This window comes from Ipomoea triloba, chromosome 4 (assembly GCF_003576645.1).
Source record: "Ipomoea triloba cultivar NCNSP0323 chromosome 4, ASM357664v1".
Lineage (NCBI taxonomy): Eukaryota > Viridiplantae > Streptophyta > Magnoliopsida > Solanales > Convolvulaceae > Ipomoea > Ipomoea triloba.
This window is the reverse complement of record NC_044919.1, coordinates 33,029,622-33,100,307: the sequence shown is the minus strand read 5'-3', so window position 1 is coordinate 33,100,307 and position 70,686 is coordinate 33,029,622. Positions and strand designations below refer to the sequence as shown.

The 70,686-nt window shown below is 35.6% G+C and overlaps 8 protein-coding genes across 10 annotated transcripts; 3 read left to right on the top strand and 5 right to left on the bottom strand.

The window, feature by feature from the left end:
- Positions 1-5,611: 5,611 nt before the first annotated feature.
- On the bottom strand, positions 5,612-7,605 carry LOC116014774 (dof zinc finger protein DOF2.1-like). The gene is made up of 2 exons (XM_031254725.1): positions 7,268-7,605; positions 5,612-6,788 (listed from the first exon to the last, which is right to left on the bottom strand). The coding sequence occupies exons 1-2, from the start codon at positions 7,286-7,288 to the stop codon at positions 5,934-5,936; spliced, it is 876 nt and encodes a 291-aa protein (XP_031110585.1). The 5' UTR covers positions 7,289-7,605; the 3' UTR covers positions 5,612-5,933.
- A 19,192-nt stretch (positions 7,606-26,797) lies between these two features.
- On the top strand, positions 26,798-36,067 carry LOC116016486 (V-type proton ATPase subunit a1-like). Its single transcript, XM_031256771.1, has 18 exons — positions 26,798-27,137; positions 28,489-28,533; positions 29,026-29,148; positions 29,241-29,348; positions 29,741-29,851; positions 29,951-30,124; positions 30,398-30,535; positions 30,761-30,868; positions 30,984-31,091; positions 31,180-31,328; positions 31,831-31,984; positions 32,107-32,267; positions 33,710-33,916; positions 34,020-34,203; positions 34,282-34,365; positions 35,043-35,236; positions 35,329-35,388; positions 35,485-36,067. The coding sequence occupies exons 1-18, from the start codon at positions 26,997-26,999 to the stop codon at positions 35,687-35,689; spliced, it is 2,454 nt and encodes an 817-aa protein (XP_031112631.1). The 5' UTR covers positions 26,798-26,996; the 3' UTR covers positions 35,690-36,067.
- Positions 36,068-36,846: 779 nt separating this feature from the next.
- Positions 36,847-40,995, top strand: LOC116016403 (DDB1- and CUL4-associated factor 8-like). Of its 2 annotated transcripts, XM_031256650.1 has the most exons (6): positions 36,847-37,020; positions 37,647-37,898; positions 38,218-38,361; positions 38,449-39,138; positions 39,258-39,515; positions 40,078-40,995. In XM_031256650.1, the coding sequence occupies exons 1-5, from the start codon at positions 36,910-36,912 to the stop codon at positions 39,495-39,497; spliced, it is 1,437 nt and encodes a 478-aa protein (XP_031112510.1). In that variant the 5' UTR covers positions 36,847-36,909; the 3' UTR covers positions 39,498-39,515; positions 40,078-40,995. The 2 variants fall into 2 exon arrangements, with proteins under 2 accessions (XP_031112510.1, XP_031112509.1); XM_031256649.1 differs by lacking the exon at positions 40,078-40,995 and having other exon boundaries at positions 36,848-37,020; positions 39,258-39,732.
- Positions 39,768-43,278, bottom strand: LOC116016402 (protein NRT1/ PTR FAMILY 2.7-like). The gene is made up of 4 exons (XM_031256648.1): positions 43,154-43,278; positions 42,191-42,408; positions 41,408-41,940; positions 39,768-40,845 (listed from the first exon to the last, which is right to left on the bottom strand). Exons 1-4 carry the CDS (start codon positions 43,233-43,235, stop codon positions 40,005-40,007), a joined length of 1,674 nt encoding a protein of 557 aa, XP_031112508.1. The 5' UTR covers positions 43,236-43,278; the 3' UTR covers positions 39,768-40,004.
- A 2,908-nt stretch (positions 43,279-46,186) lies between these two features.
- LOC116017373 (protein NRT1/ PTR FAMILY 2.6-like) lies at positions 46,187-49,042 on the bottom strand. 2 transcript variants are annotated; one of them, XM_031257952.1, is made up of 3 exons: positions 48,605-49,042; positions 48,113-48,330; positions 46,187-47,623 (listed from the first exon to the last, which is right to left on the bottom strand). In XM_031257952.1, the coding sequence occupies exons 1-3, from the start codon at positions 48,702-48,704 to the stop codon at positions 46,259-46,261; spliced, it is 1,683 nt and encodes a 560-aa protein (XP_031113812.1). In that variant the 5' UTR covers positions 48,705-49,042; the 3' UTR covers positions 46,187-46,258. The 2 variants fall into 2 exon arrangements, with proteins under 2 accessions (XP_031113812.1, XP_031113813.1); XM_031257953.1 differs by having other exon boundaries at positions 48,526-48,626.
- Positions 49,043-49,955: 913 nt separating this feature from the next.
- On the bottom strand, positions 49,956-53,138 carry LOC116016816 (mitogen-activated protein kinase 3-like). Its single transcript, XM_031257238.1, has 6 exons — positions 52,728-53,138; positions 52,479-52,608; positions 52,083-52,220; positions 51,658-51,990; positions 51,109-51,292; positions 49,956-50,536 (listed from the first exon to the last, which is right to left on the bottom strand). Exons 1-6 carry the CDS (start codon positions 52,895-52,897, stop codon positions 50,352-50,354), a joined length of 1,140 nt encoding a protein of 379 aa, XP_031113098.1. The 5' UTR covers positions 52,898-53,138; the 3' UTR covers positions 49,956-50,351.
- Positions 53,139-60,638: 7,500 nt separating this feature from the next.
- On the bottom strand, positions 60,639-62,844 carry LOC116017364 (L-ascorbate peroxidase, cytosolic-like). The gene is made up of 9 exons (XM_031257943.1): positions 62,726-62,844; positions 62,349-62,523; positions 62,198-62,263; positions 62,048-62,096; positions 61,843-61,928; positions 61,670-61,749; positions 61,456-61,558; positions 60,896-60,954; positions 60,639-60,810 (listed from the first exon to the last, which is right to left on the bottom strand). The coding sequence occupies exons 1-9, from the start codon at positions 62,842-62,844 to the stop codon at positions 60,795-60,797; spliced, it is 753 nt and encodes a 250-aa protein (XP_031113803.1). The 3' UTR covers positions 60,639-60,794.
- A 1,955-nt stretch (positions 62,845-64,799) lies between these two features.
- On the top strand, positions 64,800-68,293 carry LOC116017544. The gene is made up of 5 exons (XM_031258155.1): positions 64,800-65,582; positions 65,668-65,856; positions 66,471-66,560; positions 66,654-67,078; positions 67,525-68,293. Exons 1-5 carry the CDS (start codon positions 65,078-65,080, stop codon positions 68,140-68,142), a joined length of 1,827 nt encoding a protein of 608 aa, XP_031114015.1. The 5' UTR covers positions 64,800-65,077; the 3' UTR covers positions 68,143-68,293.
- Positions 68,294-70,686: the final 2,393 nt, after the last annotated feature.

Below are 70,686 nucleotides of genomic sequence, written 5' to 3'. Positions count from 1 at the left end.
TTCTGACCCAGAACGGTTTGAAGAAAGCGCTAGCTGGGAAGAAGAAGAAACCGGCTACAATGACAGATGAAGACTGGGAAGATTTAGATGACAAGGCACGTTCAACCATTCAGTTGTGCCTGTCTAAATCAGTTCTACGTGAGGTGATAGGTGAGACGACTACGTCAGGTTTGTGGTCCGAGCTGGACTCGCGCTACATGGACAAATCTCTGGCGAACAAGCTGCGCCTGAAGGAGCGGCTGTACACAATCCGTATGACGGAAGGTACTTCAATTCAGTCTCATTTGGATGAATTCAATTCTATTTTATTGGACTTGGAAAATATTGATGTCGTAATTGACGATGAGGATCGTGCTATTTTATTGCTTGTTTCTCTCCCTGAATCATATAAGCATTTCAAAGAAATTATGCTGTATGGTAATTCTCTTGGAGTCCTAACTTTCGACAGTGTTAAGTCGAACCTACTGTCCAAAGAAAAATTTGACTTAGAAACTAAGTCTGGGGACAAAGGTGAAGGCTTGATTGTTAGGGGTCGTTCAGTTGAAACGGAGAGTAGCAATAAAAAATCTAGATCCAAGTCCAAAGGACGTAAGTCCAACAAATCCTGTAAGTACTGCAAGAAGCATGGTCATGATGTGACTGAATGCTTCAAACTGAAGAACAAACAAGAGAGAGAAAAGAAGTCTGCTGAAGCTAGTGTTGTGGAGAGTGATTCAGAAGGCGATGTGATGTTATCTGTTAGCTCCGGTGACAAACGGAGCGACACTGAGTGGATTCTGGACTCTGGTTGTACATTCCATATGTGTCCACACAAAGACTGGTTCATCTCTCTGGAACCAGTTGATGGTGGAGTTGTCTTGATGGGTAATGATGCCCAATGCAAGGTTAGTGGAATTGGAAGTGTTCATATCAAAACTCATGATAACGTTATCAGGACTCTTACCAATGTTCGGTATATTCATGATTTGAAACGCAATCTGATTTCATTGGGCACCTTGGAATCTCTGGGGTGCAAGTACACAGCTGAAGGTGGAGTTTTGAAAGTTATTAAAGGCTCTCTTGTTCTTATGAAAGCTTCTCGTTCTGGAAGCTTGTACGTGTTGCATGGCAGTACAGTGACAGGTTCAGTTGCGGTATCCTCATCGGTGCCTGATGCTGATTTCACTCAACTATGGCATATGCGTCTGGGGCATATGAGTGAGAAAGGCATGCATATCCTGAGCAAGAAAGGCCTCCTCGGTTCAGGTACGGGTAAATTACAATTTTGTGAGCATTGTGTTTTTGGGAAACAAAAGAGGGTTAGTTTCTCTACTGCTACACACCGTACTAAAGATGTATTGGAATATATACATTCTGATTTATGGGGACCGACTAAATTCCAGTCTATGGGAGGCTGTAGATATTTTATGTCTATTATTGATGACTTTTCTCGTAAAGTCTGGGTCTATTTCCTGAAACATAAAAATCAGGCATTTTCTATTTTCAAAAAGTGGAAAATTCTCGTTGAGACTCAGACAGGAAAAAAGGTCAAGAAGCTCAGGACAGACAATGGCTTGGAGTTCTGTGAGAGAGATTTCACTGAGTTCTGTGCAGCACAAGGAATTGCCAGGCACAAGACCTTGCCTGGAAAACCCCAGCAGAATGGTGTTGCCGAACGTATGAACAGGACTCTGTTGGAGAGAGCTCGCTGTATGCTCTCTAATGCTGGGTTATGGAAACGGCGTGACTTTTGGGCCGAGGCCGTTTCTACTGCATCCTATTTGGTAAATAGGTCTCCACATTCATCCCTCGATTTCAAAATTCCAGAAGAAGCTTGGTCAGGTAATCCTGTTGACTACTCTATGTTACGAGTTTTTGGATGTCCTGCTTATGCTCATTCCAGTACGGGTAAATTAAACCCGAGAGCTGTCAAATGCATTTTCCTTGGTTATGCTTCTGAGTCAAAAGGGTATCGTCTGTGGTCTTCTGATTCTCACAAGATCGTTCTAAGCCGAGATATCACTTTTGATGAAAATGCACTACTTTCTTCTAGAAAAGGTTGTGTTGTTCCCAGTATAGGTGATACGCATAGTACTGGTGAGAAGGTGGAGTTTGAGTTCAGGCCTACTGATAGTATTACTACCACTGATGGTAATATTAAAGATGATGCATCTACTAGCACTGCGCCTCTCGTTCAGCCACAGCGAGAGCACTCTATTGCCCAAGACCGACCTAGGAGGACAATTAAAAAACCTGCTAGGTATGCTAGTGATGATGAAACCCACTTGGTTGCTTATGCTCTTTCAGTTGCACAGGAGGTTGATGGTGATCCATCCTGCTACTCTGAAGCTATTTCCTGTGCTAACTCGTCCAAGTGGTTGGTTGCTATGGAAGAGGAGATGGAAAGTCTCCATAAGAATGAAACTTGGGAGCTGGTAGAGTTGCCAAAAGGTAAACGCCCATTGAGCTGTAAGTGGATTTACAAGAAGAAAGAAGGCATCCCTGGGGTTGAGAAAGCACGGTGGAAAGCACGGTTGGTTGTTCGAGGTTTCGATCAACGTGAAGGTATTGACTTTAACGAGATCTTTTCTCCTGTTGTTCGTCATACCTCTATACGTGTACTACTTGCTTTTGTTGCTCTTTTTGATTTGGAGTTGGAGCAACTTGATGTAAAGACTGCATTCCTACATGGAGAGCTTGATGAAGAGCTTTACATGTACCAACCTGAGGGATTTGAGGTTCCTGGTAAGGAACATTGTGTATGCCGTCTGCAGAAGTCTCTTTATGGGCTAAAGCAAGCTCCAAGGCAATGGTACAAGCGGTTTGATGCTTGTATGCTAGGGCAAGGATTCTCAAGAAGCTAATATGACAGTTGTGTCTATTTCAAAGAATTTTCTAATGGATCTTTTGTCTACCTTCTACTTTATGTTGATGATATGCTCATTGCTTCCCCTGACATGTCTTTTGTTGAGAAGTTGAAGTCTCAACTAAGCAATGAGTTTGAGATGAAAGATCTTGGTGCAGCAAAGAAGATTCTTGGCATGGAGATACACAGGGATCGTCAAGCTGGTAAACTTTATCTATCCCAGAAAAAGTATGTTGAGAAGGTGCTTGATCGATTCAATATGTCTAATTGTAAGCCTGTGTCTACTCCACTTGGTGCACATTTTAAGTTGTCTTCTGATTCATGCCCTAAATCTGATGTTGATGTGGCTTATATGTCAAAAGTTCCTTACTCTAGTGCTGTTGGTAGTCTTATGTATGCTATGGTGTGCACTAGACCTGATTTGGCTCATGCTGTAAGTGTTGTGAGCCGTTATATGCACAACCCTGGTAAGGAACATTGGAACGCTGTTAAATGGATTCTACGGCACCTAAAGGGTACTTCCTCTTTGGGCTTGGTTTTTGATCGGAGTTCTTCTGCATCTACTGACATTGTGGGCTTTGTAGATTCTGATTATGGTGGTGATCTTGACAGACGTCGATCACTTTCCAGTTATATTTTCACTCTTTGTAATTGTGCTATCAGTTGGAAAGCTACGCTTCAGTCTATTGCTGCGTTATCTACGACTGAGGCGGAATACATTGCAGCAACAGAGGGTGTCAAAGAAGCTACTTGGATACGAGGTTTGGTTATGGAGCTTGGTGTTTCACAAGGTCAGACCGTTGTGTTCTCAGATAGTCAAAGTGCTATCCATCTCACCAAGAATGATACATATCATGCCAAAACCAAACACATTGATGTCAGATACCATTTTATCCGAGATGTTGTAGCTGCGGGAGATATTGTTATCCAGAAGGTTCACACATTGGAGAATCCAGCAGACATGCTTACAAAGCCTCTTCCTATTACTAAGTTCAAGCAATGTTTGAATTTAGTCGGGTGTTCCAATTGTTAAATTTGATCCAAGGTGGAGATTGTTAGGAAATAATCTATGGCTCAAATTCATCAAGACTTTCCACCAATCCACGTTGCATGAATGAGAGCATGGCAGCATGGTGCATTCTTGCACGTTCTCCGAACTACTTGCTGCTTCTTACATTTCCCACATTTCTCTCCTTTTTGCATTGTATAAATAGCTTTAGAATTAGCTTTGTTGAATGCACTCATCAATATCATTAATTCATTCTTCCTTCCTTTTGTTTTTCTGCCCCACGTAGTACATATATATATATATATTTTCTTTATTCTCTTTTAAGAGATTAATATATATATTAAATATTTTCCCATTTTTGCTATTCATTAGTCATTCCTATTATTTCCCTATTATTCAACTTCTATAATTCTCAATTTTCGATTATTCGCTTCCGCATTATTCCGTTATATTCCTAACAGAAATTAACAATTTTTTTGTCGGTCTCGTTTTTTAAGGGATAGGTAAAAAATGCCCTACTATCCAATTAAAATTTTATGTGAATGAAGTTGGTTTAAAGCTAAGCTAGCTCCAGATTGTCAATGTCGGTAGAGGTATAAAATATTAATCATTCTTCACGCCCAAATCTCCTGTTGGATTTGGTAAACATTAATGGGGAAGATGGGACAATGTAGGCCGAAATTGGTGCTAATGCTAACCTAAAATTCCAATGCTTAGAATATAGAATGAAGATAAGAGCCATATATCTACCCTCATTTAATTACATTATAATAATTCCAACATATATAGTATTTTATCATGTTTAATAATCACGGAATCTACCTAAAAATAAGATATAATCATGAAAGAATATCTTGAAAACCACCTATTCATTTTAATACATACTCCAACTTGTTGCTCAAACAGTGACATACATTATATGTTAATATAAATTCAGTAATTCTGGACAATTAAGTAAGCGGACTGTTATGCCATATTTTTTTGGGTAAGAGTCAAACTCTCACAATTGTTGAGCATTATAATGTATGAAATATAAATGTTTTGTCCAATGTAACTATTAACATAGGTTTTAATTGAGACGAAACACAATCTTCTATTACAGTACTGGGAATACTAAATGTTGGGGGTAGCCTTAACCGAGTTGGTAAGAAAATTGGCTCGGTAATTACAAGATTTTAAATTTAATTGGACAATTTAGCTTGTTTACTTCCTAAGCGATCCTTTGTCAGTTAGGATTACAAGATAATTTCCACCCAAAGCGCACCTCATCAAGTAGTGATAACGAACTTTCTTGTAAATCAAAGAGAATATCAGTTGTATATATTAAAAAAAATACATTGTACTTATATATATAGATTATTGTGATTGATGTGCCATGATGTGATTAATAATATTAAAATATGATGCAGTGGGTACGCTAGGAATGTTGCAAAATAAAAATAAATGCACTTAGTTGGATCTATATGTGAATTGCATATGTCGTTTTCCTATAATAACACTAACAAATTCTACGTACAGACCGCAACTTGGATCCTAGCTACTTGTCTGCTTATATTAATTAATCTGATAAGATTAAAACCACCAAATTATAAGGTAGCTGTCTGCCACTGATGCACTGTGATTAGCTAGTAAGAAAATTGGGGATTAACAAAGAATTAGTTTCGCCAACCAACTTGTTCTTAGATGGCACCTCTCTTTGAGAGAAAGTCACATAATCAAATCTGATGGTAGGGTATTGACTAGTTGCAACAGATCGAAAAAGTATAACAGGTACTACCTTGTAATATACTAAAAAACAACAAAACAAAACAAAAGGATTAGTCTTACTACTTGTTTAATTAGGGAACAAACTTGAATTCATTAATTAGGTTGTCAATCCCATGTCTTCAGACACATGTAACATGTTCACATTTTCAGATTCTCAACAGCAGTTATACTATGTATGGAAATATGGAGTCACACTTTCCTTGAGATTGAAGATGAAGGATTTCGGGCCGACCGAGATGTTTTCGGGATGCAGATACCAGTTCAGTATACAACAAAAACGGAATGATTTTTGCGGGTTGTAATGATGAAACTCTACATGAGAGGGCTGTTGACAAGGCCATGCCAAGAAGAACCAAACCCAATATTGCAACTGCTTTGTCTGCTTGAATCAACATCATTAACAACCATGCTCATGTTGCCTTCTCCTCCTCCATGTTGCCATGGAAATCCCCATAATACCCTGTTGTCATCATCACCTTCATCTCTTACATTGCTGTACATCTCTTGCTTGACGGCAGCTGACGTGGACACCCCACCACCCATGTGAACATCGTAGGGCATTCCCATTTCCCCCACGGTCCCGTAGTACTGCAGGCTGTGGTTGTGGTACAATCCGTTTGTTGGGGGTTCGAGGAATCCGGTACCCCTTAGGGAATCAAGAAAGCCGTGTGAGGCGGCGCCGTAGTTTCCGAGAACATCAGTGAGGGTATTATTGGGATTACACATCATCGGCGCCGCCATTTCGTGATCTTCCAACCCTAGATTCCCGTCCGCTTGTTTCTGCAAGCTCGCAAATGTGAGGCCCAGATCGTGGGTGGATTCGTAGGGGAAGTTTGTGAGGACGGGGCTAGAGGTATGGGAATCTTGTTGGGCGGTTGAGATTCTGGCTTTGGAGGAGGTGGAGGAGGAGCGTCTGTTTTTCCGGCAGCCGCCGCCGACGGGGACGTTGCGGAGGGTGCCGCCTTTGGTCCAGTATCTCCGGCAGGACTTGCAGAAGTAGCGCGGCTGAGAGAGGCTGTAGTTGTTGTAGTAACAGAATTTGGTGTTGGTGGATTCGCATCTAGGGCATTTCTGGGCGTGCTCGTCCGCCGGCCGCGGCTTCTTCTCTTGCTGCTGCGCCTTTGCCGACGCCACCATCATGCTTTCCAGCGTCTGTGATGACAATTCCTGCAAAAGAAATTTCAAATCTTTAATTTCTCAAGAACAACTGTCAAAAGATCACATTTTGGAGAGCCACGACTTCCCCCTAATAATCTCTGGTGTTGAATTTGGCCCTTTAAACCTCCGCTCAACAACACCCAGGCAGACTGTTTCTGCTAAAAATTTCTCTAAAACCATGTTGAACTTGACTCGTTAGACCTCCACCCAATCATACCTAAGGTTGAACTTGGCCCTTCAGGCCTTTGTCCAATAATACCTAGGAGGGGTGCTGAATTTGACTCAGGTCTCCCCCAACAATCTCTTAACTACCCAGTTAACCCTGTTTCTCTGCTCAATAGCACCACGTTTCAATGGCAGGATACTGAACTTGGTTTACCAAGCTGGCAGCCAGCCAAAACATCTACCATCAACTAGGGAAACCAGAAAGAAAACTCCATTTTCTTGAAATTCATCTCTATCTTTTCTAGAGAATTGAATCAAGATACCTGTGCACAAGAAGGATCCATCCATGCACCAATTACGGCAGCACCTGCGAGCAATATATTCAAATTCCTTCTGAGATTTGAAATTGGGAAGATCAGAGCAGCACTGGTAATATATATATCTCCAGACAGAACCAAATTAAAGGCTTTTGTATGGTAGCTAGAGACTGGAAACACTGTATGTATATATATATGTAGAGTGAGGGATATATATAGCGGCCGACAGTGTGAAACAAAGGGGTACTGAATTCAATTCAAAACAAACCAAATGTCAAAGAAGATATATATATAATACATGCAGATAAGATACTAAGGTGAAGGGAAGAAGCAAGCTCAAGTTAAAGGCAACATCTCTCCAGCGCACACACACATATATATAGTTATATACACACACACGTAGAATAGCTGCGCTGTGATGAGAGTGGCGGTAATATTAAATGATTACGAGGACTGATGTCGTTACTTCATAGATTCTTACGTGGTCCTAAACTTGGCCTAGCTTCAATGTCAGATTTAGTTCCTTTAATCTTTATTTAATTTTCTTGAGATAGTGGGTATGTAAAAACATTTAATTACAATTCAAAATTTTCCAATAGATCAAAAACATCATTCCAACTAAAAATCATACTGGCTTCAACATCTCAATGATTTTAGACTATAGCTAGATGTATGATTTTGAACTAAATATGTGATGATTATAATGTTTTCTATTAAAGATAACCAGCTCAATCTGAGAAAGTCAATAGATAACTTTCACCAAGAGTTGAACTTGGAACCTTTTGGTTACTGATTCTATATATGGTTGTTCTCGCTATAAATTACACCTTAAAATTCAATACAAAATAAATAAGTACTTTATGAGACAAATAAATATAATAATAAGTATACATATAAAGACAAAAAATTATTGTTCTTAGAGGTAGAATGCATGATAGACTGCATTTTGAAAATTAGTCAATTTAGGTGATTATAAGATTAAAACGATATTACTTTAAGTGGGGTCGAGAGTTAAAGCGATAAAACAATAATTTAAGATTACAATTTAAACAAATATACCAACTTGACCCTACTAGATAGAGTCTATAGCTAGGCTATGGCTCACTTCACTTTCTCCCTCTCTCACTTCTTTCTTCATATCCCCATCCTCCGCGTCATTCATTTTCAATCTCCCATTCCCGCAACCCGCCATCCTTTTCCTTGTTTTGTCTCTTTCATCAACGGTTTAAAATCGATTCCAAATTGTTAATAATAATTCACTTTGGTGAAAGAAAAAAAAAACTATAACTGTTTATAAAATCCACTGTATATATATAGTAGGTTTTTCAATTCAGACATTTATTTGTTGGTGGTGGCATATAGTGGACCCCATGGAAACCATAGACCACATCATACGGTGTCTAGTGGGCTAAGGACATGAATGTTCTATAGGTGACATGGACACATGATGATGATGATGATGGAGCAAGCTAAGCAACGTGGTCACAGGTCAATGTAGGGCTCAATATTCACTGATCACATGGCAGAGAGGATTGCACTTTATTTTTAGCATGCTTCATTCACGTACTATACCCACCCACCATGCACCAAACTTCACAAGTAATCCTTGACAAGTTCATTATATGTGTACTTGGTTATAATTTCGACTCACAATAGGTCCGCTTTATTGGCTTATTGACATCTTGATTTGAACCAATCAACTATACATAACATAAACTAGTTTACAATATAAATAGGAATTGAAGTGTCATTATCTGTTTAAAATTGTTGTGTATGTCTCATATGTACTGAAAAATATTAGGTATTGGATAAAGTAGTGTAGAGAAGAGTGACTGGAGCTTCGTGAAGTTCACGTAGCGGTGTGGAGTGGAGTTTTTTTGTACATGGAGCAGAGCGTAGTGAAGTTCATGTAGCGCCCTCGCGGTACAGTACACAGGTAGTTTTATACATGTACGTTGTTTAAGGTTAGATATAGATATGACGTTGGTAACCATGTATATTCTATCATCATAACTAATTTAAAAAAAAAAATACTACTTTGAACATAGACATATTATCAAACTATGTAAATCTTGTAGATTTTCAATCCTTATTCTTGTTTATCTCAATAAAAATATAATAAATGTTATCATAGATTCATAGCGTACACAATGCTCATTTTGCGCACATAGTGGAAGCCCTATGCGGACCACGACCACATCGCCATAAATAATTGATGGTCGAGCAGTATAAGATGGACAACCTTAGTTGTATAATTGTCGTGTAACATATGAATGCCCTGTTTATTTCAGTGTTTAATTACGAAGGAATGATCTGTTTGTGTGTGTGAGTGCCACGTGGCCTCCAAATGAAGCAGGCAGCGTTGATGAGTGAGTATTATATTACACGTACGTAGTACGTAGGGCGGTTTGGATCGGAGAGAATTATGTTTGAAGGAAAGTATAGATGAGATGTGCGTGTATTTGCAGTATAGTTAAATCATTGGTATTATTAATGGCAATGGGGTATGGGGAGTGGCAGAGTGACGTGTAGGGTTTGTCGACCAATTTCATCAATTCCTGCCACCATTTCAAGGTACAACTGTTACTGGACTCATGCCTTGCCACTTCTAGGTACCTTGATTCCTCATTATAATGTACGCACGTCAGATCCACAGGAATGGCATTTCTTTTCCTTGAAGATTTCTTCTTTATTTTTTGGGTATGGCTAGTTTGTTTAGTAGGTTAGGTTGTTGATATGTCTACTTCTTTTACTAGGATTTGCACCCCAAATTTGAAAACATTTCCAAAACCCTAACTCCGTTAGAGCATCCTGTTAGGGATTATTATTGAGTTTTTGTCATATGCAAAGTCACATGGAGGAGAGAGAGATGGAGAGAGAAAATGAGCTTCTTCTGCCAGAGAAGAGTTATTGGCTGAAAGTGGGGCCCACAGCAGATAAAGGAGATGTGCCCAAAGTCGCGTGGAAGGCCACAATGCGCCCGCACTTGAAAAAGTTTTACTTTATTATTACTTTACAATTAAAATGTAATGAGTGAAATTTATAATTGCAAAGTAGGGATTAAATTAGATTAAAGGTGTTTAATCAATTAAAAATAAAAACTAAAGAGCAATGACTTGGAGAAGAGTTCCTTGTGAAGAAAGAGATAGATCAAATCTTGGGCACATGCAAGCCACGGAATAGGTGATAGATTATAGAGCAACCAAAAGAGGATTTGAAGGTGCTACGGAGTAAACCTGAGCCACACTTTTCTTGTGCTCCTTCCCCACACACACCAATCTAGGAACCAAGATTCTAGGAGCTCGTAGTGGTGGGAGAATCAATGTCTATATTCTAGCCTCTCATCACCCATATCTATCTATCAGTCTATATTATATATATTATATGGAGTATATGTTTGTGATGAGAATATCTTAAACCAACGATGGTTAATCTTTGGATCCTATGATTGAACGTAAGATGGCTATTATATATTGCCCAACACCTCCCCCATCCCCATACACCAAAGAGTTATAGCTTGCTAGATATAGGTGTCACAACCAACATGGAGAATATTTAATGACACCATACTACGTACATAGGCATTAAATGTAGTATTATTATTGATAGCTCTATTTCGAATTAGATATAAGAATTGATATAAGTATTTAGCAAATACAGGAAGTGACACATCTAGCTCTAGTGTTATTACAATAGTGGAATATAATACTTTAATAATATAAAGCGGCTACTTTCAAATTAAAATTGCTAATTAAGAGAGTAAAAATATGGCTGAGCCAAGCGCTTGACCATTAAAGTCTTTTGTATGTAACTGATATAAGTCTTAAAAATTTCTTAATAGTTTTTTTTCTATAATTTAATTTTTCAACATTTTCATATATTCTAAACCTTATGAACATGCCCTCGGACCTATTAACAATTAATTTTTGATAATCTCAAAAGAAATTTATGTTTATAAGATTTCATGAGTCGAAGTCCTATGGGCGAAAATTTGTTGAGCCTGAACCTAGAGTCAGACTAAAGACGTTCTAAATTTTTTTGTCTTATTATCACATTAATCATTATATTTTTTTTTTTTGTTTATTAGTAAAGATATCTCTCCCTTTGAACGAGGATATTGTTTTGGTTGAAAGTTAGTCCACCGCAATGATTATGAAAACTAAACCTTAGAATCATAACAAATCAACGTCCAAGTTCACTATTATTAATTCATGATCACTAGTGGATGGTCGCAATTTACGGAGCACAGTAATGCAGATTAATTAGCATAGCATTTGGTGGGTGAATCACGAAAACACAACTTTAGTGGGGGGCCCAGATCGACGGAACATGTGGGACCAGATCGTATCATGCCATGGGGGATTCGTTGACCGGTCAAGGCTTCATTGTCAGTCAAATAAGACACTCCAATCCATCTGGCGCAAAGTGAATATGTCTGGTTAACCACATAGTATGGGATGCCGTGCCAGGAAACACGAATTTTTTTTGTTGTATTATTGCAGCCAATTTACCTGCAAAGAAAAGAAAAGAATCTGCAAACAATGACTATTTTGCATGCCTTCACATTTCAATTGCTGCGGCATGGCGTGTGCAAAATCTGGGATAGATGATGTTCTCTCATCTGTTCAAATACTGTACCCCATGGCCAGCAGATTTCACTGTTTAAGATTGTTGTGTGGATGCAAAGAAGTTTCCGGAATAGAATATATATGACCCAGATAAGCTAAGGTGTTTCATTTGTCGCCTTGTGCTTACCGTTGGCTACCTCTACCTGTCTTTTTCCTCCATACTAAGATACCACACTCCAAATTGTTTTTGATGAAAATCAATATATACATACCCAAGCTTTATATATCTCCAAAATCAATTCATCCACCTTATCAACCTAATAAAATCTTTCCCTATTCATTAGAAGAATCCCTAGTTTTCTTAGGTAATAAGGATATATGGAGTGTTTGTGTCATTTCTAACCTTAGCTTAGCTTAGCTGAGCATTTATTGCTGATAGGTCCGTACCATGACAAAAAAGTAACATGTCAAATGTCATCTTGGTTGTCGTCTTATCGACTTAATTTATTCAGTTTAGTGTTGAAGCGTGACGCGACTGACCTTGCTACCCATTGCTTATGTGACATATACTCCTCAATGACAATATTCTTAATGTGTTCCTACATGTAGTCCAATAAAATTCATGTAACACTCCCGAAACAAGGGACTTTTTTGCACATGAGACTCTTGATGCACTGTACACATCGACTTGTCCATTTTAACTTATTTTCGTACAACTTGCAATATTAAGGTTCAAATGAATATTAATTTATAGAATATTCTATGGGACGATAGAATCGAGTTTTCTGATCTAGGGGAATTTCTGTTTTACATACTAGATAATTTTGTTTGTTAGGTAAACATTCAAGAATATAATGTGAAATATTATATATCTTTTATTTGTAATTTGTTACCTAATTTATGATAACTTCCAAAATCCCATTTATTTATGATGGCCAAAACAAACAGAATTTGTATCCCACCACCCCCCCCCCCATCCCCACACACACAAAGAGAAACAACTGGTTAATTTAATTGTTTGATGTAATTGACGTTGGTGGCTTCCTTCAACGTTAAGTGTCGGATCCTGATCCCAATCATATCTTGTATAACAAGCTAAGCTAGCTATACTAGATTAACACTTTTGCCTTAGGCCTTACAACTTGAATATTTTACATGCATTATATTCATGTGATGAAGCATAATGCGTATATACTATTAATGCATGTGCCACTGACATATCATACATGTAAATATCTAAGCTAGTAGTATATATGGATAAGAACATTTGGTCTAATGTCAGTAATCACTAATCATGATAGTTGGTGAAATAGACTTATATATTTATCCATATGTCTAATCATTAATTAGTACAAACCAACATCATTCCTCTAAAAATTAAATTATCGAGCTCAAAATTAAGTTCAGAAAAATTCATAATATAATAATATATACAAAATATAATTCGTAACAAATTGAATATATATATATGAAAGCACATTTCAGTAAAAAAATCAATAACTAATCTCGGCTGTTATATTTGTAAAAATTGAACGGATCATATCAGATTTTTTAAAAATGTAGTGGTGTTTTCATAATTGTCGTCAACTTCGCTTTGTAAACTTGAATACTTAAATATGCAATATGTAACAACTAAATATGCAAACCTTAATAAAATCTTAGAAAATTAATGGAAAAGCTAAATTATAAATTTAAACAGTAAATGGTAGACCATGAGGTCCTTTGTAAGCTAATGTTACAAGGCATATTTCACCCAAAACATAGTGTTGGATTGCAGTTACGAATTTTCTCATAATTTTTTTAAAAAAAAAAATTGTAACACGTTAGTTTTCAATGTAGACCAAGTTAAGTTAACTAATTATACAATGTGAATTAAATTGATTTGTTGAGTAAAGAATTTGTAAGATTGGTTATTTAACGGTAGAAGCGAAGAGGCGTTAGTAACGGGAGGGAGAAAAAGACACCGTGAAGTGGGAGGTCGGTGGGGCGGGCCCACAGATGATGCCAAATGTTGGAGTGAACACGTGGCGGAGAAAATGGGGGGCAGCTGAAGAATATTTCAGTTTACGAGGGGAAATAAAGATGGACGACGAGGATGAGGACTGTCAAATCAACTCAAACTGTCATCATTGGGGTGGGTCCCTCTCTAATTCTCCCTCTTCAAGCAAAGAATAATCCCCCTTTATTTATTTAATTCATTATTATATTTATTTTATTTTAAGTCGTCAAAAGTCGTCATGTCGATCCAAACAAATAAAAACAATATAATATAATAAGCCAATTAGGTTAGCGTTACTACGTGATTTGTGAATGTACATAATTGTTAGTACGAAATTTTAAATTACGTGTATATTAACGTTACGGCCATGATAAGAATTTTAATATCAACATCTATAATTATAAATCGAGTTCTTAAATAATAACTCATTTTGAAACGTTATCCAAAGTAATATTTTAAAATAAGATGTTGATTTTTAACCCCATTTTCTGTCTATTTTTGAAAATTCTTATTCATTTACAAAGATGACATAATCTATTATTCATTAATCTATTATTCATTAATCTAAATCATAATATCTTAACTTATCTTTTTAATGTATTTTTATACTTATCAGTTTATTAAACATTCATTTTTACTAAATACTTTAATTTCAATCAATTAATTTATTTGCTACTAACTTTTTAACTTATAAGTGTGCCAAATAGAGCCATGTATTTGTTCATATTGTAGACTTGTTCTTTAAATGATTACCCTATTCACTTTTTTCCTTTAATTATGCAAAGTGATTGTTCTAATTATCCACTAATATGATATAACGCATTTGACAGAAAAATTGTATATTTGTTCCTTTTGGCGGAACTTATTTAGGAAGATCTGGCTTATTTTAAATTACTAATAAGTTATAAGCTCTGCTTAATAATGTTCTCAAAATAAATTAATAGCTTAAAATAAGAGTTTATTTTAAGGCAGTTTTTCAAAAATAAGCTAGTAGCTTTTAAACTTTTTTCCAACTGTATCCTTATTATTTTAAATAAATAAAATCCTTTACCTCTCCCGGTTAAAATCTTTTTGGCATTTTCTCTTCAATATGTTTGGTTGTAATTTTAATTTGACATTTGTGTTTGAACATTAGTTTTTGTATGAATTAATCTTATAAATTATAAACATTCTGTTTTACTTTATATATTTTCAAATATATGTTCTTACTTTATATTTTATTAAAATATATTGACTTCATTATTTTATATTTTAATATATTAACAAACATTTTTAAATTTAAAACTAGTTAAATTATATGAAGATGTTATTTTTAGTGTTTTTACATTTATCAACTTATCAAAAAGTTAATTTTACCAAACACTTTTAAGCATAACATCTATGTTAACAGCTCTTCAGATTTCAGCTTCGAGCTTATATCTTTTCAGTTTTCAACTACTTTTTAGCTAGTTTTGCCAAGCATAGCCATTGTAGAAATTGTCAAAAGTATTGAGGAATTTTAATTTACAAAATGTTATCTCCTTCGATCTCACAAACTGCCACATATATAATCAGTTTGGTTAGCGTAAGTGGTCGTGCACTCTCGTCTCTTAAAAGTGGTCGAGAGTTTGAACCCTCTCTCGTATGAAAAAATCAATTTTGTCAGTACTTTGCCCCTTAATTAGGCCGGCTCGACACGAACGATGATTTGTCTGAATATGATACAGGCTTAAAAGTGCCCTGCTTAGGACACCTCGTAATCTGATAAAAAATCAAAATGAGCGTATGTATGATAATTTGCAAGAGGGAAAGAGACGACATTTTGTGAAATTATTTGGGTTTTCTTGAAAATTTTATTAATATAACAAATTTCATTGTTTTTTTTTTTTTGGTAAATTTACAGGGTCTTTCTCTCCGTCTGATTAACGATCCGGGGTCCACCCACGTTCACTCCGGGAGGCACAAGAGCTGGCCCACAAAGAGAGCTCACTTGCCACTTGAGCTACCCCACTGAGTTAAACAAATTTCATTGTTGAATATAATGATTTTTGTCAGTGGCTTGGTTAAAATCACTACATTACAAAAAAAAAAAAAGTGGAAATTTTTTAATAAGGTAATAATTCGTTAACTAAGTTTAAAATATGATGTGTATAATTAAAGGATTAATTAAAATTACTATAATTATTTGTAATATTTTCATAATTATATTATACACTCATCATTTTGATTTTTTTAACCATTCTATTAAATTGTTGTTGTAACTATTTTCATATTTGAATTAGATTTTGTACAAGTAATTGGGTGTGTGAAAACTTAGACTAATCCATAGATATAAGATATCTGCATGACTGCATGGCAGTTTAACAGGAAGCCCAATGGGTTCCTTTCGCAGCCCAATTATCAATGAGCCATTACAGCATACCATTGTTCATATTATTTTGCACTGCACTGTAAGTCTGTAAGACAAATAAGTCATCTTCTTCTCCCAAAAAACCCCAACTCCAAAGGTTATCATGTCCCCGCCAGATAGAGTATGTGAAATGATTTAAATCACAGTAATCAATGGCTCAACTCCAATGATCCCCACGGCCCAAGGGATATAATCCCCACACTGTCGTTCCGAGTTTCGAACATTGATATCTTCTCCTAAATACTGCATACTGAACCAGTGAACAAGTCTTCTAATTATACTGGTTTGTGCAATTAGATCTTTAAAAAAATGCAATTAGACAATTTTATAGATTACTTCCAAGTAAATGATAAATTGCTTGATAATCAAATCTTTCAAGTTGATGTGGCTTCAACATATTTTTTTAAAATGATATATTATATTAAATTTTATTTTAATTTAATAATAATAAATTTAAAAATATTCTTCTAGGTTTGATTGTTCGTTTGCCGTGGACTATCGGCCGCCCACTATCACTACCTACTATCCACGCTTACCGCCACCGCCGACCGACTATTATTCGCCTTCACCGTCACTTTTTATTATTTTTTTTTTCTAAAAAGAAGACGATGTGTCACGACCTTCTTCCAAGTCTGGAAAAAGGTTGTCGCTGCCTTCTTCTAGTTTTGGAAGAAGGTGCTGGTGGTAAGTAGATGCGGCAACATGCAGTGATGGTGGCAGGTCAACAGTGATGGTTGTGACGACATTGGTAACATTTTTTTTAGAGAGTTTAAGGATTTAATTGAAACTATTTAAAGTTCAATAGCTTAATTGCACATTTCGATATAGTTGGGGTACTTATTTGATAATGTATTCTATGATTTCTATCATCGTCATCATATATATATATGTGTGTGTGTGTGTCAATATTTTCTTCACGTTGAACAACATAATCATAAAATTTACATACTTTTTTTTGAGAAAAATAAATCTCACACTCAAAGATTATATTCAAACTGACACTTAATAACTACATAAATTTCAACAAGGTGAAATTCAACATGTATAAGTTTAGCATTCAAAGTTCTTTCAACTTCACAATTTTCCCTTCACTTGAGGAAATACATAATTCATATATAGCATTGATGTAATGCAAATCAATACAAATTTCATATTTATTCTTAATAGGACAAGTAGCCCCCAGTTAGTTATAACATGGTAATTTTAAATCAATGATATTATTACACCACTTAATCAATATCTATTTGCAAGACTTAGGGTGTATTTGGAAAGTATGAAAATGACTTCTGGAAAATATCATTTTCCGGAAAATGATTTCATTTCCCGTGTTTGGTTGTATTCTGGAAAACTGTCTTTGTGTGTTTGGTTCATTTTCCGAAAAATGAGTAGAATTATATAATTATATATATTTTATTGTTTTATTTAAAATATTAAAATATTTATAATAATATTAAAAATAATATTTATTATTTAAATAAATAATTAAAAAAAAACACCCCCCATGTTTCCGGTAGAAACCAGATCTAGTTTCCGCCGGAAACCCGACGCTCACAGCGAGAAACCAGAGCACAGTGCTATAGTTTCCGCAGCGATCGTCTCCCTAAGTGGAGATTGGCAATGGTCTCCGTAGTTCTGGCAATTTCCTGCTTTGACCCTACGTCAATAATTAATCTGGACAACTCCTAGGCGTTAATCAATCTCAGGCTTATTCGTCGCAGTTTATTTCATTGTCACAATTTCTTCCAGCGGCAACGGGAACTCAGGAGGAATCGCGACAAAGACCTCCACCGGCGACTGCAAGTGGTTCAATCGGTGGTGTTGCAACCTTTGTTGTGGCGGTTGGTGATATGGGAAACAGAATAGAACGTCTCTGGTGGTGGTCTGGTGGAGCGAGCCGAAGAAGAAGAAAGGCGATTGGTGATGTGGAAAATGGAAAGGAGCGTCTCTGGTGGTGGTCTGGTGGAGCGAGCTGGAGAAGAAAAAAGCTAGAAACATAATGGAAAATGACTTCCCCCCCAAAAAAAAAGGGGAAGTCATTCTCCGGAAATTAGGGTGTATTTTCCATTGACTTCTTTTCATTTTTCATTGACTTCTATTTTCATTCCTTTGCCAAACACTCCAAATCCGAAAAATGATTTATAGAAATCATTTTCCGGGTTTCCAAACACACCCTTAGGGTAAGGGTGTGTTTGGTTGACAAGTATAGCTATAAGGAATAGGTATCAAAGTCATTGTTATTGTTTGGTTGACAGGTTTTTAGAACACTACTATGAGTTTTGATTAACCTTTAATAGCAAAATCCATTCCCTAATAAAATAAGGGTTTCATTCTCTTCCTTCTCATTTGCTTTCCCAACTATTAATAGTCATCCCAATTCCACTCTACAACCAAATATGCAAAATACTTTCACTAAAACCCATTACTATTACCAACTATTTGATACTCATTCCGATTCTAATTCACATGTGCGAACCAAACACACCCTTAGATTGTTTAATAACATATGAAAGTCAACCTCATTTTAGGTGAGGGTCAAGTGAGGCTTCACCTATCCTGCATAATCAACACCATACTTCTTAAAAATTATCAGGTCAAGTGGTGAAATCGGAGTTTACTTAAAAACCACATTCATAGACAGAGTATTTAAGAATGATGACTTTTTTCATGCTACCAACATATTGCGAACAAAGCCTTTGATATATACTTATCACGTTTAGACAAATAATTTCAATACGTAATTCAAATATTTAAGATCATGTGACTGTAAGATATATATGCATATCATTGTCTCATATACACTCAGTACAATGTTTGCAATATATCCACGATATTTTCATATAAATAACACATTGATGTTATAAATCAATAGTGCATAAGTACACAATTTATATACGAACTTTAAATCAGATAGGTGGTCTAATCACCTAGCAATAGTGTTAATTCAACACTTCTATCACAACAAAAGTCATAGAGCTCATACGTGTGTATAACAACAATTCACTTATCGTTGTGTACGTCATCTACAACCAAATTCAGTGTTTACTCTCACCTCACATATCAAGTTTTAAATAATTTCCATAAACTTATATTTGTTAACATTATTGTCTCAAAGAAGTAAATATGACTTTTATTATTATTATTATCAATTTATCTCTTATATAATTTATAAGCTATTATTATATAGAAATAAGGATTACCTAATGTACATTTTGATTTTTTTTTTGAATACTACTAACTCTATTACAATACAGTATTTATATAAAGGAAAGGGTTTGATGCCACTGGACCACAAGGTTCTTGGCAATATACATTTTGATTTGAAAGCACCCAATATACATCTTTAATCATGAAGCTGTTATGAATATAATAACAATGTGTGGCCATTATCTCAGTTATTGTATTTCTGGACATATAAAGGCTCAAGTGTCCTTTGGAGTATCGAAGGGTCAAGCTTACTTCCTATATATATATATGCTCATATATTTCATTCTAATATGTACTTCAATTCTTTAGTTCTTACTAGAGAAGAACATGTAATCCTTTGATGAGCATAATGAAAGTTCCTCCCTTCCTCCATTCTCCTGCAATATTTCTTCTTCTTGTTCCCTTTATGTTATTACAATCATGTATGTTGTTGCTTACAATTCCTTAAGTTTCATAACACGTTATCAGCACGAAAGTTGTTGCTTACAATTCCTTAAGTTTCATAACACGTTATCAGCACGAAAGTGCTCTTTCACATATGACGTTCTCCAGCTAGCAACAATGAACTACGGACGGCGAACTCCCACTATCTTCTCTCTGCGCTATTCCTCTCGGCTGACCAAAACAACCATTGCCACCATTTTCTTCGATTCCTCTTCTCTGGTCCGGCGAGTTCTTAGAGACCTCAGCAACGGCGAGCCTCCGGCCTTCTCTCTCGCCAGCGATCATTTCTTGCGAGTTGAGGCGGTGGTCCGGCAGATTGACGGTAAAGCTTGGTTGATGGCGTAGTAGTTGACCGGTGTTGGCGTTTCTCTAGCAGACGAACAAACTGGAAGGCGGCGTGGTCTTCCTTATCCATCCCCGTTGACAACAGATAGAAGACGGTGAGCCTGGTGGCTGCTTCCCTCCCGTCGATGAAGGTCAACAATAGCAGATCGGCGAATGGTGGTGGGTGAGCAGCGGCGGCCTTCCCCTCTCATCTCGCTGACCGTGAACCGTTATGGCTAGTAACGGACAACAGCGACTGTCTTTCCTCTTTCTCCCCTGCCGGTAAAGTGGGATGCCTCAGGCATGGCGGTGGTTGGCGACGGGAAAAACTCAGGCCTCTTCATCTCCTCTCCGTCCTCGACGTTGACCACCGAAGAATACCAACAACAGACCTTCTCCGGCATCGATCCCGGTCTTCTTTCACCGGTGACACTGCTTAGCGGCGGTGGTAATGGCGTCTGACAGATCCAGCGACAATAGTCGCGCCGTTGCATCGACCAGAGGTCACAGGTCGTTGGGTCTCGACCATGGTAGTGTACGGCGGTGTTTCCTGGTGAACTCAATCGACGGCGACCAGCGATGGTGTGTGTTGTCGATGAGTCGTTGATGATGAAGAAAGAAAATAGTGCTTGGTTCCATTTTCACACCTTCACGGGTGTTGTTTGGTTATTATTATTATTATATATTATATTATATTATTATTAGAAAATAGGGAGCAGCCAGCCGAAAGGCTACTGCTACCTAATAATATACTACTGCTAGCTAGTATATATATATATAATATATTTGTTTATATTATATATATTAGCTTTGAAAATGATGGAGAATAGCCATTACATGGGTATGCCAAATCCGTTGGCAAGTCATCAATTATGGACTAGCAGTGGAGAGAGATGATTAATGATGTTGGCTGGCTTGGTTCAAGAAATATGTCTTCCGCGAAGAAGACAAAGGTCACATGGGTTTGATTTATAATTTCTCAACTTCGTCTTTCACCGCCGGTCTCCGGCCGGAGCTCTAATGGAGCTTTGAGCCGTGGTTTTGGTCACCTTCCATGTTTGCTCTCGCTCTTCTTCTGCCCCAACCACCGTCGCAGTTCCGTCCGCCTCTGACCACCGCCACAGATCTTCTTCTTCCGTTTTCTCTACCTTTGAATAAAATAATAGTAGGTAGGTATTGAGGTTTGTGTTGGTAGTCTTGAACTCCCAACCATACTTTGACTTTACCCACTTTTTTTTTTCTCTCTATTATTGTGTTTTCCTCTTGTTAGTTTCACGAGCATTTTTCCTCTCGTTACTTTCACGAGCTTTTCATTTTATTAGCATAAATCGTTTAGTTTGGTTTCGACAAGTGTTGATCTTATCCTGGGCGAGCAAAAAAGAATGATGACGAAGACCCAGATTTTTGAAGAAGCTTTAAGCTCCCTGAAGGAACATAGCTTCATAGTTATGAAACAGTTTGCGATTCAAGTTTTCTATAGCATAGTTAGAAAAGTTGTTTCTATGTCTGACTGTAAGGAATGGTTTACCATTTCATTGATAATTGATGTAAACGTTTTATGTTATGAATTAATGGAATAGCTACGTTTATCTTAAAAAAAAAAATTATTATTATCATTAAAAAATATATATAGTAACAGCAAAGATGCTGCTACCTTTGCACAAAGTAGGGGACTTTGTCCCTTATATAACTATATTATAATATATTATATGATATAATGATGGAATTTGTTATGTATATAATTATGACAATTATTAACATTATTGTTAGATTTGTTTAGTTCACAGGTTCTCTATTAGATTGATCAGGTATTCACGAGAACTTAGGCTTTGATGGGTTTCCAGTCAAGTCAGGAATTAATGAACGGAACTAAGCATGAGTATATCGCAAGGAATAAATTATTGATATCGGAGATCTTGACCATACTCCAATGAGGTATAAGATACTTGTATATGGTACATAATATGTGCAAATAATTGTTATGTGTACTTGTCACATAACGGCATGATTATATTTCTTAAAATATCATTATGGCATGATTTAGATAAGTATATGATCTATATATTCACATCCAATTGATGATTAAATTTTGAGAGCATGATTGAAATGTGAAAAGCATTTTAGAAATTACCTTTTCATATATTTTATGATAAATGCTATGAACATTATGTGACAATTAATTTTGTGTCACAAATTGTTCTCTTATGCTATGGCCATGTGAATCAGCATGAAATAAAATTTGGCATAATAAATATTGTGCTATAGGCCATAAAGTTTATCCCATATGTTATAAATGAAAGTTATTTTGATATGTTTATCAAAATCATGGGATAAAATGTATAATCATGTGTATTTGGCATATGCTATCTCCAAATACCATATGAATAAATTGGATGTGAATCGTGATAAATCATGTGATGCCTAATCCTTGAAAGATATATGCCGCTTCTAAGAAGCAAATAAATGCATCATCATTCTTGATTGGATCAAGAAAAATGAGAAAAACGTATGTGTTATGGATTGTGCAATCACACATACAATGGTTAAAAGTGCAAAGTGTTTTTGCACATTGAAAATGAGGAATTTGTTACTTCAATTTTTGGTAGTACGAAATGATTGAAAGCTCTGAATGAGCCAATATATTATTGCCTGGAGGAACAAATTTATTGAAAATTGTAATGCGTTGTTCCCTCCGAAGTCTCATAGAAATTTATTAAATTTGAATATTTGTAATGACGAATGTCATGTTGAGACTATGAAAGAAAGGAATTGAGAATTCCTTTGAATTAAAAAGGCAATATCAGGGAAGAAATGTGTATTGTAAAATTCCCCTGTTCTTTTTCCTCATTTTTATATTGTACAAGAATGAATGATATTGAAGCCAATCTTATTGTAAATTAAAAGTTTACTGATTTAAATAATTATAAGATTTGGCAAGGCTGATTATATTATCCTGAATATGTGATGATGATGATTTCTCATAAATTGAGAAAATGATTAGCCTGGCATCCTATTATAAAAAGTGAAGTGACTTTCACTTTAATTGCTTTAATTTTGATTAAAACTATTTTGGCACTTTATTAAATGGCGTGGAATCGTGTATGCCTTACTTCTTATTCCACTTTGGTTTACCAAATTATTGCTCTTTAAATTATGTATATGCTTTATCTATCATATCATATACATTATATGATTTCATATACGCTTGAATATATCGTATGTTGCGATTTAAAGACCCAAATTGTTTTAAATTATAACATGAGCAATTGGGTCACCTTGGGCTAAATATTGAAATGTCATATTTGAATTAATAATTTATTAGACATCGTATATATGTCAAACAGTAATCTCCCATATGAAGCATGCTTAAATAGAAATTATATATTGGGGAGATAAAATTTGATATACTACTGTTTTAAAATTTGACATACTGCATACAATGAATACCCCCTATTTACATCTAGTACGTGGTAAAAGTTGAACATTTCCCAAATCTGTGTTTTATTAATATGCAGTCTATTTTATTTTCACATCATTGTGTATCTCTACGGGCTATTAAATAAAGCTAGATATACATGTTGATTATAAATATCCATGTATTCTATAAAAATCTAGAGCCCATGATACGAGATCATTTGATACGCAGACTGCATGAAGATCATTTTCACGGCATTAGGGGGAGATATGTGCCCAAATTAATTATTTTGAAAATTTGAATGCCGAGAAAATTTCATGAAATGAAAGGATCTTCAAAAACCCACATACTAGATTGACTGAACTGAATGTTCAGTATATTATTAATTCCTGCCAAATATATATCTATTGATATACCTATCAATGATGTCTAAAAGAGATATTCGTCAAAGGACGAAAATACCCAGTGGTGCACCAAATAATTAATACTGGGATGCGAAACGACCAGATTTGAATATTTATGGGAAATGTTTATCATCTGGTTGATTTTGAAATTGCCATAAATTCTTATGGATATGAGAGAAAATTATGAAAATGTTGTCGACAACTCAATTGCCTTTATAATTGCTATATCTGGATCCAGAGTTAGGCACAAGAATTGGCCTAATCATTTGATAAATGAAATGAGCAATTAAGGAAGGCAAAAAGCTCAGCTCGCTATTCTCTATATTATGTGTACACACCGTTGAATAGGTGTTGGTACTAAAGAGAATAATGATGTGATAAAAGGCGAGGCTTGGAGCTCATGGATTTACATAGATACTTATATTTGATATACTCTCCCATATTCTCGTCATAAATGGATGGCAATAAGTTTTGCGGATTAATATCATTGGCAGTGAATAATATGCAGTTAATGAATATCATGACTGCATAAAAATGGGTCATTGGATAATATATGATTAAAGTCATGACCGCATAAATATGGGTCATTGGACAGTATATTTGAAAATTCATGATGGATTTTAAGGTTTATATATGACCTGAAATAGACTGAGTATTTTTCCCTTCTGAAGAAGGAATACAAGTATGAATATATTATATGCCATTATGTACTCTTTAAAGAGTTGCGAATAGAGTTATTATCCTCGTGAAGAAGGAATAATATGTGCCATTGTGTGTTCAATAAAGAGTTACTAATGAACATCTCAGTCAATATTGATGGTATAAACATCAATGAAATATACAAAGAGCTTAATGATGTTAGCTCATATCTAAAGACGGGGATTTGAAACAAAAAGCTTGTATGCGAAAGCTAAGTATTATCTCGATTTAATGATCGAATATTTCCTTAATGGAATTCTATACACCAGTTAGCTAATAAATATTGTGTTGCACAAATGAATGATAAATGGGTATATTATGAAAATTTTTTTTACTAGACATTATGATGTCGGTATTATACCCATGTGAGCTCTAAAAGGAGTCACACAATCATGAAATACATTCACCCCATTGAACTGTTGAACATGATTGTTCACAAAATCCCTCTACATTTTGGAATTTGAAGAATGTTGTCTTCAGGGGGAGCATAATAAATCGTGAATATTATGCACTGAAGATTATGTTGGGGTTATGGTATTGTACTCTTTTTCCCTTAAGCTAAAGTTTTTTCCCACCGGGTTTTCTTAGCATAAGGTTTTTAATGAGGCAACCAGTGCAACACATAATTAGACATATTATGTACTCTTTTTTCCTCGGCTAGGTTTTTCCCACCGGGTTTTTCTAGCGAGGTTTTTTTTAACGAGGCATGGATATGATAAGATAATGGCCAAGGGGGAGTGTTATGAATATAATAACAATGTGTGGCCATTATCTCAGTTATTGTATTTCTGGACATATAAAGGCTCAAGTGTCCTTTGGAGTATCGAAGGGTCAAGCTTACTTCCTATATATATGCTCGTATATTTCATTCTAATATGTACTTCAATTCTTTAGTTCTTCCTAGAGAAGAACATGTAATCCTTTGATGAGCATAATGAAAGTTCCTCCCTTCCTCCATTCTCATGCAATATTTCTTCTTGTTGTTCCCTTTATGTTATTACAATCATGTATGTTGTTGCTTACAATTCCTTAAGTTTCATAACAGAAGCTATATTTTTATCGGCAACTCAAAATGCAGATGACTTTATAATTTACGTTTATTAATTCAATTAACGAGTCCGGTCCGCTGACTTTTTCGGTGGGTGAGATTTTGACTTGCTGACATTATAGCGTAGCCTCCAAGAGAGTCCAAGGCCAGTAGGCCACTAAGCCCCACATTTCATATGACAATTACAGTAATTTGTTCTTTCTTTTGTTTTATTTTTTAAGCGTATTTATAGGTTAGTAAAATTTAATTTTAAAACTATATAAAATATTTTAAAAACAATAAAAGGTTAAAATGCAAGATTAAAAGTTTAACTTGAATACAAGTTAGACTTTGTTGGCACAATTGAGCTAAATTCAAATATGTTTTACAACTTTGTAAGTGAGATTTGACCTTAGGTTAAATCTATACTAATCTCATAATAGTAAAAATTGAGTTTGAATTGTTCACAAATTTAATTTAAAATTTGTTAACATAGTTCACACGTATAAATATTTATTTATATTATCATTTCACTTACAAAATTCTTCAAAGAGTTATAGTGGTTATTATTTAGTATGTACTTTTTGTCACATATTACATATTATGTTTATTATTTGTGCATTAAATTAATTATTTATTTTCTTTAATGTTTTATTATATTTTATATTTAATTTCACTTTTAATATATAAATTTTACGGAGTATGTATTATGTAAAATTGAATTATAAATAACATTGGATAAAAATATGTTAATTGAATTAGACATAGATATATAAAATGAGATTGGTGGTGTATTTAGAATTTTACTACATGTACCCCTAAATCCTACTTCATTAATTTTATTATCTGATTCTCTGATCTGGCGGGTTTTGATAAACTAATTTTTTATATGAGTTTCAATACAAATATCTACATTAAAATTTTATGTATGAAAATAAAAATCTAAAGTAAAAATGAGAGTACATATGACATTTTCGGTGCATTTTACTACTACTTTATTCCAAAAGGCTAGTATTGTAGATTAAAAATGTGAGGAAAAAAAAAAAAGGAAAGAGAAAGGGAGACAGTACGCGAAATACCGGATTCACTTGATCCTTCACACGGCAGTTTGGCAGGCAGGGAGAGAGAGATAGAGAAACCGACACTAATAGCTTTGCAACACTTAAGAGCCACGAGGGGAGGGAGGGGGAGAAGGTGTATAAATCTGGTGTGATCACCAGATCTGGAGAGATACAGTGAGGAGCGTGTTTGGTTGGTAAGAAATGGAGTACATAGACAACTTGCCGCCGATGGATCTGATGCGCTCCGAGAAGATGACCTTCGTGCAGCTCATCATCCCCGTCGAGTCCGCTCACCACGCCATTACTTATCTCGGCCAGCTCGGCCATCTCCAATTTCGCGATGTACTTTCCCTCTCCCTGTGAATTTGTATCTCTATATGTCATATGAGCACGCTTGAACATGTTAATGCTGAATTTTTACTGTTATATAACGATTTGGTTTGGTCCATGTTTGAATTGACGGTTTCATTTTTTGTTTAGTTTTAATCACTGTTTGGATGCTAGTTTAGGTCTTGTGCAATAGTGTGGAACAATTCCTTCTTGTTGCTTAGGATTTAGTGATCAACTTTTGGTCCTGTAGATTCAGTGTTTGAGGGGAGAGAGTTATTAGGATTCGAATAGAGCTGTTGTATTGGTACTAAACCTTTCTACTAGTTGTAGTGCGAGTGAAGTACTCTGAATCAAGACAGACTTGTTGATATCATATAACTTGGGACTTTTCAGAATGTTTCATGCCATGGCATATAAGCTCTTATGTGTGATTTCAATGGTAAAGCTTTGAATTATATTAACTCCTTTTTTAGTGTGAATGAGTAAAGAATCTTTAAGGTGGGGTGGAGCTAGAAAATTACATATAATGAGGTGGGTTAAGGTGGATGTAAAAGGAACCATAGAGAAGGAGAGTGGAGAAATTAACATCACAGATTTTCATTTCTTAAAACATTTCCAACTTTTTTTCACAGTTCATACATATAGCTCGTCTGTGAAACCACTACTAGCTAGATATGTCAGCTCTTCTAACCGAAAAATCAATTTGCTAAATAAGGAAACAAACTCGGATAAGGAAATATAAGAAAAGTGATTTATCATTTATCAATGAAGCAATTTAAATAATGTCATCAAAATCCAAATTCCAAGTCTCTGAATTGAACCCAAAACTTCCAATGCAATGGGGTCATTAAACTGAACACCTTGTTCGCTACAGAATAGTTCATTAGTTTGAACTCATGGTTTCACTGGTTATAGGTAGCTGTTCCACCAGTACAAAGAGTATCTGATGTCATATCAGATAAGATTCATCCTTATGAAATTCCCTTCTATTATAAAGTAAAAAATTCCTCGATAGTCATGTGAGGATAGGCAACTGTTGCTTCATGTGATTGTTATTACATAATTGTCTGAAAGCTGTGTGCAACCATTGCATGTTACAAATTTGGATAGTTCTCTTCAGCTTTGTCTCTAACAAAAAAAAAAATGATGCATTGTAATATACTACTTCAAGAATTGTACATTGTATTTAAGTGTGAAATCTATTGTCAACGGATTTTGTAGCAATACATAACAATTTAATATAGTTATATCACTTTCAATTTGAAAGGTTGGCTTAAGTGATGTGGTAGGTATTCTGTTTGCTATTTTGTTTCCATCTGCTTTTAGATAAATGCACTCACCTTGTATCTTTTTCTATGGGCAGTTAAATGCAGATAAGAGTCCTTTCCAACGGACATTTGTTAACCAGGTATCTATGAAGGAGAAATTCTACTGTTTTAAACATCCTGGATAAAACATTGCTTGATAAGATGTGCCTATTGCTATTCACATCTATTTTGAACTAATGTGTAGAGAAAATTGTTTTTGGATTTGTGAATGTCATTCCCATAGAAGAAAGGCAGAGAATTTTCTCCAATCTTTAGGGATAATAACTAAGGTCACAAATGACACCCACTAATACTAGCCAACATCAATGGCATATATGCATCTACTCCATTTTGGCCTGCTCTGGCCCCAAAATATCTTTATGTGAATGACTTCAAAATTGTGGTACATCTTCATAGTGCAGTCTTTACTATGTGGAGGCTTAGCCAATTTGGATGTTATTTGCACTCATAGTGTTCGCATACAGGACCTGTGAGAATACTTTTATTGCACCTTGCATCTGGTCATCTGGAGATTGTCTTTACTGTGTTTTATGCTTCTTATATGGTTATTACTTTTCTGTGGATTTTCACAGGTAAAAAGATGTGCAGAAATGTCGCGAAAGCTACGATTTTTTAAAGATCAGATACATAAAGCTGGTCTATTGCCTTCACCCAATCCTGCTTCTCAACCGGATATTGAATTAGAAGAATTGGAGGTCTCTTTTATATTACATTTTAACAAGTGAATATCCCTCTTTTCCCCACCTTATTGAATGTGACGAATGCCGTTTATACCTTTGGATTTTAGATTCAACTTGCAGAGCATGAGCATGAGCTGATTGAAATGAATGCGAACAGTGAGAAATTGCATCAATCATATAATGAGCTCTTAGAATTTAAGATGATACTGCAGAAGGTAAAGCATCAGTTTTATTCCGACTTCAAGCATATGCTAAGCCTATAAACTCTTGATACCGTCGTTTATAATAAGCCAAGTATTGTTAATGCCAGGTTAAGATTTGATTTTGCACCTATCTTTATATTGAACTATCCAACACTCTCAACTGTGCTTGCCCCTTGCCCTACGATCAATCTTCTTATTTTTAATTGTGTCACTTCAGTTGGCTCTAGGCCTCAGCTGTTTTTGACTGATTAATCTTCATATATTTAATTGTAACTATTGTTTTCAAGTGGAATGTAGAGTCATATAAAATTTGTACACAACCTTGAATTTGTAGTTGTTGGATTATTTGTGAACCCTTTCATACTTCAAATGTTGTCTTTATGTGTCATTTTGGAAAATTCCAGGCTGGTGAGTTTCTTGTTACTCAGAGTCACGCACCAGATCAGGAAACAGAATTAAATGAAAATGTGCACTCCAATAATGATTATGCCGATACAGCATCATTACTTGAGCAGGTGATTTGTCTCATCCTGTAATTAAAATATTGTGCATGATAACATATAATAGTGATTCTAATTACTCACACACACATTTTGAATGTTTCCTATCTTCAGGAGCTGCGTCCTGAACTTTCCAGCCAGTCTGGTATAAGATTTATTAGTGGCATTATCTGCAAGTCCAAAGTCCTTAGATTTGAAAGGATGTTATTTCGTGCTACGAGGGGAAATATGCTTTTCAATCAGGCAGTTGCTGATGATCAAATCCTGGATCCTACTTCAAATGAAATGGTCATATTTTTTTCTACTTAATTCTTTTCACAATTAAATGTGTATGATCTTTAGCTGTCCCAAGGGGATAAAAAAGAAGATAGGAGTAACACTATTTTAAATAAGATTATCTTTGTTAGTTTGTTTAATTCTTTAAAAAAGTTGTGTAGAAATAATTGCATCAACAGTTAATTTCAGAATGTCTCTCGTTTGAACTACTACTATCCATTGACTACCAACAGCGACCAACATCTTTATTTCATTATAGCTGACCCTCAGATTTTGCTTTTGCAGGTAGAGAAAATAGTATTTGTAGTATTCTTTTCAGGTGAGCAGGCAAGGACCAAAATATTGAAAATTTGTGAGGCATTTGGTGCAAGTTGCTATCCTGTTCCTGAAGACGCCATAAAACGAAGACAAATTACTCTTGAAGTATGCCAATAAACAGATTACTTGCGTTTATTTCTTTTGTTGAAGACAGGATTTTCTTGGATTCATTGTGGTTTTAAAAGACTCCTTTTTTTTTTTTGGTCGGAGTTCGGATATATATGCGTGCGTTTGAGAATATGATTCAGTGTTCCTTGAGTTTTGTGTATCTAGATTACTTCATTTGTGAGTGGCAACTATAATATTGTAAGAGAATTAACTTCATCGCAGGTTTTGTCACGTTTAACTGAATTGGAAACCACTTTGGATGCTGGATTACGTCATCGAGATAAGGCATTGACCTCAATTGGATTTCAGCTAACCCAGTGGGCGAACATGGTAAGTAGGGGGATTTTCAGATTAGAGATTGTTTTTAGTTTGCTTGTTGATGTGGATTTGATGCTATCAATCTTTTGTTAGTGAGGAATCTGAGTCAGCTTCACATATTTTCTAGGTTAGAAGGGAAAAGGCTGTCTATGACACTTTAAATATGCTGAATTTTGATGTTACAAAGAAATGTCTTGTTGGTGAGGGCTGGTGTCCGATGTTTGCAAAGGCTAAGGTAGTTTTCTGAATTATTCTTGTTTGTGTGGATAAGACATTTAGTTATATTTATATTAGCTTACATGGGAAATGTTGTGGCAATATAGATTCAAGAGACTTTGCAGCGTGCTACATTTGATAGCAATTCACAAGTGGGGATAATATTTCATGTAATGGATGCTATTGAGTCACCTCCAACATACTTCAGAACAAACCATTTTACAAATGCATTCCAAGAAATTGTTGATGCATATGGGTAAGTTAAAAAATATGCAACAGATTTTATTTATTTATTTTTTAAATTATTAGGAAAGTGAAGGCATTTAGCCTAAACTTTATGGGCTTTGTGTGTGTGCGTGTCAAATACACTTCCCTTTGAATTAGTTAAAAAAAAAAAGAAAGTAAATCACTAATTCAAATGAAGATTTATGTGGTCTATAATATCTGTCCACTTTAGACTTCGCTAGAAGTTTGGGCTTGGTGTAGGGCCCAAGTGCCTACCTGATACCTCTTTGATGACATGGACTCATGGGTTTAAGCCCTTGAAGCCTCCTCTTTGAAAATGGATGTAAGTTTGTGTACATCCCCCTCCCTCAATATAACATGGGAGCCTTGTGGTATTGTTTATACATTTCTAAAATTCATGAACAAATTTTTTATTGTGTTTTTAAAAATAAAAAATAACACACAAACCTGTTTGTTTATTATACATTCAGGATTGAAAAGTAAATCACTAATTTAAATGCATATTCTTGCAGAGTTGCAAAATACCAGGAGGCAAATCCTGCTGTTTATACAGTCATTACGTTTCCTTTTTTGTTTGCTGTGATGTTTGGTGACTGGGGTCATGGAATTTGTTTGTTACTGGGAGCTTTATTTCTTATAGCTCGAGAGAATAAGCTTGGTTCTCAGGTATGACTTCTTTAGTATGTTTAACTACTGGTGTCCTCTATAGAAATTGTTCTATTTGGTATGTATTTTTTTATGTATATGCATGTGTAATGATATTCTAATTAGTTTCCTTTTGTTGCCAGAAACTAGGGAGCTTTATGGAGATGCTCTTTGGTGGCCGCTATGTGCTTCTCTTAATGTCAATATTTTCAATTTACTGTGGGTTGATATACAACGAATTCTTCTCTGTTCCCTTTCACATATTTGGCAACTCTGCATATAAATGCCGAGATGCTACATGCAGGTATACTATAAATTATTATTGCTTACATTTATGCTAATGTATTCGTCAATAATGAGTTTATTACAATTAAAATTTAAAATAAAACATTTATGCAGAGTGTTTAGAGTCTCACATTGAAAAAATAGGGAGAAACATATATCTTTATAAGGTCATGGGTTAGATTAACTAATTGATTGGATTCAATCTTTTAGTGTGGTTTGGCTCATGTGCATTATATCCTAGTTGAGTGACCTCAATCCAATCTTAGATTATAACATGGTATTAGAGCTTGTTTTGGAATTGGCCCACTTTGTTTGCATGGTAGTTTGTCTAGATATCAAGTCCTAGCAACTTGTGACCCGTTCACCCAGTTGTTTGCCCGTGTGGTGTTACACGTGGTATTGGTGGCGTGCAAGCTTCCGTACCTTATGTTTCAGGCGAGGGTCCAATCCCAAGCTTCCATTAAGCTTTTGTTTCAAGGGGAAGGTCCAATCCAAATGGAAGTGGTCAACTGGTTAGATTCAAAATGCCCCAATTGTCCACTTGAGGGGGTGTTAAGAGTCCCACATTGAAAAAATAGAAACATATGCCTTTATATGGTCATGTGTTAGACTATTTAATTGATTGGATTCGATCTTGTAGTGTGACTTGATCCATGTGCATTATAACCTAGTTGACTGACCTCTGCCCAATCTTAGATTATAACACAAAGCTTATTTTTAAGCTTCTACCTTACACTCCAAATGAAAACACTGAACACTTTGAACCATATTGCCATGCTTGGTTAAGATTGAATTGTAGATTATATGAGGTTGATATGTAGTGGGCTTTGACTACACCTGGAAGGTTAGATTTTATGTCATTAAGTGCCTTTAAACTAAGATGTGCCTTGGTTGGACGCCTTTTAATCTCAAATATATGTGTGTGCACTTTTACATGCTCTTGAATTTGTTATTATCTGTACATTGTGGTTGTGACTACATAAGAATTTCTATATAGGATTGATTTCTCTTCCTTACCCAAGTCATTGTACATACATTTTTTATGGAACTTTTTAGGGATTTGGTGGTAATAGTGGGCGGGTTACAGTAGCAAGGGTGGTAGTGAGTGGTGATTCGTGTGTGTTTTCACTTTGGAAAACATATGGAAAATGTTGTCTATTTACTGAAGAAAACATTTTTAAAAAAATAAATAAAATCTTCTAGTTTTTATATTGTGTTTTCAAATATTCTCTGTGAATGTTGAAAATTGCGAACGGAACTTTGTTTTCCAATTCAAAAAGCATTCCTTTTAAATACAAAACTCTATTTTCCATTTTTTTTTTCCAGTTTTTTTCTGGAAAACTGAAGTATTTTTCCACCACTATTGAACTGTCCCCAAGGGTCTTTTTTATTTAGGGTATTGAAGTTATAAGATTTTCCCTTGTTTGTGTATTTACTTACAATATATGTTTGCCTTGACAGTGATGCACGTTCAGTTGGCTTAATCAAATATACAGACCCTTATCCATTCGGTGTGGACCCAAGTTGGCGTGGTAGCCGTTCAGAACTGCCTTTCTTGAACTCCCTTAAGATGAAGTTGTCTATCCTGTTAGGCATTGCACAAATGAACCTGGGTATTATATTAAGTTACTTCAATGCCCGCTTCTTCAACAGCTCACTTGATATTAAGTATGTGAATTTTGCTTTTCTTTCCTCCCCTCCCCCTTTTTCCTTTTCAGTTGATGATTCCCCTGTTCAAGAAAAGAAATTTATTGTGTGAATTGCTTAACAGGTATCAGTTTGTTCCACAGATGATTTTTCTCAACAGCCTTTTTGGATATCTTTCACTTCTCATTGTTGTCAAATGGTGCACTGGTTCTCAAGCAGATCTCTACCATGTTATGATTTACATGTTCCTAAGCCCTTTTGACGATCTAGGTGAAAATAAATTATTTTGGGGGCAAAGTGTGCTGCAGGTAGAGACCATTTACATCTTCATAACATTGGAACACTTTTTGTTCTGCTTTGTTTGATTAAAGAATATATTGCTGCAGGTTATTTTATTGCTTTTAGCCCTTGTTGCTGTTCCCTGGATGCTCTTCCCAAAACCGTTTATTTTGAAGAGACTCCACACTGAGGTATTGCATCTAATAACTTCTGCTTTCTCACCCTTCACAAGTATGAAATCCTAATATAATGTCTTCATTAAGTAAATATGCTTTGCCTCCCTCTTGGATTACTGCTACCTCCCATTCTTACCTGATATTCATAACTGTAGATTGGATGTAATCATGTCCAATGCCAATTGCACAGATAAGGTTGTGGATAATGCAAAAACCTCACTAACATTGAGCCTTGCTAGTGATCTTTCAAACTAAACGTTCTTGTAACTGTGCTGGATATATATTCCTTTCTGGCTGTTGTAGTTGAGTCTACAATTTCTTGTTTTCTCCTCAACAGACAACAGCAATCAGAGTAGTAAAAGCAGCTCCTTTTACTTGATATTCTTACACCTTCAAATTGATCAGTTCCACAATGTTTTGAAATTCTTTCATCACCTAGAAGTGTGTTGGAATTTGAGTACTTATTTGCAAAAAAAAAAAAAAAAAAAGAAGAAAAGAGGCTTTATTGATAAAAAAACTTTTCTGATTAGCAAGGAGATAACATAGGCTGAAGATCTGTCAAACGGCTGGTTTAGTTGTTTCAATATGTTAATTTCTCTGTGTAATTTATTTGGTGCAATGGTAACCTTGTAAGATATGACAGTTGGTGAACTTGTTAGTGATGTATTGAACTTGTGCTTTTCAATGATTAGAGATTTCAAGGTCGTACATATCGGATGCTTGGAAGCTCTGAGTTGGATATTGAGGAAGAGCCTGATTCTGCCAGGGAGCATCGGGAGGAATTCAATTTTAGTGAAGTTTTTGTGCATCAAATGATACACTCTATTGAGTTTGTCCTTGGTGCTGTATCTAACACAGCTTCATATCTACGGCTATGGGCTCTGAGGTTTGTTGGTCATGTCACCTATTATTGATCATAAATTATTATTATTTTTTAATAAAATTATATATGATTGATACATTCTTCTGTTGTTACAGTTTGGCTCACTCTGAACTATCGACCGTATTCTACGAGAAAGTTCTCCTCCTTGCTTGGGGGTATGTTCTCATAGGCCTTTATTCTGAGAAGCATACGAGAAAGTTTTCCTCTTTCACTCTGTTTGAATGCAACTAGTTACATGATTGCTATTGCAGGTATGATAACCTTATCATTCGATTAGTGGGGCTGGCAGTGTTTGCCTTTGCAACAGCATTCATACTGCTCATGATGGAGACTCTGAGTGCTTTTCTTCACGCATTACGTCTTCATTGGGTGGAATTTCAGAACAAGTTTTATCACGGTGATGGCTACAAGTTCAAGCCATTCTCCTTTGAGTTGTTAGCAGACGACGATGATTAATACAACACAAGTTAACTGAACACTTCATAGGGGCCCCCAATTTTGGTCGGCTTTGTTTGTCAGTCAAGCAGCTAGCTAGCTGCATCTAGCACAGGAGTTGTAAGTAGTGGCTAAGAATTTTTTCTTCAGTGAAGTCTTACAAAAGGGAATTGGGCTCGGGTCATAGATCTGTTTACTAATGAAATAGATATTTGTATATTTTTCTTATACATACATGTCTTTTCATCTTCTCCCCCAAATAGGGGATTGAGACACAGTTGTAAAGAAGGAACTTTTTTGCTCTATTCATGCACTTGTTTTAATTTGGACAGTAGAGAAAAGAAGAATGAATTCAATTCCTTATATAGAAGCTTAAGCCGTATCAAGTTTGTTTTTGAACTAAATTCCTTATATTAAACCTTCTTCGTTCCTAGCACGCAAGTATTTTATCCAATCATATTTTTACTTCTTATTATTATCCAAACTTATTTATTATTATTATGGTCGTCCAGTCCTGGTGAATGGTGAATTGCTGTTAACAAAGGAAATTGTGACAGCTGAGTGACTAATAGAAAAACGTAACCGTATCTTAATATTTATGTTCTGACAAAATTATTGTGACTCTTTTTAAAAGTATTTGACGATAATAAATGGTTGGGAACAGACTCGCTTTCAAACATTTATTACTTTTGCCTTGTTGATTACTCCGAATGTGTCGTCTTTTACATCAACTCTTTGAAAGATCTAAATTCTAAAAGCAGCACAATTCATCTCTTTCTCTCAAATACCAAAGCATTGCGTTAAGTCCGTACCAGTATAATTCTCATGTTAATTAGTGATTTTTTTTAAGGCAACTCGACTCCATTCACAACCTTATCTTATGATTGTGGTTACCAAATTAATAGATTAACTTGTATTTAGCAAGTTAACCGTCTAACTAACTTTATTAAATTTGGTTAAAATAAAACTTTGCTAAATTAAATTAGGAGTCAAATTTATAACCTCTTTGTTGAATTAGAGTAATTTATATTTTTATATTATAAAATTAATAATTTAATAACTTAGCTAAGCGGTGCGATATATAATTTCTTTTACGTATACATCATTTTCTGTGATAAATATAAAATAATTTGTACTTTAGTCTGCATACAAGCTACGCGTCTTTTATATAACCGCCCTGCATCCAGTCTCCCTCTCTTCAAGCATATAGCTAAATTACTTGAATCTAACTCACACTCAAGATGGATAAGCTGTATAGGCCGTCGAGAGATGATATTTTTATACAATTCTGTAAGAGAGAGGCCGGCCTCTCAGCCCCCAGAAACTTCTCTCGCCGAGTCTCTGCTTCCGAGGTATACTTGTCTTTTATTTCTGTGTGTTATCGGGCACAGAACTATAGATTCTTCATTTGCGTTTGGAAACAGTTAGGATTTTGATGAATTGGGTAGGGTTTGCTCTAGAATCGCTATTCTTCTGGCTTGCGACTAGTTGATTAGGTGAAGGCATGGCTGATAAAGTGATAAGGAGATACGGCTTTCAAGATCTCATTATCGGTGTGCGTGATCATAGATTAGTATGAGGATCAATTTTTGGTGTAGCTACAGAGAAATTAGTGATAATTTCAGTAAAATCCATGTCTTCTGCATATTGCTGGTAGAAAATAACCCTAATATTTCTTGTCCTTTCATGTGATGAATATTGTGTTACTGTACAATCAGTTATGTTGGATTTGCTAATGGGAAAAGTTTGAAAAAATTTCTGTGGCTTCTAAACTTTGGGAAAACTATGTGCTGAATTCCTTACTGCTGAGATTCTACTGCTTATTGTAATGAAATTATATGTGTGTGTTTAGTGCACAAATTTTAGAAAAAGGAGTTCCAATTTCTATCTTTGGTGAGATGTTAGGGGCCTTACATTGCAGGGTAGAAAATCATATAAATCTGCTGGTAAAACTATATATGTTTCATGTTTGATGCAGCATCTGGTGAAGCGGCTTGATTTGTATGGGAAATTAAATGGTCATCTGGGATGTGTTAACACAATTGACTTCAACTCCACTGGCGACATTCTAGTGTCTGGTTCTGATGACAAACAAATAATTTTGTGGGAATGGGCAACAAAGACATCAAAAATGTCGTATGCATCAGGCCACTCGGATAACATATTCCAAGCCAAATTCATGCCATTGACCGATGATGGCAAAATCGTAACTTCATCTGCTGATGGCCAGGTGAAACTTTTGGCTCTTATATCATGCCTTTAAATGAAATTGTACTAAAATGATGAAGAGACAGGAAAATGTAGTTCAAGCTGCTATTGCAACTACACCTTTCACATGCCCCATTGCTCCTTTAGTCCATTTACCTAATTCTACTTCTATAAGTTTCGATCGAGCATCATGTCTAAAGTATAGTATGCCATCTCTATCTGAATGAATTTAAACCTTCTGGAGTTGTTTGCTATGTTGTCAATTATGTCTTTTTAAGATTGGTCAATAAAATAAAAAGATTCTATGATTTCCTGGGCCTTGTGTCCTTCTGTTATTGCAGGTCAGGCTTGGCCAAGTGCTGCAGAATGGTAGGGTAGACACAAAAAGGATAGGAAAGCATCAGGGTCGTGTACACAAGATTGCTGTGGAACCGGGGAGCCCCTACATATTTTACAGCTGTGGTGAAGATGGTTTTGTTCAACACGTAGGTCACTAGTTTGCTTCAATGCTGTTTTACTTGTGATCGTTCTCTATTTTAGAATAATCATATCATAGCTTGTGCATTCTGCAGTATGATCTGCGGAGCAATTCTGCTACAAATCTTTTCAGTTGCTCATCATTAAGGACAAACAGCAAGCAGTCTTCAAACAGCATAAGGTTAAATGCTATCGTTATTGACCCTAGAAATCCTAATTTTTTTGCTATAGGAGGTTCCGATGAATATGCACGCGTGTATGACATTAGAAAGTGCCAGCTGGATGCATCAAATAATTCAGATATGCCTATCAATACATTTTGCCCCCGTCATCTTAATGACAAACAAGATGTTCACATCACAGCATTGGCTTACTCTTGTACAAGTGAACTTCTGGTCTCGTACAATGATGAATTAGTATATTTGTTTCAGAAGAACATGGGCTTGGCTCCTGGTCCTTCGTCTGTGCCGAATGAAGATGCAGAGAAACTGGAAGATCCACAAGTTTATACAGGGCACAGAAACTCACGAACAGTCAAAGGAGTGAGTTTCTTTGGTCCAAATGACGAATATGTTTTAAGTGGATCTGATTGTGGTAATATATTTGTCTGGAAGAAGAAGGGCGCTAAACTTGTTCGTATGATGGTAGGCGATAGGCACATAGTGAATCAGCTCAAGCCCCACCCCTATATCCCTGTTTTTGCTACCTGTGGAATAGAAAAGAATATTAAGCTTTGGACTCCCTCATCAAAGGACATCAATCCTTTGCCTCGTAATGCCACAAAGGTTCGTGCTTTTGCGTTATTATTTAATCATTAATCATTTCATCTGTGAGAACAACATAATAAGAGTGCTTATTGTGTTATTTTGCGATTGTACATGTTCTACACTTTGCATTTGATCAGATAATGGAGGCAAATAAACAAGAAAGGGAGGACCATTCGCGGGTTGCACTCACCCCTGACGTGGTCATGCATGTTTTGCGCTTGCATCGGAGGCAAGCATTGGCTTACATTGAGAGAAGACGCGGTGGGGATGACATTGACAGTGATGAAGAAGATGAAAGGGAGGCTTACGTTTTAGGATTTTCAGATGTTGATTCCGAGGATGGAGGGGGAAATCCACGAGAATGCAACATTAGCTAGAGCTGTGTAATATATCCCGTAAGTCAAAGTTATCTAAGCTTCTATGAGTTTTGCTCTTAGTATGATGCATTTAGAATGTCTCTGAATCATTTCATGCGCGGTACACATGCATTTACAGAGACATCTATCTTACATCCTATGTACATTACCTCCCAGGAGCTTACAGTTGACAGTTATGTACTTATGTTATGACAAGTTTACAGTTAATTTGCTATGACAAGGTTTTCAATCTGTACATAATGGAGTTCACATTTTAGGTATGTTTCATCATTTACTTGGAATAATCATTTTGGTTTTCGTACTCATAAAATGAACCACACAAACATATAGTACTGCAGCAATTTTTGCTGTTCCTAGGACATAACACAACCAGAAAATATTCCGGTGAACTAGGGATGGCACCGGGTTGGGGAATATGTCGGGCATATTCTTTGTCCAGACCCTGTTCCCACACTTAGAAAGGCGTTTCTCATCTCGGGCCCTTAGGTTCGGAGACATTTGCCATCTCTATAGGGAAGATTGTATGTCTAAAGAATTGGATTCACCATGGCCAACTTCCTTTACATTTTGGTATTTGTAGAACCAAGAACATATTAGGAAGTAAGCGAAGTTGAGTACTCCAACCACAGTCACCAACCAGTAAACGTTTTCTAGCCTCCCGTGATTTATGTTATCCGGCAACCATCCGGTGACCCTTCTCAGAAGATCAATCAAGGCAGTGCTCAAATAAAAGGCAATTGCAATGATCACCCACGCCAGCGAGGTCGACACGTTCTTCAAGGACGCCGGAAATTCTTGGTAATACAGCTCCAGTTGCCCCGGAAAATGCATGGCTTCTCCGATTCCGACTAGGGCAAGTTGCGGCAGAAGCCACAGCACTGAAATGGGGGCTATGAGTGCATCTGATTTTGCTGCTACATTTCGCCTCTTGGACTCCACCATGGCGGAGACAACCATGGCCGCGATGTTGAAAACGTGGCCAATACCCACTCGTTGGAGCGGCGTGGGAGTTTTTCTGGCCAATCTCTTCCACGCCGGCGACAGTATCCGGTCAAAGAGGATGAGAGAGAGTGAGGTGGAGAGGAAAACAAAGACAAAGATTGAACCTGCAGGGATCTGGAAATGGCGGCCTAGGTGGCGGTCCACTGTTAAAGCTTGGAGGACTGACAAGCTTATGTTCATTGCAATTGGGGTAGCTAAGAATATGGCGGTTGACCATAGCGGGAAGATTCTTATAATGGTTTTGAAATCCTCTACTTCTCTTACACTGCATAATCTCCATGGCTTCTTGTTTGACCCATCTGCTGCTACATCTCCATTGCCTCTCATTGCTGCTCGATTCAAGCACCTTCACAACGCGCCAAAATATAATGAATTATTTAATTCAATTGTATTACATGCATCTAACTTTAGCTTATTTTGCCTATACACAAGTTGTATATACGCAACTCCAAACAGATTAGTTGAATAGTTTACTTTATAATTATAAAGTTTCAAATTCAAATCGTTGAAATGACACTTCAAATCTAATAATACAAAATGACAGTAGTTTGGTAGTAGCTCCCGGTAAGTCAAATTGATGCAAAGAGCATCTACAGCAGTAAGTTTTTTTTACAATTTTTTAGGAGAACATCTTATATAGAGGAAAGAAAAGAGTTTGGGTTCTCTTGCAAGAATGATTTTTTGTGGGAACTGTCAGGAGAGAGAAAAAGGAAAGGAAAGTGGGTGCCTCCACCCACCGCATCCCTTTCTGTTTTCCTTCCCTTTCTCTCTTAATTGACAACTCAAAAACCACAAAAAGGTCCACAAAAAGGTCAATACTATCGTGGATGCCCCAAGTTCTTCACTTTTGAAAAAAATGAAAATGAGAGTAATTTAGAAATAGTGCAATAATAGTTGGAATTAGTTACCCAAAGCTTGTTGATGGTGGAGGAGTGGTGAATTTAGCCAAAATGTCTTTCCCATAGTAAAAGTTATTCTCAGCCGGTGAGATTTGGAGCTTCCTTTTTCTAATCGCCGCAACCACAACCCGAGCAAGCACAGTACACGGGCTGCCCTCCGGTTTCGGACGGCGGTAGAACGGAGTCCCGACCAAGAAAGCCACTAAACCAACAACGTTGGCACCCGCGCATACGTAAAACCCACATTCCCAGCTAACATTGTCTTCCACATACACCACCACCGTGGAGGCTATCAACACGGCCACGTACATGGTGAAGAAAAACCAGTTGAAGAAAATGGTTTGGTTCTTGGGCTTGTCGGGAAACTGGTTGGCCCCCATTGTTGCAATCACAGCCCTCCCACCTTGTCCCGTGGTCGCCAAACATATGCCGGCATACAGCACTCCAAATTGTGCTCTTGTCGGCGCTTTGCAAACGCCGTTTACGCATGGCTGTGGCTTCAGAGATGGAATAGATGCTGTTACTGCTAACAGGATTATGCCCTGCAAACCCAGTAGCATACATATATAATTATCAGCTTAAATTTTTAGTTGAGATGAAGCTCATGCTCAATTTGGCATCAGGACTAAGGTCATGGGTTTGAATTTATGTGTCCCAATAAAAAAAGAGGTAATCCACCCACAGACCTGTAATAACTTATCAGCTTAAGCTTTTAGTTGAGATGAAACATATATTTTAATTTTGAGGATGTTGAGATGAGGAATTGATGAAGAGAAAAATATTGTTGTATACCAGCAGAGAGATTACAGAGGAAATCCAGACGACGGAGAAGCAATCTAAGAAAGAGTCGGCGATAATGGCTGCGAAGACTGGGACTAAATTAAAAGTTCCACTGACGACATTGGCAATCTGAGCGGCGTCAATGCTCTTCACGTTGAACTCCTTGATAAGATACACAATTAAGTTGCTCGACCACCCGGCGCCCGCCAGATTCATCCCTACCGTCATGGCTGTCACATCAAATCCACCACACAAATCATTAATATTTAATTACTACATGCATGCAAAAATTCATATCAAAAATATAATAAATGTTGTAGGGATAATCTAGTTAAATTGTTAACTTGATACTAGTAGTATCAAAGTAGGTCTAAGCCCGCAGCTGGCCCGCACTCAGCATGCGGTGAAGCGGATTAGAGCTAAAAAAAAATAACTTGGAAAGCAGCCCGCGGAGCATACGGGGGCTGCATGTCAGCCAATGGGCTAAACCCTATTTAATATTTATATATATTCACATGTACATAGTACACAAACAAGTTCGTGGGGCCTGTGTGGTGCAGGTTAGGGTTACATGAACCTAGCCCGCGAGCCTAACGGACTGTCCTGCAAAAGTCCGTCCGGGTCCACTGTGAGCGTGGTTGGTTTGCTTTGACAGTACTACTTGTATTACAACATTACAAGTTTGATTCTAGTATTCAACCTTTTGATTTCTGATCTAGGCTGGTTTATGATCTTTTTTTGACTATAATGAAAAGGCGCAATGCACACCATAATGCTGGCGTTATAATTTCCCTCTTTACTAATATATATATATATATATATATATATATATAAAATAAATGTAGCTACATGGATATAAATCCATACGTACATTCAGTGCACTATATATACATATATCTAACAATACAATGTGTTATGTGTGTGTATATGCATGGAAAATAATCAAATATGGAAACAGAGGGAGAAGGGAGTGACCGATTATGAAGGGGAAAGTAATCCAGCCACCTCGTCGCCGGCGGCCATTCGACGACGGTTGTTGTACCTGCGAAACTTCCATATATATTTCAGACGACACACCTACCCACTGAAGACGACTGAAACAAAACAAAAATTGCTATGAATTGAAAGAACTACTGATGATGATGTTACTTATATACAAGACAATTCAATGAGAATAAAAAAAAATGTAATTAAGAGAGGGTGCGGGCGTGTTTGAGACAGTTGAGTGAAGTGTTGCCAAAGACTTAATGGGCTGACAAAGTTGGTAATGATTGACAGATGCCCACCAACAATGGAGGGCGTTTGGTCATATATAGCCACTGAAATCATATTCTCCCAACCTGATTATTTTTTTTAATTAGAAATTTATATATTATATGTTTAATAATGTCTGACAAATTATATTTAATAAGAGCATAAGATGCATGCCACCTCTGAAAGCTTGCGAATTATACACCCATAACACATATAAATATAATACTCCGTACTACATAGTAATGTTCTTTGAGGAAAAGCAAAACTTGTTGTAGTTGTTGGGGTGTCGTCAAACATAAGTTTCCCAACAGTATCACCATGTCGGGGTATAGTAGGCCACTAGCCACAATTGGTGCTACTGTTATAGGGACTAAAAGTGACAAACGTTAAATAACAGTGATCTTAATGTGATAAAAATTAATGAGGTGGACTAAAATTGACAATACTCCTATAACAGTAGGACCAAAAATGGAATTCACTCTTATTTAAAATAAAATTTGGGACAAATCGAATCTGGTTCGCTGATAATTTTTTAGGTTTGAACTGATAAGATATTGATAAATTATTTATGATTTTTTCCCAGTTAAGGTCACAAGACGAGATTTTTATCAAAAAGAAAAATAATTTGTGGTGTGAATTTAACTTGATTAATATGTTATTTGAATTATATGAGATGATGTAGAAGAGACATCTAGTTGTGTATTTGTGTCCATGCACAGCAAATTGATAAGTTTATCAAATGACATCTTAGATTTTCTCCATGTGGTAATGTGGATTTTGCAATTATATTCTATGGTGCGTTAATGCATGCTAGCTCAGTAGCTCTTCATTGCTGGGAATCTGAAATGTGGCACGTTTATGTAAATGATACATTTTCTTTATGAATTAATGCATGCTACTATACACCCATTGAATGTCCTGTATATATGCGTGAAATAGACTGATCAGCTTTAATTTGAAATGATTACAAGTGAGAGTGTTCAACAATGCATTATTGCACTCCACACTACTCAGCTTCTGTATGTAGCATGCACTTGTGATCTTGCATTTAACTGAACATAAATAGGGAAATTTTTTTGTAATTATTATTATAAATTTAGTAAGTATATATACTTGGAGAGTTTAATAGTATATTCACAGATAATTAACCATGTATTTAATATTTGTAAAAATGCACTTAAGTGGAGTACAGTGTGTGTGTGTGTATATATATATTAATGTGTTCTAATTTTTAAATGATAATATATATAAACTTTAATAATTATTATATGGGAAAATAAAAGCACACATAAATACATTATTTAGGTAGCGACATAATATTATACAATTAAAACTCTAAACATGATCGTGACAAATTAAACATTAATGAACATCATTAATAACAAAATGTTGTATATAATATACAAACTATTTTTGTACATTTTTTTCAACATTACAACAAATTTGAGATGCCATGGCGGTAGAAATATGGACTAAGAGTTGAGTTCTCTAACCAGATCAAATCAAGAAGGTTAGTAGGCCGTTTCAATTGGGAGTCCAACTTTTTAACTTTGAGGTTACCAAGCTAACAAGTTGATCAGCTTGGTTAAGGTTGCCACATAATTTTATATTTACAATTATATAAGAAAGCATACGTATGTCTAAATTAAATTATTGTGTAAATTTTCTAATTTTTAGGACTAACCCGTTACTAACTTTCTAATTTAGAGCATCTCGATCAATCGAAGTTTTTCACACTTTTTGAGATGCCAACTAGAATAAATGGGTTGGGGAAAAGGGGGAGAAAAAGCAAAGAACAAAGAAAATAGGAAAAGCAATGCAAAATAAAATAAAATACTGCTTGGGTCCCACTAAAGCCGTCAAAATGGGGTTTTCTCGCTGGGTCTACCCACCATAGGTAGGGTCGGGTTCATCGAATGTTCAACCCTCCAAAAGGTGGGCTTTTTAGCCCGACCCACTAGGGTCACGGGTCCAGGCAGGGCGGGGCCAAGACACTCTGAATATGAAAAAAAATTGAACATAAAATTGTAGGGTACTCTCTTAGCTTTCCATAGCCACTTGAATCACCTTGACTGGACTTCATACGGAGATATGATCAACACACTATCAACCTGTTGTCCGCAAGACAAATTCCACAGTGCGTGTCCAAATGTTCTGATTTTCTGGTATCAATGCATCCAGAATCTTTCAAAGTGTTCAATATTAAAGTTGTAGAGGATTTCCTTATCTTTCCTTTGATACTTGAATCATTTTATTTAGACTCCGTATGAGGGAGATATGACCAAAATTCTCGAGCATGTCACTAAAAATAAAAATTGACGAGCTTCCATGCCGGGAGACTTTGGCATGGCAGGATTGGCCGATCACCTTCCAAGCCCGCAATAGACGGGCTCTGGCCTGTCCCACCCTTCGAGACCATTTTGACGTCTCTAACTTTCACAAAAAAAATAATTCATTATTTGTTTTATATTTTTTCATTTTCTTTCTCATCTCACATCTCTCTTCTATCTAAGCCAAAAATAAAAATAAACTCTCAACAAATCCCTCTTAATGATGCTCTTAGAAACCTTTGAAATTTTCTAATATATGCGTACTCATTGTAACTAGCTAGAGGCTAGAGCATAATCTAACTTTTAACAATTTGCAACTTTAATTTTACACCTATTACGGAGCATATTATATTTGGATTTTAAAAATGATAATAGAATGGATAAAGCAAAGCATGACACTTGAACCCATCACACACACATCATCTTCTTTTTTTTAAAAAAAAATGTATAAAGCAAAAACCCGAATGGGAATACACCTTAATTATATCAGTCTAGTCTAGTGGTGTAATTTGTCATCATTTTTGGGCGGCTTCCCACAATTTTGATACTTATAAGCGGAGGCACAAGCCAAAAAATAACCATAATTGAGTAATCCTAAGCCAAACAAAACCCAAAAAACATAATCCAACCTCCCTTTGTTGATGTCATTATTGGGCAACCACGCCGTCACGTGCCGAATAAGCTCAATTATGAGCGACGCCACGTAGAGCGCAATGGCGATCAGCACCGCGCTCAACGCGGTGGCCATGTTCTTCAGGTTCGCCGGAAATTCTTGGTAGTAAAACTGAGCCGTCACCGGATAATGGAACGCCTCTGCCACGCCCATGAATAACAGCGGCGGGATTAGCCACAGTACCGAGATGGGCCCCACCGCCGAGTTCGCGGCGTTTCGTCTCTTGTACTCAACCAACGCCGACGCCGCCATTCCCAGCACGGTGACCACGTGGCCGACGCCGATTTTTTGCAGCGGGGTTAGGGGTTTCCCGGCGGTTTTTTTCCACGCGGGATATAATAATCGGTCAACCAAGGCGATGGCGATTGTGCAGGAGAATAAAACGACGACGTTCATGGAACCGGGCGGGATTTGGAATTTTTTCCCTATGTGACGGTCCATGGTCATAGCCTGGACCACCGTGAAACTAAGTAACGCTCCGATTGGAACTAACAAGATAATCCCGGTCGTCCAAACCGGAATCATTTTAAGCAATGATTTCAAATCTTCCACTTGTTGAACCGTACAAATCCTCCATGGCTTTTCTACCAATCCGTTCGAATTAACGTCTCCGTCTGATTTCACGGCCGCGCGGTTCAAGAACTTGAACGCCGTGGAAGGAGGACCATGATATGGATGTTTTTCATCATCTCCGATGAAAAACCGATCGACATTAGTTTCTTCGGGGAGTTCGAGGTTTCGTTTATGAACGCTGGCGACAAGAACGCGGGCTAAGGTGGTGAAAGGGCTCCCCTTTGGGTTGGCAAAAGAGTAGAAGCGGGTGCCGGACAAGAAAGCGATGAGGCCAATGGAATTGGCGACGACGCAGATAATGAAGCCGCATTTGAAGCTGACGTTATCCTCGACGTAGACGAGAACTGTCTGGGCGATCACGTGCGCCATGTACGAGGTAATGAAGTACCAGTTGAAGAAAATGCCCTGGTGTTTCTGCTTGCGGAATTGGTTGGCTCCCATGGTGGAGATCGATGAGCGGATGCCGCCTAGCCCTACGGTTGCTAGGGTTAGGGCTGCGTATAGTGCTGCGAATTGGAGCTTTGTTGGGGTGCATGAGCTTGACTGGGTACCTTCAGGGCATTCTGGAGGTTTCAACGAACTTATTATGGTAGATGCGGTTAAAACCACTGTGCCCTGCATATATATATCTATATATCAATCCAAGTCTGAGATCATGACTTCATATATTAAAGTGTGCCCTGTTTGTTGGGCGAAGGGGAAGGGGTGACTCGGGAATAATTGAAACATGTGTTCCATACTTCCATCTCAATTAAAAACTTAATTTAATCTTATAGTTAGATTGCACGTGTGTATATATATATATATATATATATATATATATATATATATATATTATGCTCAAGAGGGGTGACTCGGGAATTGTTGGGTGGAGGCTTGAATCTAAGTCATGGATTGAATTCCAGCTAGCTTGTTGGGAGAATTGTTGGGTAAAGACAGGCTGTAAGCCTTTGACCCTATGGCTAGAGGATTGTTACATGTCAATAATAGTTAAAATTAGCCTTTTTGATTTGAACTAGCTTATTATCTCGTGTATCTGTGGGTTTTCCTTGACACCCAAAAGTATAGTAGGTAAACGTTAAGGGAAGGAGATAGAGTACATACCAGTAAAGAGGTAAAACCAAAGATCCAGATGACAGTAAAACAGCTCAAGAAAGAGTCAGCGATGATTGCAGCAAAGAGAGGAAACAGGTTGAAAAAGGCATGGATGAGAGTTGAGATTTGAACCGCATCGATTTTCTGGACGTGGTATGTGTTGATTAAGTACACCACCAGGTTGCTCATCCACCCTGCGCCTCCTAACATCAGGCCTCCTGTGGTTACTGCATGCACATTTCAATCATACCAATACCATTAATTCCATTAAATAATAAATAATGCATGCATGCATGCATCAAATAACAAATTATCATGACAGCCTCAGTCAAATTGATACGTTACATTATTGGCTTAGTAACCATAACATCTCACTACGGTGAGAACAACCTATTAGCCTTCAACAATTTAAGTTGATTTACCTTCTGTTCAACTGTGGGCAATCTAGGTACAGTAAGTAACTGTGTATTTCCTGGTCATCCAAAAAAACATCATACGTACCTAACATGAAGGGAAAGGTGATCCATCCGCCTTTGCGGTTTTCATGAGTGGGGGACAGGGCGACTTCCCTGTCGTCACACGACTCGGCTTTATCGCTCATCTTGAATCTTTAATGAATGATATTCAGGCAGGCAGGCAGGCAGACAGGAATTAATGGGGATTGGATAGGAATGGGATTGAAGGGTGAAGCCCTCCGATCTTCATGCCGTTGGAATGGTAAAGGGAATGGGAATGGGAAGGGTGATACCGCTTCCGATCCTATCCCGTCGTCGCTGCAATTGCTGCGCTGTCTGCTAATTCTCTTTTTTTTGTATGTACTTATAGGACACTGATATTAATAATTAATATGTGGATGGCTATTTTATTTTCCTTTTCTCAGACATGAAATGCAATCTTCTTCATGTTTTCTCTTTTGACGTTAGTTTCTCGTTACAAGTGGACCCTGCTGTATACACATTAATATTACTTTGACTTAACACGACGACAATAATAATAACAATATGTAATTCAGATTAAGATTAGTATGTAGATTATTAATTAGTAGTCAATTAGAAAAAAATAATAATTATAACAAATGAAATGTTGTGTAGTAAATATTTGTGTGTAGCTATTTGGGTAATGCCAAGAACCCAAGTGCATTGCATGTTAAGATCTGTGAAACTGGCCCATTGCTTGGTAACTGTTTATTGGTCCATTTAAATTGGTTTTGGTCCAAACATTAGGCATAAATTGATCAGAAAGTTAGGGTCACAATGAGAGTATGAGACACAATATTTATAGTGGTATGGTTCACTCTCCATGTGACAGTTATATCCACTTGAAGCCATTGTTCCATTTCACAAAAGAGTAAACTGAACTAGCCATTATATAAAAACAACCCCTACCAAAATTCAAAATTAATGTTTCATTTTTACATTTGGTAAGCTACCTAATATGAGACAATATCCTTTCTCATATAATAAACTGCATAATACTATACAGAGTATTATAGAATTAGGCTCTGCACTTAACATGAAATAAAAGTGTTGCTAATGTAATTGCAATGTCAACCTATCAACTTTAACTTTATATGAGTCACAATGTTTGAAGATATTGCGTTGCTGAGACTACCCTCAAATTCTTCATTGTCCAAGTTATAGCACTTTGCACAGGATTGAAAGTTAGGTAACAGTTAATTATACTTTTCAAATTTCAACTACGTGGGAATGTGGGATAGCCATAAAATTAATAGGGTATATTTTTCTAATAACAATAGGATCATAAGCCGCCCGCATGGGCAGCTCAATTAATATCGTAGATTGAGGGTGAATAGGATCATAGAGCTACCTTGCTCTATCCATAGAAATACTAATTTTCCAAATAAGTACAATATGAATAGATTAACATATAACCATTATACAATGTGAAAAACTTGGCATTCTTGAAAACCTATGACAAATGTTGTCTCAGTTTCATACATTGCTATCTAATGCACAAATACAACCTCGTATTACATGGAAAGAAAAACAAATTGAAGATTTTACATCTGATAACATATTACAAATATTGCACAGGAAAAATAATAAAAAAGAAGCAAGAATACATGTCTATAAGCTGTGTTGTGAACACAGAAGACTGCTATGCTTTAAGAATACAGTTGATAGGGGACTGACCTTACAAGACAAAAAATCCAGCGGCCTTGTCCAAGAAAAAGGGGTTGTGAAAGCAATGAATCCATAGCTAATTGTATGAAAATTCAGGAGGATATTTATAGGTTTCCTGGATTTGCGTATTCTGGATTCATTGCCAATGCCTCCTGATAAATCATGTCTTTTATTTGCTCTTCTCCCAGTGCTTGTAGCTCAAAATCAAAGGAGAACGGGACCGGGCAGACTGGTTCATCAGCTTCATCGTGCAATTTAGCAAGGTAAGGATGAGCTAAAGCCTCTTCAACTGCACAGGAAAACAAAGGAAAAAAAGTGAGCTTTAAAAAATGGAGCAATGATAGTTCTTGAGCTTTCATACACAGAAATGTTAATCACTTGAGGGTAGACAACTTTAGTGCAGCAAATTGAAGGATCCTAGTTCTACAAGCTTGTCTAATAGCAATAAAAAAAATATATCGGTTCCAATACATGTCACTTCTCTGCAATATATAACGTCCGGAGTTTAATGAACTGCTGCAGTTTGATCTACTATTAATGCTGATCTATAGCCAGATAAAACGCCCTCAAGGGCACTAGCTAAGAAACTTGAAACTGATGGAAATTTTCAGTTTGTTCAAATCGAGTAATTGTTTCTTACTCCATATTCAGTTAATACAAGATAAAAGATACATCGATTAAGGATGTTCAATGAATCCTAGCAAGTACCAAGTTATCGCATTAATTAAATTCATCTTCCCACAATATCTTTAATACTCCGTTTTTTTTTACTAGTGACACAGGGGATCATTGAATCCATTGTAATCCAATTTCAAGTTTCTGACATGAACATTAAACCAGATAAACCAAGATTAAAAATACCTGTAATTCTTTTGGAGGGATCAAATGTCAACATTTTGTCCACAAGATCAATGGCTAAAGGATGCACGTGAGGAAACACTTTTGCTAACTCTTGACGTGGATGTTGTGGAAGTTGCCTAATATACCTCTTCGCATCATCATTACGAACACATCCAAGATCAGATTCAGTTGGTGTGCCAAGAAGCTGACAAGTAAAAAGGCAGATACCAATGAACATTTAGTAGAGCTATCAACTTTATCAATTAAAAGAGGTGTGCAACCATGTATGTAGTGGAAAGGTAGATGTTTTAAAGAATCTCACACCGATAATAATAAGAAATATCTTGAACTTTCATAAAATCAATGATGCTTGGACAGGTCCAATAAAAGAAAGTAAGCAATAAGGGTATATATTCTGTAGTGTCTAGGCATAAAAGCATTTCCAAGATAGGAAAACTGCAAGTCTCTATCATGCTAAATGAATTCAAAAATCGAAAATCACAAATGTCATATAAACATGAAGGAATGAGACGTTACGATACTATTTCTATCTTTGGAATCCAGTCTTACCTCAGTTAATAATCGCATCTGATGCACATGATCTTTTCCAGGAAACAATGGTTTTCTGTTCATAAGCTCCATATAGATGCAACCAACTGACCACACATCTATGGCACCAGTGTAATCAGAAGAGTTCAACAAAAGCTCAGGCGCCCTGTACCATCTGGTAACTACATACTCTGTCATGAACTCATTCTCTATGTTTGGGCGAGCAAGACCAAAGTCACAAATTTTAAGATCACAGTTTGCATTTAGCAACAGGTTGCTCGGCTTCAAGTCCCGATGAATTACATTGGCAGAATGTATGTATTTTAGTCCACGAAGGATCTGATACAAGAAGTACTGCGGGGCACAATAACATAACAAATCTCAATTCTGGCTCATATCATAGCACAGCAATCACCAAAGAAAAAGAAGAGGGAAAGGATTAATACCTGACAATGCTCCTCTGAAAAATTTTGATTGGACCGAATTATTTGGTTAAGATCAGTGTCCATGAGCTCTGTGGCAATGTACACATCAGAGAATTCCCTTCTTACAGGTGGAGGAATCACATCTCTTAGAACTGTAACCTGTATATCAATCTTTGCTTTAGTCCAACAACGCAGATATGCTTATTCCGGGCAATCATAGATAATAACAAGCAGAGATTCTAGTTAATTGTTATGCCTGACTTGATTTGATCATTTTTTTCACCTTTTAAACTACTCATAGAACAGCAAATTAGCATTTGGAATCTAGAATTGTTGTGATATATTAAGTAGAAAAAGTAAGAAATTACCAAACACAGAAATATCCAGAAAGGAAAAAGTGTAAAATTAGAAACTGACATTTTCGTGATCCAAATGGCGGAGGAGCTTAATTTCACGGAGAGTCCGCTTGGCGTCCATGTAATTGTCGAAAGCACTGGTAATCTTCTTGATCGCAACCATCTCCTCCGTCTCCGCATTCAAAACCGAGCTTCAAATACATATACCACACCATAAACATCAAATTCCCCCCCAAAAAAAGTCATATACTACAAGAGAGATTAAGCGGCGATGAAACAATAGGACGAACAAGTAGAGCTCAATACATACCAGACGATTCCGTAGGCGCCGCGACCGATAGGCATAATCGGAGAGCGATACTTGCTGGTGATCTCGAAGAGGTTTCCAAATATGTTGTACTGTATGTAGCGGCCTCCGTGAGTGGGGACTGCGGGGAACTCCGGGAACTCCCCGCCGGCACCCATGTTGACATCAGCCATCTAATTGCTCTTTGATGAATTATAAATTCCTTTTGTTTCCCTCCCTCTCTGCAAGTGGTTGGTATATATAAAGAAGAAGAAGATGACGATGATGATAAAGACTGAAGATGAGTGGACTTTTGGGACATGGTAGGAGCTTGACTGTTTAATGGCGTGGAGCGAGTTTCCTGGCAAGATGTATGAAAGAAAACGCGCCAACGACTACGCGGTCCGAGCGTTCGCCGATTGACTGCAAATTTGCCCCTCCCTATCCCAAATCTCAATCAACACTCGTCTCCGGATGTAAAACTTATAAAAACAAAAATGGCCAAGTCCTATATTATAAGAGAGTAATATTTTCACATTCTTTCAATGTGATTGTTATTTTTCATTCTTTAATTATGTGCGAATGACTTTAGTCTCTTATTCCAATTAAAATTGATTTAAAAAGTCACTCTGTAAATAATTAAGAAACTGCTTTAAATCGAATTATTTAACTGCAGTACAAGGCATCCATACCAAGTTTTCTATCATATCTTACACAGGTACCATTCTTGAAGATTGTCGTGGTTTATTAACTACACTATCTGATGTGCATTTAGTTTATATACGGCTATCAGTGAACCAAGTGGCTCACACACTTGCACAGCCTACTGGCTCTCAAGCTGGTTATCAAATCTGGGACGGGACCCCCTCATTGTATTCACAATTTCTTTGAGTGTTAATAATAACTTTGTTGTTTTGGTTTAAAAAGAAAAAGAAAAAGGAACAGCTTATAGGAGTTAAATTGATTCAATCTAATTTTAAAAATTCAACATTAAACTATACAGTTTTGTGCACAAAAAACCCAATCTATACTCAACCCCCTATTGTTCGTAGCAGATTTTGAACTTCTACTATGACGTTGGAACTTAAAGCAAGTTAACCAATACCCTAAGTGTTAAAAAAAGTTGGCCAATGCTATTTTCTTATATTTCAAGACTAAAAAGTGTCTTTAAAAAAAGAAAAAAAAAATCTGACATTTTTTTAACCTTTTATATAATCTAGATAACAGTAACTCCTTATTTAAAAGTAAGAGGTGATATTAAGTCGTGGCAAATATTCACTTGATCATTAACTCTTAAACTAATTAGTGTGGTGAAATTACGATATCAATGTAAATACATATATATCATTTATGCTCTCATTTAAAAATCAAGTGCATAATAGGAAAGAACTATATAGAAGAACAAGTTTACCTAACGCTTTTCGCAAAATGTTGAGAGAATTTGCTAACTCGAGTTTTAAGAAGTTCAATTTTGAAAAGTGAAGCTAAAATTATTATAATTTAAAATTTTTAAAAAAAAGCATATTCAAAAAATAAAGTTATTTTATTTGGATTGGTGATAGAGTATAACCAATTAAATGTTGAATCTATGTGATGTTAATTTGTGAATGGTGAGTCTAGGTTGGTGAAGTATCACAATTGCCAGCAGCCGGCAGCACGCTAGGACACGACTCACACGAGGGGTTTTTTAAAGCTTTTTTTAATATTTTTATTTTATATGGTGGCAACGAGTTTGGACTTTGGAGTACTAATATCTTAATAAAATGTTATTATATTCTGAAAGTGTAGAACTCCGACACATGGGAGGAGAAAATAATTATTTTTCACTAAAAAATATTATATTTAAAATTTATCCAAAGTGAAATCGCTTCACGTAAAGAATTTCGATGGTACTATGCTACCATATTGTGATACCATATTATATTTTTTGAAACAGTTAAACCATATTATATATTCACTTGCCAAGGACTTTGTGGTCCAGTGGCATCAAACCCTTCCCTTTATACGGGAGGTGGGTGGTGGGTTCGAGTATCAGTGGAGGCAATACTAACTCTTGTGTTTCAATAGGTTGAGAAAGTAGTTATGAACATAGACTGCATTCTAATAAAGTTAGTAGTATTCAAAAAAAATTATATATTCACTTTATTTTTTATGAAAATATAAAATGTAATTTGTGGAACCAGCAAAATTGATGTCAGGGAAGTCTAGACGTGTCAAATAAGGAGTAGTTGAAAACCAATCCTTGAAAATTGGAATAGATCAACGCGATAGAATATTTCACTCTATTTTTTTTTTTTTCTAACAAATGTTTGAAAATTATCTAGGTTTATCCGTTCATCATTATCTGTAAGTTTATTAATTTTTTTAAATATATATTATTTAATTATTATATACTAAACTATTAATTTGACTATAAAATTCACTAGGAGCGAGAGTTACTCATATTTGAAAACTTTTTGTAAGATGACGATCGAGGGCTCCTCATTTCTAAAAATTCTTTGTGAAACTGTAATAAAAAAAATTTGTTATTCCTTGACACGAGGATAGATAGCAATGTAGGGTCACGGAGACGGAGAGGCCCATCCATGCTCCACTCTGTTGTCGTTCCTACATATATTTATTGATTATATATTAAAAATATTTGTTTATCAGCATATAAATATATTATAATCATAATATAATATGGTGATTAAAAAAAAATATTCCTCTTTATAGTTAAGGGTTGGGAAGATGATGGCTGACCCGTGAGCTGAGTCAAAAGTGAAAAGCCATTAATTTCCAAAGCAAGTTTGAAAATGGTATTGGAAATTAATTTAAAATAACCAGACGTTCATAATCTAGGGGTTTTCCAAGTCCAAATAAGTATGCTGTACGCATTAAAAGCGTCTCCTTTTGCGTTTTTGTGAACCTATCTGGAGCTTAACTAACCCAATTTTCAACAGAACATTTTGGGATAAAATTGGTTGTTTGAATTTGTAAATAAAATGAGATATTTTAGTAGTTTTTTTTTTTTAATCTTAATCAATAATTGTTTAAATTTTTGCATATTTATTTTATCAAATATAATTTGTAATATTAATTTTTTTCTGTCAAAATGTTACATGTGTTCATAAACATTACCCTACATGTGCATGTTTAATAACACTCAATTTGTATTATGTCCATAATATTTTGTTTTATATGATCATAAATCTAAACTTTAATGTACATATATAGATACTAAACTGCATGTATATCATATATATATATATATATATATATATTCATTCTGTAGTAAATTCATACAGAGTATTTATTTTATATATTCATAAAAATAAAGTTTAATGTGCATAAACATTACAATATAGATGCATCATGGTTGTAGTGTATGGTGAAGAATGTAAATAAGTGTTGAACCATGATCCACTTTGTAAGGTGGACCATGTCTACCATATAATAAATTATTGATTATTTCCAGGGCCATTGCACATTGGGGCCTCATAGGCCATAATACATCATATGTTTATATACTATACAGCAGTCAGTAGCCTGTTGTATAGTATATATACATTTTTTTTTTTTTTACAATTGGCCCCAAATTTGTTTTTGAAAATATTATATACATATATAATATGAGATTATTATGGACAAATTATTGTATGGACCATGAATTTAAGGTACATTTTTAATATACTAAAAGTACATTATTTGTATACTGAATATATATTATTTGAAAATATATATACTAGTATATTTTTAGTATTCAAATAATGTACTTTACGTGCATAAATAATATACTTTCACCATCACACATCTAGTAATTATTAATTGAAACTTATTAACTTAATTGTACATATTATTTAATTTATTTCACAATTNTAAGTTTATTAATTTTTTTAAATATATATTATTTAATTATTATATACTAAACTATTAATTTGACTATAAAATTCACTAGGAGCGAGAGTTACTCATATTTGAAAACTTTTTGTAAGATGACGATCGAGGGCTCCTCATTTCTAAAAATTCTTTGTGAAACTGTAATAAAAAAAATTTGTTATTCCTTGACACGAGGATAGATAGCAATGTAGGGTCACGGAGACGGAGAGGCCCATCCATGCTCCACTCTGTTGTCGTTCCTACATATATTTATTGATTATATATTAAAAATATTTGTTTATCAGCATATAAATATATTATAATCATAATATAATATGGTGATTAAAAAAAAATATTCCTCTTTATAGTTAAGGGTTGGGAAGATGATGGCTGACCCGTGAGCTGAGTCAAAAGTGAAAAGCCATTAATTTCCAAAGCAAGTTTGAAAATGGTATTGGAAATTAATTTAAAATAACCAGACGTTCATAATCTAGGGGTTTTCCAAGTCCAAATAAGTATGCTGTACGCATTAAAAGCGTCTCCTTTTGCGTTTTTGTGAACCTATCTGGAGCTTAACTAACCCAATTTTCAACAGAACATTTTGGGATAAAATTGGTTGTTTGAATTTGTAAATAAAATGAGATATTTTAGTAGTTTTTTTTTTTTAATCTTAATCAATAATTGTTTAAATTTTTGCATATTTATTTTATCAAATATAATTTGTAATATTAATTTTTTTCTGTCAAAATGTTACATGTGTTCATAAACATTACCCTACATGTGCATGTTTAATAACACTCAATTTGTATTATGTCCATAATATTTTGTTTTATATGATCATAAATCTAAACTTTAATGTACATATATAGATACTAAACTGCATGTATATCATATATATATATATATATATATATATTCATTCTGTAGTAAATTCATACAGAGTATTTATTTTATATATTCATAAAAATAAAGTTTAATGTGCATAAACATTACAATATAGATGCATCATGGTTGTAGTGTATGGTGAAGAATGTAAATAAGTGTTGAACCATGATCCACTTTGTAAGGTGGACCATGTCTACCATATAATAAATTATTGATTATTTCCAGGGCCATTGCACATTGGGGCCTCATAGGCCATAATACATCATATGTTTATATACTATACAGCAGTCAGTAGCCTGTTGTATAGTATATATACATTTTTTTTTTTTTTACAATTGGCCCCAAATTTGTTTTTGAAAATATTATATACATATATAATATGAGATTATTATGGACAAATTATTGTATGGACCATGAATTTAAGGTACATTTTTAATATACTAAAAGTACATTATTTGTATACTGAATATATATTATTTGAAAATATATATACTAGTATATTTTTAGTATTCAAATAATGTACTTTACGTGCATAAATAATATACTTTCACCATCACACATCTAGTAATTATTAATTGAAACTTATTAACTTAATTGTACATATTATTTAATTTATTTCAAAACTTATTAACTTAATTGTACATATTATTTAATTTATTTCACAATTATTATTCTTAATTGTACATATTATTTAATTTATTTCACAATTATTATTTATTAATATGGCTTATTGGCTTAATAATTTTAAATATTTATTTATTAATATGGCTTATTGGCTTAATAATTTTAAATATTGAATAATATATTCAAGATTTTGTTTCTTGATAAATTATTATTGAATAATATATTCAAGATTTTGTTTCTTGATAAATTATTTATTGATAGAGATTCTAAATAATTTTTTTCTAGAATTTTGTAATTATGTTTTCTTAAAAAAAATATTCATTTGGGTTTGAGAAGCATTAAAAGAAAAAAAGGATTGAGCAATTAACTCAATCACAAAAGGGAGCTCTTGAAAAAATTCATTACAAAAAAATATCAAATAGATGAGCAAAAGATGATGCCAATGAAAATTTGTTAGATGCTAATACTTAATCTTCATAAAAAAGATCAAGGTGATTGTGAGGCTTGAAAAAATTTAAATGATAGTGCGCACAAAGATGATAAGTATCACTGTGACAATGAAAATGATATAGGAATGTTGATGGTTGTTTAGATGATGTTGGTTACAATGATAAACCGAATGATTCGTTTTTATTTGACGTATATGATCTAAAAAATTAAGATATCCTTGATTCTATAGATAAATAAATATTACTGTTTAAAGGGGCCCAAATTCAAATATCGCACAGGACCTCTATTTTTATTGGGACGGCCCTGATTATCTCATATATTGTAATATATCAATATGAGCTAGCTGGCCGGCCATATTACTTTTTCATGCATCTTTCTTTTTTCTTATATTCCTAACAATTATAAAATTGCGATAATTTTTTTTTAGTACTACTGACTCTGTTACAATGTAGTATCTGTTCATAACTACTTTCTCAACCTACGAAGCACAACGAGTCAACAGTTGCCTCCACTGAGGCTCAAACCCACTCCTACCGTTCATGTGAGAGTGTTAATTAGGACACCGGGTGTCACTTGACTACAAAAAAATAATAATAATAATAATAAAATAAAATTGCGATAATTTATTTTTTTCTACTATAAAAAAAAATTGATTCCAAATCTCTTGTAGAGAGTGTCACACTTATATTAATAAAATAAAATATTATATTGACTTATATTATTATTTTTTTGTTGTAACTTGTAAGTTCAATTAATTTCAATTTCTAAAGTTTTATATAACTTTGTAAATATTCAAATAAGATACAATTGACTATTATACAAAAATATAATAAAATTAATTTTTTTTATAATTTTAAAAGGTAATAATTGTAATTCGAATACATAAATAAATATTTTAAAATTATTAATAAATTAAGTTACTCGAGCCAAGTCACCTATCTAAAAATGTGGGTTAGATTTACACAATCCATGTTTTAATGTGGGCTATAGCCAAACCAACATTAAAAATATACTTGTGGGTCTAACTTGAACTAACATGACATGACTCACTTGACATCATTAAATACTACACACTTACCAACAATAAAGTTGAGCAAACGATATTTTAAGGATTTACTGCTGGCATAGCAAAAAGTAGGAAACTCTCAAACTTTCACTAAAACCTCTCTTTCCATTCTTAATTTTCCACAAAGAGATTTTGGTTATATTGAGGGTCAAGAGTAGTAATCTGTATGAAGGTTTTGATTACTAATGTTCACATAAGCACTCCTAACCTTAAACACACCCCATTATCAAAATTCCATGCAAGTTTGTCTTTTGTGGCCTTCCCTCCCTCTCAGTCAAGTCCAAAAGGTGCAGTGTAGATCTAATGCGGAGCGTGCGGGGCCAAAGGCTTAACCTCAGGGTTGGTCTAGGCAACTGGCAAGTCCACCTTGTCAAGGGGTCAAATCACCTAGGCATGAGTTTAAAGGGTGGATTCAAGAGATTCGGGATCAATCAAAACGATTAGAAACGTCCATCTTGCTCTAAAAGTGTATAAATAGTTTTAAATTTGTCCCACGCAACCACTTTTGTAACAAAGAGCTCCCATCTGGTCATTGGGTATCGCGTTCAGAATACAAATTGAGAGTTTTTTTTTTTTTTTTTTTTTTTTAATATAAGACACTTTTATCTGATTTTGTCGTAGAAGGCTAAAACCTTTAAGAAATTCTTTTGCAAACAATAATAAAACTGTAATTACGTACCAAAATTTTAGATCCAAACCCTATCTTGACTCAAAAAGTATAAAAAAATAAATCAATTTGACTAATTATTGACAAACAAATTATCAAACAATTAGCTAGAATCATCATTTTAATTCCTTGATGTCGTCAGCGATTGCGTCAAGATCAATCCTTTCAATTCTCTTTCACCTGGTTTTCTTGAGAGACTTGTCAGAAACCATGTTCTTGGTATCTATAATCTCTCCAAATAAACCAGCCTTAAAGAATTTCTAGATTTCTTCCCATATGATTTGTCTAAAGTGTACTAACATTTACAATTATATTTGTCAAGATAAAGTATATATTAGAGTACCCATAATCACGAAATTTGCAGGGAAGAATGCACAAATGATAGTTTGGTACGTAATTTTATTTCTCTGGAAAACTGGCTAAATTAAAGTTCTGAGCCTAGCTATCAGGGAAAGCAACAGCAAAAGCTTCTGGTTTTATACAACTGAAACAAACCCCCCAGAAAAGAGCCCTACCACTTCCAACTCCATTGTTCAACACCTCAAGCTTCTGCAAACCTGCATGAACAAATATCAACAGATGAGACCAAGAGGAATTGATTATATTGTTTGATTGCCTCCAAAGTGAATGGCCTTAGCTTACCCAAGTTCAGACAGCTTCATATGAGCCTCAGCGTAATCCGAAAAGAAAGCATCTTCGTCCTGAAATGCATCCAAATGATAATTAGCAATGCAGTTTGAACCTCAAACTTACCACCCCTCACACCCATGCCCTGGGGAGTTATGTGAGGAGAAATAAATCACGGGATGTGTCTCAATAAGGCATGTTGTGTTGTGTTTTTTTATCCCAGAGTCTCGTCCCTCGGCTGTGTCTACTTTGCAGTCTTGCTCTGTTACTTCTACCAAAATAAAACTCAAGTATCTCTTGAACCGATAGGATGTCCATTCTAGATGTACCTCAATGGTCTCAAATTTTAAAATATAATTAACCAATTAAAGCGTGCCTCGTAAAATCCGTCAGTCTTTAAATTAAATAAGAAAGAGTCTTATTCCCCGATTGGGAATTGATCTTGGTGGGATGTTTTTACCCCAAGAGTCTTGGTCCATGCTGGGGCACTACACCCTTACACATAGGCTTTTGACCAATGAGCTATGGCCCGGCCATTGTATCTTACAATAAGTAGGTTATGAAGCAACACTAACCGCGGCATATTTGTCAACTAGTGGGCGAAAAACAGGATCACTGAGAAGAGCCTTGTCACTAGGCAATTGTAAAAGCCCTTCTTTTTCTCCACTTAGAAGCTCCCTGATACCCAAAAAAAAAATGGCAGAATGAGTCATGCTTTGACATATGGGCAAAAAAGAGCCAAAAATGGATAGTATATAGCAGATGAAATTGTGAAAGTAGTCTTCTCACTTGAAGTAAGAGTTGTCAAAGATTAAAGGGTTTCTGGTCCAGGGACCCTCAAATCCAGAACGCTCCTTGTGACACCTTCCCTATAATAAGTCCCAAGAAAATTCACCAAATCTACAAATAGAAAAAAACTTGAACAAAATGGCAAATTAAACTAGTCACAGCAATATATATACCAGAGTATGACCACCAGAGAGGGCAACAATATCCTTGTCAGAAAGCCCCATCTGCTTGACAAACACATCCCTTAGGTGATCATTGCCTACATTATTAGTGTTTTTGACAATGATGGTCAGCCTTGTCATTGTACAATGCAACCTTATAGTTATGAATGAAATATCCAACCAAAAAAAAACCCACCATGCAGGCATACATACTAACCTTTATTTGCATCAGGCAAACGTCCCTCGAGTGGTGGCTCTGGTTTATCCTAAGATAACAAAACAACAGTGGAAATGATAAGATTAAAAACCAAGCATTTGAGTGCCCTAACTTGATGAAAATCTGGAAAGATCAGATCCCTTAACAAACCTGTCTTCCTGGGTGGAACGGAACTTCAGGTCCACCAGTAATTTCAACAGCAACAATGCCAGCCAACTACAGGTGCAAAAAATTCAATCAACTAACATATAACCCGGATAAAAAGCTATCCCCAGACCATAAAAATTCCAGGCCACAGTACCTGATAAAGATCACCATGGGAGATAATAGGGAATTGCTCCTTGAAGGGCTCAAGCAGCTTAACAGCAATGTCAAGACCATTGTTTGCATTATGGTCTTGCTCAGCCTTCAATCTCATGGTACCAAATGGACCTCCAGATTTGGTTTGCACATCATAGGTACCAGCAGAGTGCCATCTGCAACAACACTTGATGAACCTCTTTCAAACAACCAAGTCTATCATGATCTAGAAATAGGCTGGGCAACCCAGCCAGCTGGTCAGACTATTAATTTTGTAACTATAAGTCACAAGTTCAACTTTCCAACTGGAGTGACCTATTGACCTTTTTTATTTGAGCCGAAACTGGTTCAGACAAAAAAAAAAGTGGTTATACTTACGCGATGCGAAGCATGAGGGGAGCACAACCCTTCTCAGCAATGAAGCCTCTAAGCTTTCTTCTACATTTTTCAATGGTCTTCAAGTACTCAGCACTGACAGTGGGATAGCTCTTCCCCATCGCAACACTTCTGCAACGTAACACAATACAATTAATCTCATTGAATCCAAACTCCCATGCGTACAATCAGATATCATCATGTCAATCTCCAGGCTTTCAGAGAGGTATTATTACACAGTAAACACAAAATAATCATACACAATTCAATGCAAACATTCATAATTCCATATACATGGAGGCAAATATTTACATTTAGCTTGTCAAATTTTACTAACCTTTTATCAGAAATAAATCAAAATATGATAGATGATCAGATTGGAATGCAAATCAAATAACACTGCACACTCATGACACTCAAGGATTTTAAAGAAAGGAGGAAGTTCTTGAAAAATTCAATCCGGGCCGTTAAAAAAATTGGACGGTGATAAGATGCTATGAACTGGTCTATCTGTGGATATAACAGAGATCTCTTACTCCCTGATTAATTGGATTTGTTTTGTTTTGTTTTAATTTTTATGCTTAATCTTCTAACTGCTGATCAAACTACTGATAAAGTCTAATTATTAGATTCAATCTTTAATTCTTTATTTAATTTTCTATTTAAACTTACATTTTTACCCTCAAAATTATCAGTTTGTTATCTTTGCACTCCATTTAATTGGTTACATGTTATTTTGTTGTAGTAAGCAGAGTGGATGCATGTAATTTTTAATAGCTGAATTGACATCATTTATATTTCAAAATTTTAAAAGTAATTACATTACAATATATATAATGAGGGTTATATTGAGCAACTATAAACCAAACTTATGTTTTTTACATAATATTTTTCTTTATTCTCACAAATTCTAGTGGTGATTCAAAAATAATATATTGGTATTATTATTAGGACACACACAATATATACAATATTTGCCTTATTAATGAATTGAACCTATAGGATATGCTTGATACAATATAGGGGATTTGGCTTTGTAAAATATTTTAAGAGTACTCACAATGACTTATAATATTTCAAAAGAAAAAAAATCTCCTAAGATGTTTTTCTCGATAAAATTCTCTATGATTGATAAAATATAAAATACATACTTAGGCATAAACTTATTGATCAATGATATAACAATTTATTTGAATAATATTAATTTAAAAAAGTAACATTTTATTTTATAGATGGTTAATGTTCCTCTATGATCTATATTTTGGCAAAAACTTGTGTGAGACGGTCTTACCATGAGACGGATCGGGTCAAGATGTAATGTAACACTTATATGTACAAATGTCATATAACTCAAATGTAATACTAATCAGGAATAAAAATTTTGTTACTTATAAAGGTAAATGTAATACTTTTAAGGGAAAATACAATACTTTTACATTTCGATTTAAAAGTATTACTTTTTTCCTCAAAAGTATTATATTTGCCCTTATAAGTAAGGAGCACTTGTTAACATTACTTATTATGAAAAAATGTATTACTTTTTCTCTTATAAGTAACAAAAATTGTATTCTTGATTAATGTTATATTTGAGCATATAAGTATGACGTTTGCATGATGCTTTGACCCGACCCGACCCGACCCAATCTCACGCTCACGAATAAGGATCCGTGAGACGGTCTCACACAAGTATAACCCCTATATTTTATATTAAATTATGCAACATCTGAGGTTTTTTTTTACCTTTTTTTTACTACTAAATTACTACTAAAACATCCGAATGAAGATCTGTTACAAATTTAATTACTAAATTAAAGCAAAAAGAAAGCAAATTCCCATGTCTTTGGAATCACTACTGTCTACTGCTTTTTACTTTTGTTTTTTCTTTAAAATTTTCCCTCATGTGTCTGATCATTTTTCCAAATCTTAGTAATTTTAAATTCCTGTATTTGCGTGCTGTTGCGAATCAATTGTCTTACAAGACCTGATTGTAGAATGTTAGGTTTGAGTATTCTATTAAAAGGTTATTCTTCTCTTTTCTATGTGGAAGATAGGAATCAGCAATAAGGTTTGATGAAAGTATGATTTGTGGAGGTTATATGAAGCTGTGTTAGAATTAAATGCTTACCCCTTAATTAGATATAGGTCACAGGCTTAAAGTTATTTCTTTATATACAGTTAGTATATTTTTAAGAAGTAGATTAGAATGATCATCTCCCATCTCAGCCCAACAATCTCCTAATCACCATTATTGAACTTGATCATTCACTGACCTCAGCTCAGAAGCAAAGCAAATATAGTTTATGAAGGACAAAACTCCAATTCCAGCCATTAAAGAAATTAAAGCTAGCTAACAAAATGGCAAGTAACAGAGAAGACAGCGCCACCTTGTCAGCGGCCTACAGAGCGGCAACCTCGTCATCAAAGGCTCTGCCGCCGCATGATATGGAAACCCTTCGCCGTTTTTGGAAGGAGGAGAGAAATAGGCCGGTGGATATGCGAGGAAACACCATCCTCCATTTCCTTGCCGTCTACGGAAACGTGGCTGCGCTTGGAGCGTTGATTCAAGAATCTCTGCAGGTCAGCAGCGAAGAGCTTGGGATGAAGAACGACGATGGGGACACGCCGTTGCATAAGGCGGCGAGGTTTGGGCAAAAGGAGGCGGCGAACATCATCTTATCTGCGGACATAAATCTTGCCTGGGCTGCAAACATCCTAGGAGAAACTCCTCTTTATGTTTCGGCGGCTGCCGGGGAAGGAGAAGTCTTTTCGATTCTAGCAAGATATGATACGAGCCAGTCCACTTTGAAGAGAAACGATGGTTGCACGATTCTCCATGCAGCCGTAATGCATGAACGTTATGGTAACAATTAACAATTCCGTTTTCAAATTGGCATTTGTGTTGGTGGATTCATAGAAGTGATTGAAATGCATGTTTTGTTAAACAGATGTGGCTATGAAGATACTGAGCTTGTTTCCTCAGCTTGCTCGTATGCCAAATGGGAGTGGCATGACTGCCCTGAATGTGTTGGCTACGCAGCAGCATTCATTCAGGAGTGCATCGCCCTTCAGGTTCCAAGATCTGGGCACCATGCCACTCTACTTTTGGCAGCTTTTTGAAACCACAATCTATTGCTGTAAGTATTTTACTTTCATGCTACAGCACAGTGTGAGAGCTACATCTAATATGTATATTTTTTATGGACACCAAACATTAATCTCTTTATCATCAAATGGGCCTATGAGTTATAGTGATTTACTCCTCCCCTGTCCTATGGGACCAAGAAGTGGGGCCTTGAAGGCAATGGAGTTTTGCATTTGTGGGAAAGTACTTTACTTTCGTGTCTTGACAGCTGACAATATAAATTACACCCTGGTGAGTTTCTTGTGCCACCAACACTCTGATCCTCCCATCTAATGGGCCTATGAGTCACACTGATGGGAGGAAATTTTGCATTTGAGGGCAACCAAGTTCTTTACTTTCATGCCCCCGAAAGAAGCAATGTGACACTTACACCCAATGCGATGACCTCCTGGTGTTACTAGACGCGTATTGATCTTCCCATATAATGAAACTCTGAATCACAAGTAATTTATTCATTCAATATCCTGTGTGGGGTTGCGGTGTAGGCATGCAGGCGAGGAAATTTTACATTTGTGGACAAACAAGTACTTTACTTACATCCATTTACCAAAAACAAGAAAATTTTTACCACTCCTACAATTAAGTTTTTGTGGGATTATCAAACAGGTATACCGGCGCTATTTGAAGTAACGAAACAGCACGGTTCAACTGTCTTCACCAAAAGAAAAAGATGGCCATTCATCAATTGCATTTTAAGTGCGACATCTCTCTGTATTCTCTTCTTTATAAACTACGCATCCTTGTATCAGAACAAGGTTTAATTTCTTTAATTTAATTTATTTTCTGTAGGAAATGGTTGGCTAGCATCCATTGACGACGCGAAGCAGAGGCACATACTTGCAGTAATGCTGGCAAGAAGATTGATAGAACTAGACGAGTGGAAGTACTACCACTTGCGAGAATTGCAGAATCCATTACTGCAAGCTACCAAGCATGGGATCACTGAGTTGGTGAAAGAAATATTGCAGACACATCCAGAAGCTGCAGAAACATGGGATGAAAATGGAAGCAACATTGTGCATATAGCAGCAATGGTTAAGAACCGGTTTCTTTATGATTACTTGATGAAAAACCTTGTCAATAAGGATAGTATGCTGTCTGATATTGATTTAAAAGGAAACACCGTTATGCATTATGCAGCAAAGCGAGGCGGCCATAAAACTTTTCCCCATGGCCCTTTGAAGCAGATGTCATGGGCTGTGCTCTGGTTTAAGGTAATGCATGCATGTTTATACACATTCACCATGTTTTTTAAGGGAAACTTGCGGCCACTGACCCGTAAATCCTACATTGTAACGTTCTGACAAAGGATTACAAAGAAGTAAACTTGTGTTGGACGGAGGCCTAAAAGGCCAATACCAAGTCCAACATAGGTGGTTAGGAGATTGTTGTGCAGAAGTTTGAAGGGTCAATTAAAAGCTTGATCCTAAAAAGTAGTATCAGAACACAGGTCATGGTGTGAGGGGATTGGTGGACGAAGACCTGAAGGGCTTTTAGACACAATAATAAACATTTTATCCTAAGCTGCCTAGGTTATGTTAAAATTGTAACTTTATAATTACCTAGTCAACTGCCTAACCAAGTTAGCGGGATTGCCCGTGTTTTTATATTACATTGACAGTCTTCAATTTGGTCTGCTAATGTTGTTGGAATCCAACAGAGGGTACAACATTGTACACACCCAAGTTTATGGAACTTGAAAAACAGCGATGGCAAGACAGCAACCGAGGTGTTTGAGGAAGAACACTATACGCTCCAAAACGATGCAGAGTCAACCATAAGAGACCTGGCAAACTACGGTTTAGTATTGGCTATCCTCCTCGCCACCATCGATTTCGCAGCGGTTTTCACAGTCCCAGGAGGTTTTGATCAGGATAACGGCCTGCCAATCTTTCTCAAGAATAAACACCTCCAATTATGGCGGCTACTATTCTTCCTGGGCGCGGCTCTCTTCGCCTCCGTCTTCAACATAGCCGGTCTGCTCGGAATTCTTAACACCAAATTTGATTTCAACGATTTTTACATTGGATTGCCCCTCAAATACATCGTTGTTCTTCTCGGCATGTTCTTCGCCTCCTTGTTCACCATCTTGGCTTGCTGCCAAGCCCTTTTCTTGGAGAAGATAGCCGATGACAATGGCACCTGGTACGTCATCCTAGGAGTCACTGTCGTTATCGTAACGAGTTTGTTTGGTCATGTTGAAGTGTCGGGTCCATTTTATTCTCATGGAAATTATGTACTTCGCCATTTGTTTTCGTACAAATCACAGTTTACATAATGGCCAACTCTCTATATATGTTGCGCCATTTTAGTACCAAAGCTTATTTTGCTTTTGACTTTTATTTATATTTTTAAGGTAAAATTACATTTTTGTTCATTCATATATGTATTACAAACTTAGTATAAATTATATCCGCGATTATTTTTAACCTTTGAGTTATGTATGAAGTGGTGATTTTAGTCCATCAATGATATTTTTGTCATTAATATGTCACTTAATAAAATTGTTAATTTCATCTTTCAATAACTAACTAAAATTGTTACTTTGTGGATAACTTAGGAAATTAGGTGTAAAAATGATCACGTCTATAATTCATAAATTAAATTTGTATCATGGTATAACTGAAGGACAAAAGATATTTCGCCATCAACATGTGGTATGCTTGTCACATGCACCATCTAACTATGTTGTGCCATTGGTGGAGAACAATCGCATGCGATGAATCTGTGTTCACAGATTCCTAGGAAGGAATCACGCAAAGGTATAATTAAGTATGAAAGAAGTGTGTTATTCATCTCTGGGACTTGTTTCTTTTAATGAAATTTGGGTGCGCGCTACTGTGCGACTTTGCGTTAATAAAGTGATGGTAATGGCCAAGAAGCTAAGGCAAGAATCCATGAAGGATGGTTAACAAAGAAGGAATGCACACACTTGATAAGTACTATACGAAAGTGTAGACAATAGACTGTTTTTGAATTACAGATACTAGGTTGTCCAATTCAATGTTATTACGTATATATATTATGTATTTATTAAGGTCTTAATTAGGCCAAAGACCTTGTGGTCAAGCGGCATTTGGTGTACACTCCCATGTGAAAGGAAGTAGATTTGACCCTTAGTCGAGTCATTTGTTGACTCTTAAGTTAATTTAACTATACTACTAATTAAGTTATGGCCATACTAACTTCACTTTCGTTTAAAAATTATGCTTAATCAATTTAACTATACTACTAATTAAGTTAATAGCTTTCGTTTAAAAATTATGCTTAATCATTAGTATACTCTTTACTAGGGGTGGAAATAGGCTAGGCCGAGCCGGACTTTAGAAAATTAGGTCTGGGCCTGCTATGGAAATCTAAAGCCTGAGCCTGGGCCTGAGCCTGTATGTAGGTTTTGTTTTAGGCTCAAGCCTGAGCCTACAGTTGGCCTGACCTGGCCTGAAGCCTTTTAAAAAGCCTATTTAACATATAGGTCTTTAAAAAGGCTTCAAAATAGATCCTAAATAGGCTCTGAACTTAGTTAAGGCCTACATTTTTAAGCCTTTTAAAGTATACCTGTAAAAAATTTACAAAAAAATACTTAAGTTCAAATTTCATAATGAATGACAAAACCATAAGTTCATATTTCATAATACAATATTCAACACCACAAGTTTAATAAGTAAAAGCTCGTAATACAAAATTCAACAATATATTGTTTACTAATTACTAGTATTACTACAAAAAAAAAAAACATATATATATATATATATATATAGTGGGGTTAAATTATAAGTATAAAAATATATTAGATATAAACTGTAATATATAATAATTAAATATTAAATATAAATATTATAATATATATATAAATAGGCTAGACCTGCGGGCTTGTAGGCTAAGCTTTTAAATATAGGCCTAGGCCTATTTAACTAAATAGGCTTCTAATTAGGCCTGGCCTTTTACTAAATAGGCTAGGCCAAGCTAGGCCCTAAATAGGCCAGGCCACACAGGGGCCTGGCCTATTCCCACCCCTACTCTTTACGTATTGTGCGTTCCAGGAGGCACGTGAGCTGGTCCAGAGGGAATCGTCACTTGTGGGAATTGAATTCGGATTCTCCCGAAATTCTTCCTCACACACAGAACTCACTTGCCACTTGCCACTTGCTACCCCATTGGGTTAGCTCTATGGCTGCAGGCTGCTTTAGCAATAAGAATTTCAGACAAATAGTTGAATGATAATCCATCCAATCGTTGTATATGGACCATAATTCACATTGTAAAGTAAACCACTGATGCACATATTTATTTTTAATATATTACATGTTAATTTTTACAAATTGCAAGTTCATTTTTAATATATTACCATTTAAATATGAACATGTAATATACCAAAAATAAATTTATAATATACCAAAAATTAAATTTATTAGTGGTTCACAGTATAATTTTCCACTTCATCTTAGGGTAGCATATTGGACTGGGCTGAGCCCAGGGTGATACTTGGGCTAGATTAATGGCCTTGATGGAGCAGAAATAGGACTTGGCATGAGGTGGGCTTATCCATGGCAATTGGCACATACAATAGTCCTAGTTTGTATGGGAGGACAAATTATTGTGTACATCATGGTCCACATAGTGTTGTATGTACCATAATAAAACGTACATTTTAATATACTAAATGTATATTATTTGTGTACTGAATGTATATTATATAATATAATGTACATTCAGTACACAAATAATGTAATCATCTGAATACAATGTACGCTTTTAATATACTAAAAATACATTATTTTTATACTGAATATACATTATTTGATAATATGATCCACACAATAAT

Bases quoted from the DNA above. Each gene is read 5' to 3' on its own strand.
- LOC116014774 (XM_031254725.1), bottom strand. From the start codon at position 7,288: ATGGATCCTTCTTGTGCACAG. The intron at 6,789-7,267 runs GTATCTTGATTC...TTTCTTTTGCAG, and splicing joins TGGATCCTTCTTGTGCACAG to GAATTGTCATCACAGACGCT.
- LOC116016486 (XM_031256771.1), top strand. From the start codon at position 26,997: ATGGAGTACATAGACAACTTGCCGCCGATGGATCTGATGCGCTCCGAG. The intron at 27,138-28,488 runs GTACTTTCCCTC...TTCTATGGGCAG, and splicing joins GCCATCTCCAATTTCGCGAT to TTAAATGCAGATAAGAGTCC. The intron at 29,349-29,740 runs GTAAAGCATCAG...GGAAAATTCCAG, and splicing joins TTAAGATGATACTGCAGAAG to GCTGGTGAGTTTCTTGTTAC.
- LOC116016403 (XM_031256650.1), top strand. From the start codon at position 36,910: ATGGATAAGCTGTATAGGCCGTCGAGAGATGATATTTTTATACAATTC. The intron at 37,021-37,646 runs GTATACTTGTCT...TGTTTGATGCAG, and splicing joins GCCGAGTCTCTGCTTCCGAG to CATCTGGTGAAGCGGCTTGA. The intron at 37,899-38,217 runs GTGAAACTTTTG...CTGTTATTGCAG, and splicing joins CTTCATCTGCTGATGGCCAG to GTCAGGCTTGGCCAAGTGCT.
- LOC116016402 (XM_031256648.1), bottom strand. From the start codon at position 43,235: ATGGAAGTTTCGCAGGTACAACAACCGTCGTCGAATGGCCGCCGGCGA. The intron at 42,409-43,153 runs GTCACTCCCTTC...TTGATGTGACAG, and splicing joins TACTTTCCCCTTCATAATCG to CCATGACGGTAGGGATGAAT. The intron at 41,941-42,190 runs GTATACAACAAT...CTGGGTTTGCAG, and splicing joins CCTCTGTAATCTCTCTGCTG to GGCATAATCCTGTTAGCAGT.
- LOC116017373 (XM_031257952.1), bottom strand. From the start codon at position 48,704: ATGAGCGATAAAGCCGAGTCGTGTGACGACAGGGAAGTCGCCCTGTCC. The intron at 48,331-48,604 runs GTACGTATGATG...ATGTGCATGCAG, and splicing joins CACCTTTCCCTTCATGTTAG to TAACCACAGGAGGCCTGATG. The intron at 47,624-48,112 runs GTATGTACTCTA...ATATATATGCAG, and splicing joins TTGGTTTTACCTCTTTACTG to GGCACAGTGGTTTTAACCGC.
- LOC116016816 (XM_031257238.1), bottom strand. From the start codon at position 52,897: ATGGCTGATGTCAACATGGGTGCCGGCGGGGAGTTCCCGGAGTTCCCC. The intron at 51,991-52,082 runs GTATTAATCCTT...TGTGCCCCGCAG, and splicing joins TTTCAGAGGAGCATTGTCAG to TACTTCTTGTATCAGATCCT. The intron at 50,537-51,108 runs GTATTTTTAATC...TTTCCTGTGCAG, and splicing joins TCCCTCCAAAAGAATTACAG to TTGAAGAGGCTTTAGCTCAT.
- LOC116017364 (XM_031257943.1), bottom strand. From the start codon at position 62,844: ATGGGGAAGAGCTATCCCACTGTCAGTGCTGAGTACTTGAAGACCATT. The intron at 62,097-62,197 runs GTTTGTTAAGGG...TTGTTATCTTAG, and splicing joins CGTTCCACCCAGGAAGACAG to GATAAACCAGAGCCACCACT. The intron at 61,559-61,669 runs GTGAGAAGACTA...TTTGGGTATCAG, and splicing joins TTTGACAACTCTTACTTCAA to GGAGCTTCTAAGTGGAGAAA.
- LOC116017544 (XM_031258155.1), top strand. From the start codon at position 65,078: ATGGCAAGTAACAGAGAAGACAGCGCCACCTTGTCAGCGGCCTACAGA. The intron at 66,561-66,653 runs GTGCGACATCTC...TATTTTCTGTAG, and splicing joins ATTCATCAATTGCATTTTAA to GAAATGGTTGGCTAGCATCC. The intron at 67,079-67,524 runs GTAATGCATGCA...GGAATCCAACAG, and splicing joins GGGCTGTGCTCTGGTTTAAG to AGGGTACAACATTGTACACA.